Below are 72,089 nucleotides of genomic sequence, written 5' to 3' on the forward strand. Positions count from 1 at the left end.
CTTAATCTTAACCACCATAAAATGTTTATTTGCATCCAACAAAGTACTAGAAAAAAAAGACTGCTTCCACAAAATCATCATTCCCCCAAAAGCACCTTTAGAACTACTAGCCATGATATAGTAATTATTAAAAGATTTCAACTTTTTATCTTTGTCTTTATCCATTTTAGTTTCTAGGAGCACCAAAATATTAGGTTTTTGCTCTCTAACAAAATTTTGAACAATATCAATTTTATGAATATTGTTCACCCCCCTAATATTCTAGGTGATAACTTTCATTATAACTTTTTAGGGGTAAAATCTAGAATAGTTTCCTATTTCCCATCAACAATATTCTGTAAACTTTCACTTGCACTAGTCTTCCCAGGAGATTTTCTACCAGGTTTCTCTGGAGTTCCAACATTTGGTTTCAATTTAAGAGAGCCAATTTCCATTTTACTTCTATGGGTCTCAACTCCTATAGGTATAGGGTTAGATTTTTTCTTTATTTTCTTTCTTCGACCCTATTTTTGTTTAGGTTTTTTCTTATCAATTATCAAATCCAAACATTTAGAATTTGGTACACTTTTAATAAGAAAAACCTCTTGACATAGGGGCCTCAACATGGACTGAGATTCTTCATTCTATGATTCCTCTAAGATATCAATCTCTTCAAAGTTGACAACTTCTTTCATCAAGAATTTCTCCTTCGTTAGCCTCCTCTAAATCTTCAATTTCTTCCAATTCAAACTCTTTATTTTGATAGATAATCATCTGATTCATTGAATTTTCACACTCCTCTTTATCCTTGATCATAATATCCTCATTGTTTTGGGTTATCTCTTCTTCTTCAATCAACATCTCCTTATTTTGATTAACTTGGTCTACTTTCATTTCTACCACCTTATCAAGGATAGCTTTAGGTTTCCAAACCCTTTTTTGAATCTTTTTTTCCACATTCACTATCTTCGGTTTATTTTTTATTTTCATAGGACAAGTTTTAGCCTAGTGACCCTTTTTTTATAGAAAAAACATGAATTAGGAAGATCTTCAAAGGCTATGTCTTGCATCCATTTTCCAAGTTTTGAATTTCATTCCTCTTTCTAGGGAAGGTTCTTCAAATGAGCAACTTTCACATAGATTCTACACAATGAAATTTAGACCTAGAAGCCCTCACATTATCAATAGCTATGAGTTCATTAAATGAGCCAGCTATCCCTTTAAAAATATCTTTTTATGTCAAAACTCAAGTAGGAGTTCTAGTAGTCTAACCCATACTAGAATAGTGAGGAGAAAATCATTTGAAAGATCCATATTGGGTTCCCACTTTTTAACCATTAAAGTGTTATTGCCAAATGACCAAGGACCACCACATAGAACCATATTTAAATCTTCCTTGCAAGTAGAAATAAAGGAAAAGATCCCTTTCATCATTAATACAATATCCACTTGACCACGTATTTTCCATTTCTTGTTAACCATATTTAAGACCATCAATATCTGGGGCAGGCCCCCAAAAATTTTCCAACTAGGGTAAAATCCATGATCAAAATAGAATAATCAACAATCAAATTTGGGATAAATATTTGAAACTCACCTTTTCCTCAAAAGGATTTTGAAGTAACAGGTGGAAATTCTTCCAAACAATGAAGATCACATTGATTGACCCACTTCAAAAACCTCCTTCTTCTACTCCTTCACACATGATCCTTCTGTAACCTTGCCTACATCCACCAAGAAATTCCCCTCCTATAGTGGGTCCCTAGTCTGGACAAGTCTCTTGATCAAAGGATTAGAATGATTATATTCAACAACCCCACATCTTCTAGAATAGAAACCTAACAAAACTTTGTCTTCTTCCTACTCTAGAATCCCATTAAAACCCATATCTGACTTCCCTACATTCCTTGCCAAACTCCCCTCTTTCGAATTCCTTGCATCACTAGGGTTAGTCCCTACCACTAAATTCCTACCAACCAGATTCCCACCTACTTAGAGATCTCACCATTAAATAATATAATATTATTTTAAAAGTGCATTACACAAATAAATAAACTAGGAAAAGAAATAAAGTAATATATAATAAATAAAGTGCTTTAAGTGCGCATGAAAGAGTTAATAATTTAATATTTAATTAAGTTGAGTTGATTTTTTTTTTATAAAGTTAAAAGAATAAAAATCTCTAGGATAATAGCTAGGTATTCTTTATTAGAGATTTTTGAATCATTTGAGCACATGTAAGTTTTGAAGAGTAAATTGGTGGATTAAAGTTGAAGAATATTTTGAAAGCTTAGGAGTATTTTGGATTGCGAGAATCAACCAAACTATTCCAAAATTTAGCTATGGGATTTTGAGGTAGGCTTCGAGAAACCATTGCAAAATTTTAGTTGAAAGGAGTATCTATCTCATGTTTCTACATCATAAAGTGAATTATTTACAAATTATGATAAATACAAGATTCGAAAAATCATACACTAAAAGAATCTTCTATTTTTTTAGCAAAAGGAACCAACTCTGTCTCCATTAGAGCTCTTGTTGTTATTAATATAAATATATTTATACTTATATGTCTATATATATATATATATGCTTATATTATTGTTTGACAATAATTTGTCCTGACATCCTTATATTCCAGACATACCCATAATTTCTTTGCACTATTAGTTATTTTACATTAAAATGATCATCTTATCACTAGAATCATGACTATCATCATTGTTATTCTTTACATTATTCTTAATTAAATATAAATTGTTGAGTTAATTTGTGAAACCATGAATGGAATTGTGCAAGTTTTGATAGAGAAATTTAATGGTGGATTTTGTATTATCTTGAGAATTTGAGAGAGAAAAATTAATTGAATGCTTTTGTAGAAAAACCTTGTTAAATTTGTATAAACCTGATAGACTTTTCTTGAAAAAGTTTAGAGGAAACTATTCCTAGTAAATGCATCTATTGCAAATATTTATTAGAAAAAAAAATTAAAAAATGAAAGCATGTTAGTTGTAATCAATTTTTTAAAAATTTAAACTATGCTTGAAGAAACTAGTAAAAATATAAACATATTTAAAAATACATGCATGTAAATCAATGTAGATATGCATGAAAAAAAATGTGTGTGTGTGTGTGTGTTTGTAAAACTTATGAAAATAAATATATTCATGTTTTCAAATTTTTTTTTATTTGATATAGAATATCATTGGTAAAGAAAGTATAGGATGTTAGGTTGATACATAACCAAAATACCATGTTGATTGGGCAGAATAAACTACACTTAAACTAGGACTGTCAAGACTAAAAAAAAGTGCATGATTATAGTAATAACATAGTCAAAACAAGAGCATATTTGAGCTATAGCTTGCTCCAAAACACTAGTATTAATCAACTAGAACATCCATTCCATCTATCCATAGAATTATTTCTATAGAGGGAGGCCCCCAACCATCTCTTAAATATGTAGCTTCATATTAAGCATCAATAGTGTCTTCTCTTAAAGGTGAGGACTGAGTTGTTGAGGTTAACAACATAAACATTATTAAAACTAGTGTCCTATTGATTTTCTACATTGGGAAGCTCTCTATCATGGGCATCTTCTAGTATAAAATTAGATAGTTTAATATCCTCCTTGAAGATCAACACATTTCCTATTAGAATGATTTAGAATAATTGAGAGGTGGGGGGGGAAGGAATTGTGGTGAATCAGTTATTCTTAGGTCCGGATGTACCAATTAAACTTTAACCACTTTTAACAACTTAAATCTATTCTTTAGTCCACTCAGTCTCTATAACAACTTGTTAGTAACATAAACTTGTTGTAGTGCCTGCCCCTGGTTCGCATTTTGTTATCATTGTTGAACTCTTTTAGGGCTAATTTTATGTTGATGGTTAGCAGCATTGTTATGAGATTATCAGATATTGTGCTATGGATTCAGTTTATTATGTGATGAGATCACTTAGACTTTATATTTCATGTATGTATGATGATTATTTTTAGTGTTCGCAATTATTGATGATGATTATTACATTGCTTCCAGTTATTAATGATGATTAGTAAGATGATTTATTATCATCTGTGTTTTCTTATGGATACTTACCCCATACTTGCATGTGTATGGTGTGCGTGTTTGCTTTGCATGTTTGCTTTTGTATGGCATGTCTAATGTAGTTAAGGAAGGGAGTCATAGTCACCTGCTAATCGAGATCTACATGATGCACCACTTCCTGCCATTGCCTATTTAGTTTAGTATATATTGTGTTTGTACATGCATAGTTTTTATGTAGGTTGTAGGTATCGAGTATCAACTTCTCTGAATTTGCCAGGATGAGCATACCCTATCATATTATCTCAATGATAAGAGAGGGGAGATAAATTCTCAAGTCCAAATCCCAACCTTTTAAGCCATTTGTCCTAATTGAAAAATTAGGACAAGTATCTGAGTTGAGTACCCCCGAATATGTTGGATAACATAATTCATGATATAAACCCTTGGTTTGATTTTGCATGTATTTTAGCTATGATGGGTTTTAATATTTTTACCTTATGAGTCTTTGATGTATTTTCTATTAATTAAGCCTAATTAAAAGATTTAATTAATGGTTTAATTAAATAGAAAATTAATATGGTATTTTAATATTTATTTTATTTAATTAATTGGAAAATTAATTAAATAAAATAATTAGATTTGAAAATAAAAGTTTAAAGTTTAAATTTGGAATGTGACATTATTTATTTTAATAATAATATATTTGGAGTTCATTTTTAAATAAATGACTAAATAATATTATAAATATTTTAGCAATTAAGTTTTGAAAAATGAAATTTGAAAGTGAAAAATATATTTTAAAATTATTAAAAGATTCTAGATTTCATTTGACTAAAATATAAATATATTAAGATTGAAAAGTGGAATTAATAAAGTTAGTGCATGAGATTTAATAAATAAATAAATTAAATTGGAAAGAGTAAAGTAAATATTAAATATATTAATGTGCATTATTTTAATATTTTCTCACATAGGAGTTGGCGAATTCTCAAGAGTTGTCATGTAGACAACATAGGAGTTTGCACTCTAAGAATGCACAAGTTGTCTACACTTAGAAATTAGCATTTTATTTGAACACATGGTGTCTACAAACTTAAGACTCATCTAGAAGGTTGGAGAAGACCTATGTTGGGTTGTCATGCTTATCTTCTAGTTGTTTCTAGAGACACTCTAGATACATCTTAGAGGCCTTTAAATAGAGGCTCTCCTAGTGTGTTTGGACAAGCTTCAAGCTTCAAAGCTTATATGCATTTGAGAAGCTCATATGCTTCTACATGCTCATGCTCATATGTTTCTACATGTTCTTATGCTTCTTCAAGCACTTCTTGTCACGTGGGGATTTTGGTTGGCTTGGATCATGGAGGAATTGTGAATGTTGGAGAAGGAAGGGATTTTCTATGGACTTCTGAGGCATGGAAAATTAGCATTAGTGTCCAGGTGCACTCATGATATTCTCATATTTTCTTTGCACTCTTTCTCTTCATGTCTTCTTCGTGTCTATTATATGTGTCTGAATATTCTCTGTGATTGGATCTGCAATTTTGAAATTAGAATCTAGACATGCTATTTGGTTGAGAAGAAAATAATAGAAAAACCCTAGATCCAATTAAGGAGAAATAATTAGATATGAATCGAGTTTGGGTTCGAATTTATATTAAATTAGAAAGACAAGATTTAGAATTAAAATAGAAATTTTATAGTGAAAATTTGAATGATTAGATGTAATCTTTCTATCAATTATATTTCTAGATGCATATGAATAAACCCTTTTATGGTTAAATTTAGAGAACAATTATTTTAAGAAAAAAATTCTTATTTCATCACAAATTGTCCTGTCGCTGCCCCTTGGATATACCTGAACTCATTCATTCATAACTTTTTATCGTGATTAAATTTATTCGATCACTCTAGTCAGAATTGGCACAACTTGGCCCTCTCCAACATATTTCAATTTTAGCCCAATCCAACAATTCATTAGGGAGATATGGCTGTCGTACTGAGACTGTTTTATTCAAGGACAGATATTTTTTCATTTTCCATAACCAAGAGTTCTTTATGCTTAAACTTCACAAAAATAATATATCGAAGTATGGAATGAATTAAAGATATTATTGTAATCTTTCCTTATTAGAATCTTATTAATATGCATTAGTTATTAGTAGAAAAAGTGTAATTAATTATTAGTCAATCTAAGTAAATGGATTTTTAAATGAGAGAAAATTAAAAGAAAAGATATTTTAATATAGTTTATATAGTGGATTTTTTATAATATATATTAAATACTATTTAATATATATTAAATAATTTAGAGATGGTAATTTTATATTACATTTTTTAAATGAAGAGACTTTAATGATAATGGATTAAGATTTAATTGACATGGAGTCATTATTATAACATTACTATAAGTAAGTACTTGAAGGTCTGATCCTTCTTATTGAGGGATATTGTAAAAATAAGCACATTGCCTCTACTCCCTCTAAGGACAAGAAGAAAGAGCCCATTAAGAGTAAGAAGGGTGACTTTGTTAAAGGTAAAGAAAATGCCCTGAATTTGAAACCCTCTGCCTCTCAAGTTCTTGAGGATGAGGAGTCTAAGAATGATAATTCGAAAAGCTGTGAGAATTATAAACCTGAGGATGAGGATGATACTGAAACTAGAGATTTAAGTTCTAATTTGGATGGGTATCTAGAGACTGAAGATAATAATGAAAAAGGAAAAGAGGAAAACAATAGTGAAGGTAATTTTGAACAGAGTAAATCTAATAATGAGGGTAACCAGGTTATTTCTAGTGGGGGTAATAAAGTGGAAGATAACATTGTCGAGAATCCTATTGAGAAGAATAAGGAGGACCATACGACTATTATTGCTTCTCTTGTTAAGGGGATAGAGGAAGAAAAAAGGAAGGACTCTACTCATCCTGAGGACTATGCCGAGGGTTGAAAAGAGGATCAAACAAAAATAGAGGATATCAATGACAATGTCTACTCCCCCCCCACACGAGACTGCTGAAGATGATTGTGATGCTATGTAGAGGGATACCATGCTTACCTTCCTGCATTCTACTAAGGAGAAAGCTGACACCATTCTCAAGGTTGATTCCTGGATCTACAATGAAATAATGGGTTTGAAAAAAAAGGTTGAAATTCCGCAACAAAACTTGGATAATATCAATGCTAAACTTAGTCATATGGAAGGACAGATGGGAGACATCCCTAACAAACTTAACAACTATGAGCAGAACCTCACAATGTTAATCAAGGAGAGTCACACTAAGATGGAACAGGTCACTTTGAGTATTTGGGCAGCCGCTGCTAGCCTAGGCAAAAGGGCGAATGAAGATATCATTTCGGCTGAGGGTCCGAGCAAAAGAACAAGGCCGAGCTTGAGGAAGAGTGCTATGAAAGCTGCTACTACTATGGATGCTATTTCCATTCAAGAGACTGCTACAATTGGTAACGAAGTAGCTAAATTGATCCTGGAGCTGCAATAGTGGCATTGGGGTGGGTTCTCTAGTTTGGTGCCTATCTGGTATTGGTCACTGGTTGGGGACTCTGGTCTTGGTTTCTGGTTTTTTATAGTTTAAACTGTTTGTGGTTCCAGGTCCCTGTAAAACCTGGGTTAGTTTATTTTTGGACTTTTCTAGTGGTTTCAGGTCCCTATAAAACCTAATTTTGATACTGTTCTTCAGTTTGTTGCAGGTTTTTTCTTGGTTGGGCTGTCTTGCTTTATCTTTCTATTTTTTGTTAAAGGGTTTTGGGTTCCCTTCAAAACTTTCTTTTACCATAATCTAAAACATTACTATAAGTAGAATTGTTATTATTAATACGTTATGTATTATTAGATAACTTGTCGATATACCTTAATGGTGATTAGAGTTAGCCAATGAAGTTTTATGTAAAAGTTCTCTAGATCGATTATTTATAGTTGTGATAAGTTTATTATTTATTAATGTTTGTTGGGTCTAACAAATTATTAATAAATAATAGTATAAATAGTTTAAACAGTTATCAATTAATACGATCAGAGTTAATCTAGAGGAGATTAGTTAATGATTGAAGTACTGTAAAAGATATTAATCAAATTGAATTAGTTAATAATTTGGAGGAGTATTAATTAATTGAATCAATGTACATAGGGGAAACTTATTTGAGATAATAATACTTGGTATTGGAGATTTATTATAACTTGTTATTATTAAAATAAAATGGGAACATTGTTGAAAGAATGACGAATGTGGTCATTATAGATTTATTAATAAGATTTTCAATATAACTTGTTATTAATATTAACAAGTTATTATTATTGAATTATTAATATGATTATTTGAGTATTGAATTATAGTTGACTTTTAACTTACAGAATTCTAGTTAGTTATTAGTCAACTGATGTTAATTGGAATGTTGCTATGGTTATGCAATTATTAATTAAATCAATTAATGAGAGTTAATTAGATTTAATTAATAATTAAGTTATGTAATGGAGATTTAATTGATATAATTATTTTAATGAGATTATAAAAATACTGATATCAAGTTGATAAGTCTTATGACTTGAATTATGACTTTAGATATTATATGATTGTCAATGATGATAACGATTGAATTTAAGAGGCTTAAATTTTAATAATATTTAATTAATTCTTAATTAAGAATTATTAGAATGATAATAGGTCATGGATGGTGTACCTATGTTAATTTATGGATTTAATTAATCATTTTACTAAAGTTATAATCTCTTATTCGAAGAATGATAATTGGTCCTCTTATAATATAACGAATAATGATCCTAGAAAAGTTGAAAGGTTAATCAATTAGAATATGGATCATGGTTAAATATAGAGAACAATTTAATTAAAGGTCAATGATGATCAGTTTAGTGAATATTTATCCTTAAGTTATTCTTAGAAAATAATTCTTACTAAAGGAAGGATAATGCTATCGGGGAACAAATGGGTTGACTTGTAGGTCAAATGATGAAACTTAAGACACTTGAAGTATACTTGCAAACAAAAAACTAAACCTCTACACATTATTCAACTATGTGAATTTAGTAAACCAAAACATGTGTTTGCATTGTGTATTCTCTATGCTTCTTGTTTTGGGTTTTGGGTTGACTAGTGTTGACCAGTCCTAGGTTGTTACCAGAGGCTTGGGGGTTATGAGATGTGATGGCATGTTGATTTTATTTGGTCTCGATCTTTATAAGCCCAACCATGGTAATGTTATTGTATGCTCTATGAAATGTTTGTATTTACTAATTGTTATTGTTCATTAGTCTTCATTTGTGAAGCTGAGATGTATATGAGACACTTGAGCTAATCATTTTTGAGTCATTGATCAATTATCTTTGGATTATTTTCTAGTCTCCATGGTGGGACTGAGATGTGGATTTATTTCTTAAGGATGTCATGTTGTGACATGTTTTGACTCAACCTTTTTGGAGTCTTCGATCAGTATGATTTTGAGATATTCTTGGTTGCTTGTTGAGAACCAATGGATATGGTGATTTATTTTGAGATATATTTTGGTTATTGAGAACTAATGGATACTTATGATTATCAGTGATGCCTTCAGTTGCCAATAGAGAACTGTTGTGGTCATGATTTTCTATAGATGCTTTTCCAGATGCTCATGGAGATTTGATGATTCTTATCTTGGATATTTGATGCTTTTATGCATATTTGATGATTTTATTATGGATTATCTTTTGTGATTTTGAGATTTATGATTCCATGAGCTTAGGGTAGGTAATCTACTTGTAGTGTCAGGAAGTGGCTTGCAATGGGGGTCGAGGCCCTAAGTGGTTGCCAGGATAATTCATTGTAAGTTTGGTTAATAAGTGATAACATTTACACACTAAATGGGGATTAAATGAACCTAAAAAGATAATTATTTTGATGTTCTTGCCCATGCCTTGAGTGCTTGTACAGGATAGAATGGGAGTAGTGAGAACGCATGGTTGCGGCTGTGCATTTCGTAGTATGCCTCGTCAGTATGAGAGGATACTAGTGGCCGCATGAGATCAGTATGGACCTGTGGAGTTTAACTAACTGCCAGGGTAACTTGTACGTGATAAATGAGATGACACTTTCCCACTTGCAGAGTAGGTTTCCTACATGTCATTGTGTGCCTCTGGGAATTAGATGTCGATTTTGTGTGTTTTGGAACCTTTGAGTAGTATACTTTTAAGATTCTTGGACTTATAGAGATTTGTGTTTTGTGAATTGATATCATATTTGGGACTTGAGATTATCTCCTCAGCACAGTGGGAGTGGACCACTTAGGTTCCACGCGGTTGGGTGGTAGTGTTTTTCCACTCTTATCATTTGAGATCCGTCCGAGACACCGTGGCTGGAGCATTTTCGATTGGTATTTATCTTCATTATGATAGATGAGATACCTTATGATGGATGTATTTACTAGTATGTTCTTACATTGATGATTTGCATATGTTAGATGATGTTATCTTATGCTTTACTTTGCATGTTAGTAGGATGTTTTAGGAGTGACATTCCTACTATGATAATACCGATGATCTCTTTGGTGCTTTGGAATATTATACATAGAGGGATGGCTAGGTTCCACGATGGTCTAATGATGCTATTTATAGTTGGGAGGAACTGTGCACTTAGTTAGTTATGTTTGTGATGTATGGTTATATTTTATAATGGATGTTATATCTTTTGTGATGATGTATCATGTATGACATGTGGTTTCATTTACTTTAATTGCATCATGGATTAATATTGGATGATGATGTACTTTATTTATATGGATGTTTATTCTTTTAAGCTTTTCATACCCTGTGATATGTATGGTGGATGATTGAGCAATTTGAAAAAATAAATTATGAATGTTGGATGTATCATTGTTATTTCATAAGGATGTGATGTTAGATGAATATTTATGATTAGATGTGATACAACGTTAAGGGATCCTTAAAGAATGTAATTTGTTATGTTATGTTATGTGTACTTTTATTTGAATTGTTTCTATTGCTTCCGCAAATCTTATGAATGGTTTTACTTTCATGTTTAAAAAAAAAAATTGTTTGGCAAACTTAGTGAAATTCTTTGGATCCCTTGGTGGGGCATTACACTTGTAGTTCAATGTCCCAGTATTAACCTACTTGTAGAATGTAAAACATTAAATAGTAAAAGATCTCAAACATTGTTCACACAAGTATAACACCAGGATTTAACGTGGAAACCCAATTTGGGAAAAGTTATCAGTAACATGCTACCAAATTTTCACTATTCTGAAGTGAGCTCTATTAGGAGCCAACCCTGTTAAAGGTTACAATACACACTATTAGTTGTGACCTTGTTAACGGATTTAATCACCATGTTAGGAGTGGTCTTGTTAGAGAACTTAAGAACATTATATTAGAATGTCATCTTGATTAAAGGGTTTAAAAATGGCTGTTAGGTTAACCTTCATCAAAGTATTTTAATTGATACAATGGTTAGAAAGTAACGCTAGGTTGATATGATAAATACAATTGACTTTGTGAATATAGATCACATTGTAGCTCATCTACTAATTATTGACTAGAATCCATTGATGTTTCCATCACTGTCTCTGATCTACTTGGAAAATCCTTTAAGCAATCACTCTTCACCTCACATCTTCTCTAAACTTCATGACCTTCTTCTCAAGTTTGTCAATCAGTAAAATTAGCAACTTCTAACCTCTCTAGGTTAATAATTATGCCTCCTTAAGTAGGTAGCTTTTTTCTTTCTTTTGCTTAAACATAAATATTGATCGTAGGGTTAGGTTAAACTCATCGAATCCTTTCATCATTTTGTTTCTTCCTCCTCCTTCTAGATACTTCTCAAATATTCTCTTTGAATTTATGTCTATAAATTCTCAAACATGGTTTCAAAAACATTAAATTCTCCATCTCATCAATACTTATCCTTCACATACTTTAGCCAATTTGAAAATTCAACTGTGTCAGCGAGAATCTCAATTCCTTCACAACCATCAAATTCTAACACTCAATCAATACTATGTTCATCAACCTCGGTCATCACTAAATAACTTGATCAATACTCACTATCTTGCTTGACTTACTCTTTATTTTCTCATTCTAACTTTTCTGATACTTAATTTTATTGATTCTTAGTTGACACTATATTCTCTTAGCTTCTATTGTTCACTCAGTCCACACAAGCAAAACTTGACTTCAAATATAAGTTCCTTAATCTTTTTCTCTTTTTCTTGGTTAAGCCTATACTTTTGGTCCTTCAATGATCATCTTTTCTAGGCTTCAACTTCAACTATATTCTCCACTTAGTTTAATGATCAAACAATACATTATCTTGTCAAATTCCAACTAATCAAGTGCCCATTGTAGTTCCACATAACTCAACCTTTCTAGTAGGTCTTATTTTTATCTCTTCTTCTCAAATCCTCTTCATCAATCATCTTGATATGGCACTCTACTCAAGTAAAAATTGTCTAACCAATAAGGTTTAACAACATAATAATTGTTTCAATTGTAGCTTTCAACAATATCCCTCTTTGGCATTGATGGCAACACTTCTAGTTACCATGAAATCCAAAATACATGACTTCCTTCAATCATCTCCCTTTTCTGATCTCATCTTTTAGTTTCATTCTAATACTCAACTATATAGCTCTAATAGGAAACACCTCTAACCATTAATTGTATACACAATTGTAGACAACTAACAACTCCTTTTGTCATATCAAAACATGATCTTTCTCTTTACATACACACTCCCTCTTTGATAGGTGTCTTCTTATGTTAATTGCTTTACTTCTCTCTCTCATGATGTATGAGAACTCTACATACTCTCCCTCTTTCTCATTATTGATGGTAACTAAGCTTAACTTATCTCCCTCTTTGACAAAAGTGCAAAAGACACTTCAATATGTCTCATGCATCTTCAACATGTAGATATCTCTTTGTTAGTTTCCTAAACTAGATTCTCCCTATGTCATCTTTCTTATGATTGATTCAAAATCTTGTTCTTATCTCTTCATATCTTTAGGAAGCTCCTAAAGTGTGACCTTTTGCATCAATTTTTAAGATATTTTGATCAAAACATTTTATATAGAGCTCCATCTTAGACTAGATAGCCTTAGTTAGATGAATCTTCCCTAGTTTACCTCTTAGATATTCATGTGCATCCTTAGGTAAAGCTTTTCTAAAAATATCAGCTATATGTTCCTTTGTATTCACATACTCAAGTCTCACTTCTTTGTCTTGTACTAACTCTCTCAAGTAATGATACTTGATAGAAATGTGCTTGTTCTTGGTGTGCATCACAAGATGTTTAGATATGTTTATAGCACTTGTATTATCACAAAATATATCAAAATGTTTAGTGATCTCTTCCTTCACTCCTTTAAAAAATTTCTTAACCCACACTATGTTAGAAAAATTAATTCCTACTACTACATATTCAACTTCTATTGTAGATTGTGAAAGGTAGTTTTGCTTCTTGTCTATCCATGAAACTAGTCTCTTTCATAGAAATAAAGCTCCACCATTTATACTCTTTCTATCATCAACAATTCTAGCCCAATTTGTCTTAGTATACACTCTTAGTTCAAACTTTTCACTCTTTTAATATAATCCATAATCCTTTGTTTTATTCAGATATCTGAATATCGTTTTTACAACCATTATGTGATTCTCCTTAGGATTTGCAAAAAGTATAGCAACAATCCCAACTACTAGTACATGATCTAGTATTTTTTGAATAACATATTGCACCTTTTCTATTATTGATCTATAAATAGTTTGATTCACATCAAAAAAAAATCATTCTTTGAAAGTTTATGTCTAGTAGCCATGGGTGTTCCAACTAGTCTTGAGTCTTTGATTCCAAAGGTCTTCAATATCTCCTTGATGTACTTGGATTTTATAATGTATATTCCTTTCTTCATTTGATACACTTATAAACCAACAAAGAATTTGATCTCTCCAATCATAGACATTTCAAATTCTTTCTTTGTTTCATTAGAAAATGACTAACACAGTGAGCCTTGTCCTCCAAATTTGATATCACCCACAAATATCTTCGCTGATAGTATTGATTTTCAAGATTTAGTCTTCAAGTATAAATTACCATTATTATTAGTGCTTGCAAAATAAATCTTTACAAAATGTGTGAAACATTTCATACCATGCTCAAGGGGCTTATTTCAATCCATATAGTGTTTTGTATAGCTTGCATACCATATTTCTCTTTCTTGGATCAACAAATCCTTCAAGTTGTTCAATATAGACTTCTTCTTCTAGAATTTCTTTAAAAAATGTAGATTTGACATCTATTTGATACAATTTGAATACTTTGTAAGAAACATATGCAAGAAAAATTCTTACTCCTAATCTTGCAATAGGGGCAAATGTCTCCCTATAGTCAATACCTTATTCTTGTGCATATTGTTGGAATTCTTTAGAATAACTGAGAGGGTGTTGAATTAGTTATCCAAGGTCCAAATGTAAAAATAAAGCTTTTCAATGAAAATCAAATCCACATCCATAACACCTTAACATGAATGCATCCTTTAGATCATACAATACTTAAACTTTTTAGGTTATTTTCCTAGGTCAAAATAACTCTGTGGAAATGTAAACATGAAATACCATAAGAACATTCACACAATTTGACACAAAAATTTTACATGGAAACCCAATTTGGGAAAAACCACTAGTAACATACTACTAATTCTCACTCTTCTGAATTGATACCATGTCAAAGGCCAACCCTATTTAAGGTTACAATACACACTGTTAAATGTGACCTAGTTAAAGGATTTCATTCACCATATTAGAAGTGAGCCTTGTTAGAGGAATTAGACCATTCCATTAGAATGCCACCTAGTTAAAGGATTTACAAATTACTATTAGGTCAACCTTAATCCAAAAGATTGTATTCACATTGGTATAGTTATTAGAAAGTAACAGTAAGACTTGATCTGATAAAAACTTACAACTCACTTACGAATTGAAGATCTTTGTTTCAGTCCTCCATTCTACTTAGCATTCATACTCTTCAGCTCTGATAGCTTGTTCACCCTCCAAGCATTCATCTCTTAAGCCTTCTTGCTTTGCACGTCAACTATAGTCACCTCTATTTGGCCACTAGATGAAGCAATACCTTAGACTCCTTGCCTTCCTTAGGTTCTCGCACATGACAACCTTTGCTTTTGACCAACTATCTCTATAAATAGAGAATTTAGATCTTTTGTTTCTTAATCACAATCATCCATTTTAGGGTTAGGGATGATTCAATTAACTTAACCACTTTTGTATTTGGTTCCTCTAGAAACTTCCTCTATAATCTTCCTTGAATTTTTCTCAAAATGGTTTGCCTTGAATTCTATGCCACTAGCTCACAATATTTATCGTCCACATGCTTCACACAATTCAAGAAATCAAATTAGTTAGCTTAGATTCGTCAAATTTTTGATTTAACATTTTTTGTTGTCACTCAACTTCTATATTATTTTTTCACTTGGCCAACACTAGTTCACTTGGCTAACACTAAAGTTTACTGATGCTCGACACCAAATAAACTTTACTAGGCATATACTAACATTCACTTGACTTGCACTATTTTTATTCTTTGCTTGGCACCTCTTGATTTTCACTCAGTTTCTATTGATTTCTGCTCAACTTGCACTGACTACTCAGCAAGACTTGGCATACACTTTTCTTGCTTGATCTTCTTTCAGTCTTAACTTGAGTAATCTTTCATTTCATACTTTAAGTAGATAAAAAATACACCATAGTATCAATATCTTACTCGGTATTAGTGCTCCTTTTATACACCAAATAACTCAATCTTTCTCTAGGTGATCTTGTTATCTCCTCTCTTCAAATCCTCTTCATGAATCAACTAAATGATAACTTTTAGACTAAAAAAAAAGTTGTCTCACCAACAGGTGGTAGGTTTGACATCATTGACAAAATAATGAGTGTTTCATTACAGGTTCTTAACTTTAAAACAATCTCTTTTCAACAATCTCCCTCTTTGGCATTGATGGCAAACCAATACCAACAACAATACCAAAAAGAAAATAATATCTTTAAAAATTTCTCCCTTTATTAGTCTATGTCCTTCCTCTGTATAGGGTAATATGAGCTTTGTCAATATCCTTCAATTTATCTTTCTTATATCTCCCTCTATAGGTAATTTTATCTTTCTCTATCTCCCTCTTTAGACTATCTCAGGTTTTCTCCTTCTTTCTGATATCTCCCTTTTTGACAATAATGCCAAAGACTTGTGATCTTTTCATGCAAATATAATCAATCTAGGTTAAACCATTGTCAGATTGCATGTGACTGTAAATCTTCTAATTCGGCTCCTTCATTACTTTAGGTAGCTCCTAAAGTAAGATCCACTGCATCAAGTAGTAAGATACAACATTCAACTTAGTTGATGCAAGGCACTACTCATTCTTCTTAAGTAGCTTTAGATAGGGGTATCACCACTAGTTTACCTCTAAGATATTCATATGCATCCTTAGGTAAAGCTTTTGTGAATATATCATCTATCTTCTCTTTTGTATTCATATATTCCATCCTCACTTCTTTGTATTGAACCAACTCTCTTAGGTAATGATACTTGATTGCAATGTGCTTTCTATTTGTGTACATCACAGGATTCTTTGATATGTTTATAGCACTTGTATTGTCAAAATAAAGTACCATAGGTTTATTTATTTCCTCCTTCATAGCTTTGAGTAGTTTTTTGATCTATACCACATTTGTACAATTTACTGCAATAGCCACATATTCTGCTTAAGAAGTCGATTGAGATATACCATTTTATTTATTGCTTGTCCAGGTAACCAATCTGTTTCCTAAGAAAAATACTCGACTTCTTGTGCTCTATTTGTCATCAATGTTTCCAGCCCAATCAACATCTATATAGGCTCTTAATTCAAATTTTTCATTTTGATTGTAGTATAGAGCAAAGTCTTTTGTTCATTTTAGATATTTCATAATTCTCTTAACAACCATCAAATGATTCTCCTTAGGATTTGTAGAAAGTATTGCAACAAGCCCAAAAGATAATGCAATGCCAGGTCTGCTATGTACTACACATTGCAACTTACCAATCATAGACTTGTACAATATTTGATTTACTTTAGCAAAATTATTATTCTTTGAAAGTTTATCTCATGTTACCATAGGTGCACTAACTAGTTTTGAATCCTCTAAACCAAAAAAAATCAATATTTCCTTCATATAATTAGACTGATTGATGTATATACCATTTCTCATCTGATATACTTGCAAACCAACAAATAACTTGATCTCTCAAAACACAAACATCTCAAATTCTTTCTTCATTTTATTTGCAAATGAATTACATAATGCATTTTGGCCTCCAAATATGATATCATCAACAAAAATTTCAGCTAGTAAAACAACTTTACCTCCTTCTATCTTTAAGTATAGATTGTTTTTATCATCAATCTTCTCAAAACCAATCTTCACAAGATAATTATGAAGCCTTTCATACCATTCTCTTGGGGTTTTCTTTAAACCATATAAAAGCTTTTTGTAGTCTACATACCATGTTCTTGTTGTTTGGATCAAAAAATCCTTCAGGCTATTCTATGTAAACATCTTCTTCTACTATACCATTCAAAAATGTTGACTTCACATCCATTTGATAAACTTTGAAACCTTTGTATTTAGAGTAAGCAAGCAGAGTTCTTACTCCTTCCAATCTTGCAATTGGGACAAATGTTTCTCCATAGTCAATTCCTTCTTATACATACCACTTGCAAACTAATCTTTCCTTATTCCTTGTGACTTCACCATTCTCATCTAACTTGTTTCTATATATCCACTTGGTTCCAATCACATTCTTTTTCTCTGGTCTGGGTACTAGAGTCCATGTTTTGTTCTTCTCAATTTGATCAATATCTTCTTTCATGGCTTTACTCTAGTATTCATTTTCTAAGGAATCTTTCATTGACTTAGGCTCATGCATGCTCAAAAAACATGTATCACTTATTAGCCTATTCCTTTTCATTGGTCTAGCTTCTTTATCTCCAATAATTTTTTTAGTAGGGTAATGTCTTTTGATATACCTTGACAATCTTGGTTTTTCTCTTCTTCTTCAATCGGTCTATCAACTTTAGAATCACTATGTACTTCTCTATCAGGTAGATTGACATTCCTTTCATGTACACTTATCTTAGAATTAGAATGTATCATAGCTTTTGTCTGTAACTTAGTTCTTGAATACAACTGGACATTCATTGTATGCTACTCGACAATCACTAATACTTGTTGATTTACAACTTGGTTTACAACACCTTCATCAGTAGGCATACCTTCATAAAAATATATAAGGGATTTGTACTCTTCAGGTTCCTTCATAGGTTCAGCTTTATGTACCTCTGTATATTCATCAAAATTCACATTTACACTTTCCACATCTTTATTAGTGTTAGTATTTAAATACGTATAAGATTTTCTTCTTGTAAAATAGCCAAGGAATATACCTTCTTCACTTTTAGCATCTAATTTACCATTCTTGAAATCCTTAAGAATATAGGACTTGCTTCCAAATACCTTAAAGTATTTTACATTGGGTGAGTATCCATACCATAGTTCAAAAGGTGGTGAATGAGTATCTTTCTTGACTTATACTTAGTTCAGGGTATAGACAATTGTACTTACAGCTTCTCTCTAGTATTTCAAAGCAACATTCTTCTCCATTATGAGTGTTCTAGAATAGTTCATTACAAATTTGTTCCTCCTTTCAGTAATCTCATTTTGTGGAGGGGTCTTAGGTGTAGAAGTTTTTCTCTTGATTATTCTATAATTACAGAACATCTCAAACTCATTTCATATAAATTCTCCACCTCTGTTAGATCTCAAACATCTCAAGCTTTTTCCTATCTCCTTTTCAACTCTTGCTAAGTACCACTTAAAAATTTAGAAAGCATTAATTATATTTTTGTTTCAAAAACATAACTATCATCATCCTAGAATAATCATCAACAAATAGGATAATGTACTTATCACCTTTGTAGCTTTGCACATCAATTGGTCCACACAAATTAGTATGAACTAATTTAAAAATTTCTTTAAAGGTATGAGTCTAACTTTTAAAACTAGATTTTGTCATCTTTCCTAACTAACATTGCTTGCAAACCACATTGTTAGGTTTCTTCATTTTATGAAAACCTCTAACTCTTTTCATGTTACTGATACTGACTAAGTTATCAAAGTTAACATGACATAACCTCTTGTGCCATAGCCACACACCATCAAATTCTACAACTAGAAAAGTAGCATTTTTTATGTCAAGATAAAATAGATTACCTCTAGTTTGATCACTTTTTCCAATTAGTTTCCCATCAATGTCATAGATCTTTTCTTTCTTTTTCTCAAACTCAACTCTGCAACCTAAACTATCAATTTTGACACACTCAACAAATTATGGTTAAGTCCTTCTACATAATAAGCATTGTCACACTTGATCTTTTTTGTTGGTTTGATTGATCTTTTACCTTTTATTAGAAAGGGTGCATCATTACCAAATCTTACACTATTTCCATTATAATATTCAGGGGTAATGAACTTACTTTTATCTATAGTCTGTGATGTAAACACCCACTATCAATGATCCATCTGTCACTCTTGTTCATATGAGATACTAGTGTAGTTGCCTCATCCTTATCAGAATCATTCTTCATTACAACATACACCACTTCATTATCATGGTCATCAAATTCATCTTTTGTTTCCTCTTCAGCAATGTAGCAAGACACCTTTCCTTTATCTTTATAATCTTTGTTTTCCTCATCTCTTTTACTTCTGTATTTTTGTCCACTTCTATTTTTCTTCTTCCTTGGACATCTAGTAGCAATATGACCAACCTCATTACAATTAAAGCACATGATAGGTAGCTTACCTTTGAATTTGTCTTTGCCTCTATGAAATCTCCTTACCAACAATGCTTCAAGCTTTTCTACATCCTCCTCATCTATATCACTATCACTAGAAACATATTTGACCTTTTTCTTTTTCTTTTTAGGTACCTTTAATGACAGTTTAGCTTTGAAAGCAAATTCAATATTTTTAATTTTAAAATTATCAAAATTAGAGAGTTCAAAGGTAGTGAACCTACCCATCAATCCTTCAAGTCTTAGATTACTAACAGGTATACATTTTAGTTCTTTTATGGAAGAAACTCTAATATCATATATAGGCAATAGTGTTCTTAGTACTTTGCTGATTACAGTCTCATCATCAATCATACCATTAGCTCCTCTAATACTGCTAACAAAATATTTTATTCTAGTGCAATATTGAACAATGTTCTCACCTTCTTGTATTCTCATGTCATCAAAATTCCCTCTTAGACTTTCAGATTTGGCTCTTAAAACATTTGTATCTCCTCCATAAATTGTTTTTATAGCATCCCATGTCTTCTTTGTAGTGTCACAATCTTTGATTGCATCAAACTCTGCTGAGTAACTTAGGGTAGAGACAATCTCCAACATTGCCTAATTGTGTTCTTTCTTATTTTTCAAATCATTAGTTGTTAGGGTACCAATAGGATCAACATGCTCAACAGTGATGGTATATTGTGTATGGTCTCTAAGATCTCCTAGGTGTAGCTTCATCAAACTATTCCATGTAGGAAAGTTTTCCTTGTTCAGTTTGGGTACCTCCTTTTTATACATCTTAATCTTTAGCTCTTAGTACCTTCAAACTATTTCCTCTCAAGTATTATGGATCTGATACCAGTTGTTGGAATTCTTTAAAATAACTGAGAGGGGGCTGAATCATTTATCCAAGGTCTAGATGTACAAATAAAACTTTTCAATGCTAATTAAATCCACATCCATAAAACCTTAACATGCATGCATTCATTGGATCATACAATACTTAAATTTTGTAGGTTATTTTCCTAGGTCAAAATAAATCTATAGAAATGTTAACATGAAATACCATAAGAACATTCACACAATTTAACACAAAGATTTTATGTAGAAACCCAATTTGGGAAAAATCACTAGTAACATGCTACTAATTCTCACTCTTCTGAAGTGATGCCATGTAAAAGGACAACCCTGTTAAAGGTTTAGAATACACACTATTAAATGTGACCTGGTTAAAGGATTTCAATCATGTTGTTAGGAGTGAGTCTTTCTAGAGGACTCTAGACCATTCCATTACAATGTCACCTGGTTAAAGGACGTACAAATGACTGTTAAGTCAAGCTTAATCCAAAGGATTTTATCTGCACTGGTATATTTATTAGAAAGTAATAATAGAAATTGATCTAATAGAAACTTACAACTCACTTGCATATTATAGATCTATGTTTTAGTCCTCCATTCTTCTTTGCATTCATACACTTTAGCTCTAATAGCTTGTTCACCCTTCAAGCATTCATCCCTTAACACTTTGTTCTTTGCATGCCAAATGATGTCACCTCTGTCTCACCACTAGATAACCACAATAATCCATTTTAGGGTTAGGTATGATTCAATAAATCTACTCACTTTTCCATTTGGTTCCTATGGAAACTTCCTATACAATATTCCTTGAATTTGAATCAAAATGGTTTACCTTGAATTTGGTGTCACCACTTCATTATAGTTATCTTCCACATGCTTCACACAATTCAAGAAATCAAATTAGTTAGCTTAGATTTGTCAAATCTTTGATATAACATTGGTTGTTGTCACTTGGCATGCATATTGTTTTGTCACTCAATGAACACTAGTTCACTTAGAAAACACTAAATTTTATTGATGCTCGATGCCAACTAAACTTTACTTAGAATATACTAACATTCACTCGACTTGCACTATTTTTCTTCTTTTCTTGGCACCTCTTGATTTTTGTTCAACTTCTACTAATTTCTACTCGGCTTGCACTAACTACTTGGCAGACACATTTCTTACTTGATCTCCTTTTATTCGTAACTTGAGTAATCTTTCATTTTAGACTTTAAGTAGATAAATAATACACTATAGTATCAATGTCTTACTTGGTCTTAGTACTCCTTTTACACACCCAATAACTCAACCTTTCTCTACGTGCTCTTGTTATGTCCTCCTTTCAAATCCTCTTCATCAATAAACTAAATGATAACTTTTAGACCAAAATAGTTGTCCCAACAACAAGTAGTAGATTTGACATCATAGAAAAAATAATGATTGTTCCGTTATAGGTTATTCACTTCAATACAATCTCTTTTCAACACATATCCCTTACAAACTAGTATTGTTTTGTTTCTTTTGACTTCACCTTTCTCATTCAACTTGTTTTTGAATACCCATTATGTTCCAATAACATTCTTGTCCTTTAGTCTAGGTACCAATATCTAGGTCTTATTCTTCTCTAACATCTCAATCTCTTCATGCATGACTACAATTCAATATTCATTCCCAAGTGCATCCTTGATTGATCTTGGCTCAAATTCACAAAATAAGCATGTATCTCTCTATATTCTTTTTCTTGTCATAAATCTTGAATCTTTATCTCCAATAATTTGATCTAGTGCATTATGTATTCTTACATAGTTTTCTAGCATAGGTTCTTGTCTTCTTACTTCTTGCACTAGTTCATCAAGTTCATCTTCTAAAGTCACTTCAGCTAGCACATCATGTATCTCACCTTCTTTTGGTTTTTTGGTAATCACTTTCTAATACTCGACATGCTCTTCTTAATGCTTGACACCAATTGCCTAGTACTCAACATGTTACTTATGTAACTCGACATGCACTTGTTTTTGTTTCTTGATGACTTTCCTTATAGGTTTAGGTAAAGTGTTGGGCTCTCCTTCATTAGTGTATATGAAATTTTTTTAATCTCCAAGTTCCTACTTGCATTCAACCTCATTTTTATTTGGATTTTTATCAACCCTAATATTTTCACTTTCTAAAACTTTGTTGGTGTTAGAATTCAAACATTTATTTTTGTTTTAGTGGAATGTCCTAGGAATATGCCTTTATCACTTTTTGCATCAAGTTTTCCATGTCTATTGTCTTTCAATATATAGCATTTGCTTCCAAATACTTTGAAATATTTCACTTTAGGTGCATACTCATACAATAACTCAAAAGGTGTGATATTTGTACCTTTCTTGACTTGTACTTTTTTCAAGGTATAAACAATAGTATTTATAGTTCATCTCCAATACTTTGGGGCAAAATTCTTCTCCATCATCAATCCCCTAGCATAGTCCATGATTGATATGTTTCTCCATCCAGCTATACTATTTTGTGGAGGGGTCCTCGATGTAGACATCTATCTCTTGATTCCTCTATCATTATAGAATGTGTCAAATTCCTCGTATATGAATTCATCTCCTCTATCAGATCTTAAACACTTCAAATATTTACATGTTTCCTTTTCAACTCTAGCCAACTGCCAATTAAACATTTGAAATGCATCAAATTTTTCTTTAAGTGACATGATAGTCATAATTCTAGAGCAATCAACAAATAGAATAAAACATTTTTCACTATAGTAGCTTTGCACTCCAATAGGTCTACAACATTATGTATGAACTTACTCTAAAATATTGTTTGAAGTATAGGTCTTTCTCTTGAAACTAGAATTTTTCATTTTCCCCAATTGATATTTTTACACATTACATTAATTAGGTTTCTTCAATCTTGGTAACCCTCTCTCTCTTTTCATTTTAATAATGCTTACCAAATCATCAAAATTCACATGAAATAGCCTCTTATGCCATAACCAAATGTCATCACATTGTGCAAAGAAGCATGTATCATTAGATAGATCTACATAAAACAAGTTACCTCTAATTTGATTTCCACTTCCAATCAATTCATCAAAACCATCATTGATCTTAGTCTTCCTGTACTAAAATTCAACTTTGTATCCTAAACTGTTCAACTATGAAACACTCAAAAAATTATAATTTAGTCCTTCAACCCAATAAGCATTATCACATATGATTTTATCAATCAGTCTTATTGATCCTGTTAGAGTAATTATTTGTTCTAACTTATTAATTAAATCACTTTGATTTAATTAATTAAGTTGCCTATTACTCTAGTTTTCTTAAGCTATCTTGTAGGTGCATATAATTAATATTTTATTATTTATATTGTGCAACCCTAGCTTTCTTAGGCTTTAGTTTCCCTTTTCGAGTTTCGTGATTCCTTTATAAGGATTCACCTCTTTGTATTTTATTCATTCACTTATTGGATTATATGAGATATTGCTCTTTGCATGTCCATAAGATGGATCTGGCTTTTTGGCCTCCTTGATTTTTCCTTGCCTCTGTTCTTTGCTTCATCCATGTGACAGGTTTATGCATGCAAGTGTTCTTGGGAGATTAGTTTTTCACCTAATCTAACATGGTATCAGAGCTTTTCTATGTGCAAGAGTAGACTTTAGTTTCCTTATTTGAGAGATTCGGGGGGGGGGCAAATAAACTTAATTATAGTTTTTTGAAAAACGAAATATGCTCTTCTCTTGCATCTTTGGATGATCCTGAGAATCAGAAAAGTTTTGACAAAAACATTTTTTTCTCTGGGGTTTCAATCTCAAATCTGACAACCAACTTGCATATTTGGAGTTTTCAATCAGTTTTGTGGTTCTTCATGCTTCAATGATTCTGTTCTGATCTCTTTGTTCCTTCTTCTGGAACATTCTTTGCTATCTCTTTTTGGAGTAGGATTTTTCCCATGTGGTTTTCTCTATTTCTCCTCTTTATAGAGATTTTATTGTGATTGGGTACCTGATCTGGCCTTGTTGCCGGGACCCAATTCTCTTTCATAGTTGTGCTAGGTTAGCTTCCTCCCAAGCTTCGCTTAAGGGGGGGTGTTAGAGTAATTATTTGTTATAACTTATTAATTAAATCACTTTGATTTAATTAATTAAGTTGCCTATTACTCTAGTTTTCTTAAGCTATCTTGTAGGTGCATATAATTAATATTTTATTATTTATATTGTGCAACCCTAGCTTTCTTAGGCTTTAGTTTCCCTTTTCGGGTTTTGTGATTCCTTTATAAGGATTCACCTCTTTGTATTTTATTCATTCACTTATTGGATTATATGAGATATTGCTCTTTGCATGTCCATAAGATGGATCTGGCTTTTTGGCCTCCTTGATTTTTCCTTGCCTCTGTTCTTTGCTTCATCCATGTGACAGGTTTATGCATGCAAGTGTTCTTGGGAGATTAGTTTTTCACCTAATCTAATAGATCCTTTATCTTTCACAAGACATGGTGCATCATTACCAAACTTAACACAACTTACTTTATATTATTCTAAAATTTCAAACTTACTTTTATCACCAGTCATATGATGTAATAAATCACTATCAATAATCCATCTATCACCTTCTATCACATATGAAATATGTACAATTTTCTCATTTTCATTAGATTCATCTTTCATTGAAACATAAACAACTTCTTCATTGTGACTATCAAAATCACTAGGAATCTCTTCTTTAACAATGTAACAAGGAATTATTACCTTTACCTTTATCATTTGTGTATGCTTTGTTGTCTCTTACATATCTACCCCCTTTAACTTGTTGTCTTTCCTTTCATCCTTGTCATCCCTATTAGGACATCTCAATGCAACAATAACACCAACTTTATTGCATGTAAAATAGATTATAGGAAGTCTACCTTTGCATTTTCCTTTGCCTCTTGGTAGTTTTCTAGAAATTAATGCTTCAAGATCCTCAAGATCATCATCAGAAGATTCAATCTCACTATTCTCATACTTTCCTTTTTTTTTCTTAGACTTATGTACAACCAATTGTGACTTCAAAGCATATTCAATAGAAGGGGCAGTAATATTATCAAATTTTGATAATTCAAAAGCAATAAGTCTACCAACTAGACTATCCAAGGTTAAATCATTACCAAGAGTACATCTTAGTTATTTTATTGTAATAAATTTGATAGCATAAATAGGAAGTAAAGTTCTTAGTACCTTGTTGATTATATTCATGTCACTAATCTTTCCTTCAGCTCCTCTAATAGCATTCACCACTTCTTTGATTCTTCCAACAAATTGAGAAATGTTATCACCTTCTACCATCTTTATGTCATCAAATTTTCTTCTCAAGGTTTCTGATTTGGCTCTTACTATATTCTTGTTTTGTCCATGGATCTTTGATAGTTTATCTCATATTTTCTTTACAATAGTGCATTATTTTAATAAAAATCTAAGTTACTTAAGGAAGATGCAATCTCCAACATTTTATGATTGTGTTCTTGTTTCTCCTTTATCTGTTGGTTTATCATAGGTGACGGTACTTCTATATAGTTGTGATCTAGGTAGTATATTATTGAATCTCCAATTCCAGAAATGTGTAGCTTTGTCAAACTTTCTCATGCAAGAAAGTTCTTCTTGTTTAATTAACATGGGTACCTCCTTTATGTACATCTTGATCTTAAGCTTTAAGTCTCTTCAAACTTATCTTAAAAGAACCATAAGATCTGATACCAATTGTTAGAATGATTTATAATAAATGAGAGGGGGAGGGGTAAATCAGTTATCCTCAAGTCCGGATGTACCAATAAAAATTTTAACCACTTTTAACAACTTAGATCTATTCTTTAGTCCACTCAATATCTATAATAGCTTGTTAATAACATAAACTTGCAGTTCACTATCCCAGTAGTAACCTACTTATAGAATGTAAAACATTAAATAGTAAAGCATATCAAACATCATTTGCACAAGTATGACACTAGGATTTAATGTGGAAACCCAATTTGGAAAAAGAAACAATACCATGCTACTAAATTTGTGCTCTTCTGAAGTGAGCTCTATTAAGAGCCAACCCTATTAAAGGTTACAATAAGCACTAGTAGGTGTTACCTTGTTAAACAATTTGATCACCCTATTAGGAGTGATCTTGTTAAAGGATTTAAGAACATTTCATTAGAATATCACATTTATTAAAGGATTTATAAATGGTTTTTAGGTCAACCTTGATTAAAGGATTTTAATTGATAAAATGGTTAGAAAATAACAATAAGTTAATTTGATAAATATAACTCAATTTGCAAATATAGATCACAATGTAGCTCATCTACTAATTCATTGGCTGGACTCCACGTATGTCTCCATCATTGTCTCTTCTCTACACTTCACATCACTCTTGTCAAGTTTGTCCGTCAACAAAATTAGCAATTTCTAACCTCTCTAGGTTAATCCTTATGCCTCCTTAAATAGGTAGCTCTATTCCTTTTCCACTTAAACATCAAATCATTACTCTTAGGTTTATGCTAGATTCATCAAATCCTTCCATCATTTCATTTCTTCCTTCTCCTTCTAGATACTTCTCAAAACTTCTCTTTGAATCCATGTCTAGAAATGGTCAAACATAGTTTCTCAAACATTATGTTCTTGAGCTCATCAATACATATCCTTTGCGTACTTTGACCAATTTTAAAATTCAACTGTGTCGGATGCGAATCTCAATTCCTTCACAAACTATCAAATGCTGACCCTTGGTCAATACTATGTTCCTCGAACTTAGTCAACACTAGATAACTCGATTAATACTAACTCTCTTGCTCGGCATACTCTTTGTTCCCTCAATCTAACTTTTCTAATACTCAACTTTATTGATGCTCAATCAACACTATATATGCTTAGCTTCTACTATTCACTCAATTAACATAAGCATCACTTGGCTTCAACTGTAAGTTCCCTAATCTTTTGCTTTTTTTATTGGTTAAGCCTATGCATTTGGCCCTTCATTGATCATCTCTACTAGCCTTCAACTTAAACTATCTTCTTCACATAGTTTAATGATTAAACGACACATTATTTTGTCAAAGTCTAACTGATCAAGTGCCAATTGTAGTTCCACATAACTCAACCTTTCCATTAGGTCTCCTTGTTATTTCTTCTTCCTTCTTCATCAATCATCTTGATATGGCACTCTACTCATGTAACTCAACTATCTCACCAATAAGGTTTGACATCAATTATAACATAACAATTATTCCAATTATAGCTTCTAGCATTTCCTTCCTTGGGTAAAGTGATAAATCTTTCCCTTAGGATCTCTAGAATGATCATCACCTATGACATTATATTATATAGGGTGAGTTTTAGAAAAAACTTAGTAAGATCCCTTTTCCTTTTCTAAAGAGTTCCTCATTCCTTTGATTCCAAATGAACCATAAAATCTCATTAGTAAGACAAAACTAGAAAGCATTAGTTTTGGTATCAAAAATCTCAGCAATTCTAGCAAGAACTTATTTCCATGACACACCAGGATTATGCTTCCAATGCAAAATATCCCCAAGAAAAATAGACCAAACTTTAGAAGAAAAATTACATTCAAAGAATAGATGTTGAAAAGTATCATCATAGTTACACAACGAGAAAATAATGGGTTGTTTACCAAGAGGAGAAAAGAAAGAGCCAACCACTAAATTTTTAAGAAACAACAACCATCTATAGAACAACTTTTTGGGTTCAACATGTGAATGCCAAAAAAAATAAATTTAAAAAAACCATCTAGAGAATGACCAATCAAAACCCTAAATCTAGTTAATTCTTTCAAAAATATCTAACTCAACATTAAGCATTTTATACATATTATTACAAGAACTTTCATTTAAAAACTTACCATCAACCCACTTCACATGTTCAAGAAACTATTTAGAGTTGAAAGACTTTCCTGGGAAGAGGTTACCAATAGGTTTGATAATCAAGGTATAATTCTTCTTTTAGAACCGAGGAAGATTATATTTTTACTTTAATTCATTCTAAGAACACCCTATTCTTGATTACAATATCTTATATCAGAGACAAGCCTTTCATATTCCACACCTTGGTATAACATCTTTGAGCAAGACCCAAGGGCTTCTCATTATGATAAATCCCCTACCATATTGATTTGTCTAAACTACATAGTGAGGATTCTTGCATGCATCATCCCTTGGCTCAAGAAACTCCTTGACCTAGCATGAAGCCTTCCCCAATTACTAAAACACTACAAAACCTTCAACCTAGGCATCAAGGTTTCCAAGTTATTTCTAATTAACACTTTCCATGGTTGTTCACCATTAAGGGCTCCAATGATCCACTTAGATGCAAGGCCTTGCTTTTTTAGATCTCTCATGCCAAGGCCACCAAGATTCTTAGGCATACAACACCAATTTCTAATTAACACTTTACATGGTTGTTCACCATTAAGGGTTCCAATGATCCACTTGGATACAAGATCAAGGTCTTTTTTTTTTAGATCTCTCATGCCAAGGCCACCAAAATTATTTGTATTCCCAATACCATTAGACCACATGAACTTCCTCAAATTTTTATGTAACTTATTATATTGATAGTTGGAAAACATCCATGTAGAGGCATAATAGATTGAACTAGATGAGAGTACTTTTTGGATGATTTGGTCTCTCTAAGCCAAACAAAGTTAATGTAATTTCCCTTTAACATGCCTATTTTCAATTTTTTTAAAGATCCAATTCCACATATCTTTTAAAGAAGGATCTTTAGAAAGGGAATACCAAGTGTTGGAAACGTATGGTGGGCTAGGTGACTGGGGGGGGTGGGTGTGAATCAGGAACCAATATAACTTTAACTTTAATTCACCAATTAATCCTTCATAAACTATTCTATTCAAAATTCTTGCATGAAAGACTGAGAGGAATTAAAACATTTATAACAGTTGACACAATATTTGGTAACCTAGAAACCTTCAAAATAGAAAAGTAAAATTGGGGTAGGGATGATAGTCACAAGCTTTAGTACTGTAGTATAAAGTTAGCCTGTTAAGGCTTACAATTGATCACTTTTGGTGATCTACCCTGTTAGGAGTAATAAGGACTATTAGGTCCACCATGTAAAGGATTTATACAATACAATGAAGTACACACTCGGTTAAGAGATTTTGCATAAGACTATTAAGTCCACCTTTTTAGAGGATTTGGTTGATGCACCTATTAGTACTAGTAGTTGATCTCTGCTCTACACCTCAATTTACTAATTGAGATTCCTTTGATGTAAAATGATTACCTTGTTGTGATAGATGAGACTCTACTTTTCCTTATATTGCTTGTACCCTTTACTCTTCAATTCACATTCATACTTGTTACTCACATACGCTCATTTAGATATGAAAAGATATCTTACATATATACCAGTCCAAATAATTACCTTTTGAGGTTGGCTAAAATACCAAATTTAACAATCTTCACCAAGTTGGCTCAATGTTGATGCTCAAGCTCTAAAGACCACTCGGGTGATATTCTGACACTCGGCAACATGGTGAACTTGGAAAACTCTAGCACTTAATTGACATTGGTGCTTGGTCCACATTGATCACTTAGGAGTAGACATGAACTCAATTAACACTGATGACTCAGAAAATACTGTAGAACTTGGTTGTCACTATAGAGCTTGGTTGACATTGAAGCTCTATCAACACTATATTTTCCCTATTTGGTTAACACAACTAGCTTGGTTTACACTGTCTTTCTGTTCTCCTCAGTTAACACTTACTTTCTACTTGGTTGATACTATAGCAACTCAATTTACACTACGAGGCTTGGTTAACACTAAAATAGCTCAATTAACACTATGAAGCTTGTTAAAAATGTGACCAACCAAATGATCAAATTTTTTGCCACTAATTGTCAAATGATTTGACCATAAGGTCAATAATCTTCCCCTTTGGCATTAGTGACAAAACCACTTATCATACCAAAAATTCTATATTCTGTAAAAGAGAAGTCAAAAGTCCACCTATAAATATACTTAGGTCTGTAACTTAGTTTTAACTATTGTGTTGATACTCGGTTGATACTGACTCTGTTTTGATTCTTTAAAATTGTTTTTGTAGCTTTTATAAACATAAATTCCTTTTATACAACTATATTTCCCCCTTTTTACATATTTCCCCCTTACATTTTGTATTATATTTCCCCTTTATTTTTGAAACAAATGCCAAAAAAATGCATAACTACAAGGTAACACCAAAATGTGAGAGGAATTCACTATGTACCTTCAAAACTAGAGACATGATTTTGTCCAAATTTTCTTGCAAAATTTTTGAAGTATGCAAAGCTATCTACACTTAGGTGACAATTCCATCATAGAATCAGCAATTAAAAAGTTGTTGTCATGGATTAATGTCTTTGCATCAACAATGTATTTTTGCATTATATCCATGTTTTGAATTATCATACCCTGAATTTCTTCCAATGTAGCCCTAATTCTTGCTTCTTGTCTTAGTAACTCTTCCTACAAGACTATCAGATACCTGATCTTTGCAAAATGTATTGAGCTAGTGCTAGGGTCAAGTCACAACTGGTTTGTACTTGCCTTCATATCAATATCAATATTTGAAAACTTGTCCTTTATTTCCTTGGTGAAGTTTTTAGTATCACTTAATTTTACAAACAAGAAAACAACACTATTTATAGTATTCTCAAAATTAGCAAGAATAGTGGATAGTTCCACTTGATCTATAGCAAATTTTTGTGTCACCTTTTCAAAAACCTTGTTCTCAAATTTTATTTCTACCCTTTGTAGTAGTTTCTTTTGTCCATTCAAATCTTCATTAAACTTGTGAACTATGTCAACAAGTTGATCCAAAGTAGGCTTCTTATCATAAATTTCTTGATACCAAGTGCATCGATAAATAAACTTTTGATATCCTCCAAAACTTGATTTCTTTTCTTCTTCTCTACTCTTAGCTTCTTTTGTCTAGCCCTTTTCTTCCAAAGTTCTCCAAGAGTATCCATTTGATTAGGAGTGAAATTGGAGAGGTTCCAATTTGAAATTACTATGTCCTCTTCTAGATCAATTTCCTCATGAGAAACTTATACATCTTTACCTTTTTCCTTTGGAATGATTTCCTTACATTTGTTCAAATCCTCAGTGCTTGGTTAAGGCTTAGCTTCAACTGTCATTGCACTTACTATAGAATCATTTGTAACAGAAACAACATTATTGATTTGAGAAACAATAACAATAGAAAAAATATTTACAATACCATGTTGTGACTCTGGTTGTTTTGGAGCTCTAAAGAGTGGAGCCTATAGCTTCATAGATGAAGTAGTGGTGATAGTACTCATCACTATACTCGATAAGATAGCTCTAATAGCCAATTGAGTGCTAGGTTGAATAATATTTAGCTCAATTGTTTGTGATTCGATTATAGCCTTCTTTAAGGTAGATGTCACTAAGGCTTTTCTTGATGAGTTAGGGAGGAGGAAATTACCTCTGCTACAATCTTCTCCAAATTAGAATCTTGAATATCCTAAATCTCAAGTATAACCTCACTAACTATTTGATCATCTTGATCCTCTTCATCATCATTCTCATAATCCACTTGCAAAACTTCTCCAATGGGATTTATCTCATGTAATCCATAAATATCCTTCCATTTATTTATATTGGATTGTACAACATATTCAATATCATTTGACAAAATCAAGATTGCATTGAAATTAGGAGTAAACTTTTGTTCATGCTTTGTCAATGCTTCCTTTGCTTCCTTGTTTGAAAGATTTGGCATTACCTTCATTAAGGTTTGTTCCTTGATATCTTTGGCAACATTTACTATATTTTTCCAATGAGGTGAAACTACCTTTAGTATAATATCTAGAACTTAGCTGGTTAATTCACTTGAGGAGTATTTCCATTTAGCCATCTTTGCCACTAAGGATTCTTCTATCAATTTTTTCTCTTCCTTGCTCCTTGTTTCATACTTGGGAGATTTGAAATATGTCATACCTCCACCTTCAATGAGTCTTCTCAATCTTTCTTCAAAGGTTGGGGAAGACCTTTTGAAATTTATATGTTTCTCTTTTTCATCTTCATCTACAAATCTAAGCTTCTTCCTTGACTTGTCAAGACTTTTGGTGAAAAATGCAGTAGAGGACCTAGTAGGTCTTTGTGTTATAGTTACTTTCCCATTTTTCTTTGAAGGTTCCCCTTCTATTTCTTCATTTTCCTCTACTCCTGCTTCTTCTTCTTCTTCAATGTCATCTCCTTTTCCTTTTGTGAGAAGAAGAAGGGACCCAGATTTCACATTCTCCTAAATATTTTCAACCTTCTTCCTTCATCACTTTAGAATCTAAGGAATCTTGATTTCAAGGGAAATCTTGGGTTTTTCCTCTTCATATGTTCTAAAATATGGGTTTTTAGGGTCCACAAGCTCATTGAAAAGAGCTTCTATAATATCCTTAGTGTCATCAATTTTTACATCATAACCAAGAGGTCTTACCCATGCAACTCTAGGCCTGATTTCCTATATATGTACCTTATCACAATCTACTAGTAAACATATGACTTATCCATAATCATCCACTAGTGGCTTAGGTGTTCTAAATCTAATTTGTATTATTTCCTTGAAAGTATCAAAACATGCATCCATGATGCCCTCAAAATTGTCTCTCATTTCAGTTATGAACTCATTAATATGATATACAATACGTTGTCTTTCTTCCATGCTATAGTACCTTTTGAAGGGAAACACTTTTGAACATAAAAAAATAAACATACTAGGAATGAACCATACTTACATGGATTATTCTTTGATGCCTAGATTCTTTCTATATTCTTGCTCAATTGATTCAACTACAACTTGGTGAGGTTAAAAGAAAGATTGTCCTTGACACCTTGAATGCTAAGTCCATAAGTTCACATGGGACTCTATTTAGTTGGCTAGAACTATATATCTTTTGAGAAATCAAATGAATTCCAAACTTGTTCTAAATTTTTGTGACACCATTAATTTTTAATCCTCTATCATCCCACTTGGCAAGAGTCTTGTTTGCTAGGTCCCGACCTAGGGTTTTTGTTGTTTTAGGTTTATCAAGCATGGGAAACCCGGTAACCCTATGAATCATTTTCTTTTTGATTTGGATGTGTTGATCAAGCCAAAATTGCATGTCATGAACACAACTCAGGATAAACCTAATCCAATTGATTTGGAAATCCTTTGGCATATGCAGAATGTGGTTTAAACCCTTTTCTTCTAGGTGGTTATGCTCGAATTTTAGGTTTCCATATACACATAATGATTCATATGCTTGATTCATCTCTAAAGTTCCCAATTATTGAATCAAACAATGATAAAAGGATCTAATGTCATGTATCAAAAGTACCTTTAGTGGAATTTGTGAATGTGTACCAACTAGGTCCAATTCTTCTATAATCGTCAGACAAAGTTTGAACTTTGAGGCTTCACACACAATGTTCCTCACTAACATCTTGGAACCCTTCTTAACGTTGCTACTAAATGAGTATGCCATATCACTTGGTGATGGAAGAATAAAATCTAAATTTTTTTCTCTCAATCACTCAAGGGCTCAAGAATGCTCTTCATTGTGAAAAATAAAAACCTTTGATTCTACCTTTTAAACAAAAAAATGTCTTTAATTTTCCATTAATGCATTGTATTCAGGACAACTCGATGACAACCTATTAAAATTGGTAGGCATGAGATGCTTGACTAAGTCTTCAACTCAATAAATACATTTGATCTTCAACTTGGTAAGCATAAGCTTAGTTATATCTTGAACTCGGTATACACCATCAACCTCCAAGCTCGATAAGATCATGCAACTTGACCTTTCTCAGTAAGGTCTTGCAACCTAACTTTTCCTGGTAAGGTCATAAGCTTGGTGATCCCAATGCATTTGAAATGTTGATTTTGATCTTCTTGCTTGCAAACTAAAACTGATATAAGATGTTTCTTTAAAATCACAGTTCCAATGATCCTTATGGATCATCAATTTGAAATGGTAGAGTCACTCAATTCATTGTCTTATATGTCAACTTTCTCATGACTTTGACTTGCATTCTTTGAAAATTTCTTTACCCATTGTTGCCTCATTTCATTTCTAATATTTTCAGCCTTTGCTTTCTTATCATCTTCAACTGCAACTCAATTCATATAGATCTTTGCTAGATCACCAAGTTCTTTGCATACAAAACATCTCTTTGTAGGGTCTCTTTTCCTCATATGTTTTCTTATGCAATTTAGTCCAATTTGACCATGCTCACCACATAAGTGACATCTACACCATGTGTTATAATCCCAACTAGAGATAGATTTCACAATATATTCTGTTAAGTTCCATTTCTTGGTCTTGTATTCTAAAGATTTGTGCCCTAGTTTGTTGTAATTGAAATATTTTCTTTCAAACTTGGTTTTCTCTATGCATTCACTTTCTCTATGACCTTTTTTGTTACAACTATAAGATTTTCCATTGAATTTTGATTTACCATTGCTCCAACATTTGTTTGATGTATGTCCTATCTTTCCACAATGATCACAAGTAGGTCATTTGTTCTTCTAAGCTCCTTGCTGATATAATTCACCTTTATTTGTATAGCCTAATCTAGCTTTTCCTTTGTGTCTGAATTGAGTTTTCTTGTCCAATTGATTCATGCTTTCTTGAGATTTCATCATCCTTTTATTAGTTTTCTTTTCTATGCTAAGATTATTCTATAGTCTTGTATTTTTTGTCCTCAAGTTGATAAGCTCTTAATTTGCACAATTGGTTTGATTTATCAAATCTGCTTGCTGAAGAGATAGGTGTTGAATTTCATTGTTTTTTTATTCTACCCTTTTAGTTAACAATATTTTCTCTTCTTTTTTTATGTCCCTTTTTTCCATGTTTTCATACATTCTGAGTGACTATATATATTTTTCTCTTTTCAACTTTTTGACTTCTTTGTGAAGAGTGACATTCTTTTCAAGTAGATCTTTAATTGTTGCATCATCTTCATCTCAATTTCTATCTTGACAAATGTATTTAATTCTTTCTTCTATGTAGAGATTGAAATTCATCTATGTTGCTAGATCTTTCCTTCTTTGCAAGGATTTAGAGAGTTGCTCCTTTAGTTTCTTGAATTTTCCATGGCCAATTGCAGATCCAAATTTTTATTTTCAATAGCTTTCTCCAATCTATACACTTCCATTGCCTTTGACATTTTATTAAATTGCTAAACTTCTAATGTGAGAACCAAATGCTTTGATACCATTTTTTTGGAAATGTATGGTGGGATAGGTGACTTGGGGGGGGAGGGGAGTGAATAAGGAACCAATATAACTTTAACTTTAATTCACCAATTAATCTTTCATAAACTATTCTGATCTAAATGGATGCATGAAAGACTTAAAGAAATTAAAACATTCATAACAATTGATACAATATTTGGTAACCCATAAACCTTCCAAATATAAAGTAAAACTAGGGTGGGAATGATACCGACAAGCTTTAGTACTGCAGTATAAAGTTGTCCTATTAAGGCTTATGATTGATCACTGGTGATCTACCGTATTAAGAGCAATAAGGATTATTAGGTCCACCTTGTAACATGATTTATACAATTCAGTGAAGTATGCACTCAATAAGGAGATTTTGCATAAGACTATTAAGTCCATCTTGTTAAAGGATTTGACTAATGCACCTATTAGGATGAACCAATAGCTGATCTCTGCTCTGCAACTTGCTTGTTTGATTGAGACTCCTTTGATGTAAAATGATCACCTTACTGTGATAGATGAGACTTTGCTTTTCCTTACACTTCTTGTAGCCTTTAATCTTCAATTCTCATTCATACTTGTTACTGATATAATCTCATTTGGATATGACAAGATATTTTACATATATACCACTCCAAATAATTACCTTCTAAGGTTAGCTACATTACCGAATTTAAAAAAATTCATCGAGTCAGCTCAATGCTGGTACTCGGGTTCTAAAGACCACTCGGGTGATATTTTGCAACTCAAAAATATAGTGAATTTAGAAACATGTGGCACTCAATTGACAATGTTACTTAGTCCACATTGATCACTCAAGAGTACACATGAACTCGGTTAACATTGATGACTCAAAAAATGCTATAGAACTCAGTTGTCACTGTAGAGATCAATTAACACTGAAGCTTAGTCAACACTACATTTTCTCTACTTGGTTAACACAACTAGCTTGGTTTACATTGTATTTATGTTCTACTCAATTAACACTTACTTTCTACTTGGTTGATACTAAAATAGCTTAGTTAACACTGCACGCAATAGCTTAGTTAACTTTGTGAAGCTTGGTAGCAATGTGACCAATTAAATGATCAAGTGTTTTGCACTAATTGACAAATTATTTGACCATGAGGTCAATACTGAGATACCTCATAGTCTTTTTGGGATCGATCCATTGCCAACTTTTATTTAGGACCCACTTGGGAGAGGTTTCCTCCCAACCAAGGATAGAGGATTGCATTTGAGAAAATTTGGCTCTTGAAGGTTCACAAAAGAACAACAATCCATTCACCTTATCATCATTTGTTTATCTTAGAGAGGTCACTGAATAAAGAAGTATCATCTAAATTTTTTTCTAAGATCATATCTTCCTTATTAGGTAACACAATTCCTTTAAGAAGTGGACCTAATTTTTTAGTATTAAGCATATAGAACAAAGCATCAACCATTAAAACAAACAAACAATGAGCAAGGGGGCATCCCTTTATATAGATCAGCCCAATCAAATCACCTCCTAAAGTTCACTATTAAACTCTATACTAGTAGAAGCATATTTGAACATAATATTGACCCATTTACAAAAGAAGGGGGGAAATCCCATAACATGGGGAGCACCAATCACAAACAGCCAGTCATGCTTTTTCAAAATCAAGAAGAATCAAACTATAATTATATCCACTATCCTTGCCCCATTTCATGGCCTCCCAACTAGTTATTAAATTGTGAATAATGTATCTCCCTTTAATGAAACTACTTTGAGTGGTTGAGATAATGTTATCAAGCATGTTAGCAACTCTCCTTGCCAATAGTTTAGCAATAATTTTATAGGACAAGTTCAACAAAGTGATTGGCCTCCAATATTTTATTTGGGACCTATCTACCCCTTTAAGTAGAAATTTAATGACTACCTTGTTGAATTTTTCACCAAGGATCCCAACCTAAAAGGCCTCTTCATAGACCTAGAGTAGCTTTGCTGAGATCCAATCTTTGTTTTCTTTGTAGAACTATATTGGTAAACCATCAAGGCCAAAAGATTTCTTGTTGGCTAAGGAACTAATATTATCTTCAATCTCTTGGATCTCAATGTTTTGACAAAGAATATTTGCTTGATTTTTATAAACCTTGTAAGGAATGATCCTAAGCCACTTATTAAGGATTTCATTGTTTCTCTATTCAACCACTGAAGTGAACAACTCTTTATAATATTGTTGAAAAGCATCATTGATAACTCTATTGTCATTGGTGAATCCATTCTCAGTTTGAATATTCTCAATCTTCTCCCTATTATGTTTGGCTCTAATCAAATTGAAGAACTACTTGGATCCCCAGTCACCATCTTTAAGCCAAGTGGCCTTAGCTCTGATTCTCTAACTTGAAATCTTGTAACTCTGAATGTTCCTTAACTGCATCTTAGTCGTGACCAACTCTTACTCCAATTCCACATCATTTATTTTTTGTTGTAATATTTTTCTCACTGATTAAGATTATTTTGATAAGCATGTTCTTTAAGTCTTCTATCTTTATCTTATTTGGCTCCAATAATTTGAAAGATCTTTCTCCAAGAGTCAACCATTAGATCACACTTGTGTCTAACAGAAGTAGAGTTACTACAAAACTTAGTAAGAATAGTTGACATCCTAATAGCATTAATGGAATCTTCATCATGTAACAAAGAGATATTGAGTTCAAAAACATTCTTCTTATGGCAATAATTAGGAGTATCATCTTCTTTTAAATGGAAATGGGTTGAGATAGGAGAGAGTCTAACATACTGATAGAAAGGACCATGACAAGACATGTCCCTACTAGCTTCATCATTCCTATAGAGTAGGAATTAAAGTAGATCATGTCTAACCTACAATATATTCTTTTTTTGTTAGCTTGATTATTACACCAAGTGAACCAAATTCCCTCCAACTCATTTTTTTCAAAGGGTATTTAATTTTAAACCTTCTTCTAAACTCAGACCAAAACTACATCTCATTACCTTTCCATTCATTTTTTAACCACCCATTTTATCATATCCATTTTCAATAATATTAAAATCACTTATAAAAATCTGGTTACTATCAAGGAGATTTTTAGCAAGTCAATTCCAAAAAGTTGTTCTTTCTCTATAGTCATTAGATGCATAGATATTACATATCCCAAAGGTATTATTTTTATTCTTAAAGGTGGTCCAAATTGCTCTTTGACAGGGGGAGGTGTCATGATTTATCATATTGTCAATCCATCTCATGTCTATTAGAATAGCAACACCTCCCTTACCTCAAAAATTCCCTGAGTAAATACATTTGGCTTTATCCCAAATGAGCTTAAGAGTGTTGAAAGCATGGTAAGTAGAAACTTTAATCTCTTGGAGACACAATATCTTTATGTTGCAATTTATTGTACCAATTTCTCACCATATATTTTGTGTCAAGCATCTCAAGAACCTCAATATTCCAACTATGAATGTGGCAATTCATAATCAATTTTTGAGGTGGGGAGTACTATTACACAATCTATTAAAACACTATGGTAATTCATTATTTTGAATTTCGGCATTTTGAAGAATCATTTTTAAAAATATTTAATTATTAATTTTAATTTTTTTTTAAAAAATTAAAAATTATTTATTTCAAAACTTAGATAAATAAATATTTACTTTTTTTTCTTATAAGTAGGTCTTAATGTTAATATTTTTTAGTTATAAAAGTAAGTCTCATTAAATTATTGATTGGATATAATTTTATTATAAGTTTATTAGTGAAAGTGAAATTATAAGTTAATATATATAATTATGATTTAGTTATACTTTAAGATGAGTTATAGTGGAGTTTAGTATATAAGCTAATAGTTATGATTATTTGATATAATGGGTGAAGTTTAAATAATTCAACTATAATTATAATTTTAAGCTAGAGGTATTTGTGGTTGCATTATGAATTAAAGGAAAAGTAAATATTAATATTAGACTTAAATGGAAGCCAAAATATTGTTTTAGAAGTGGAATTGTTATTATTATTTAATCTATCAGTATTTATAATTTTTATTATTAATTAAATCATTTATAATTTAAGATCATTCAATTTAATAACATGATAATATTGTATAAATTTTTATATGCACAAGGAAATTTAATTAAATGATTTTTCATTCAAATATGTATATTAGCAGAAAAACTTATATGAACACATCTCTAGCTAAATTGGATGTTAGTAAACACTTAATTTTTTTTATACATCTAAGATTGATTTTGTATTTTATCTATTTAGATGTATTTATTGTTCTATTGGTAGCATACATATAAGAATTACGTTAACTTTAGAAGTGGTACATTAGAGGCTTTAAGTTTTGTTGTTTATGTGACATGTGTACTTTCAGTATTTATACTGTTGATTTGCTCACGATTATTGTACACAAATAAATTTATCAAGCTCATTATATTGTGAACTCTTTGACAAAGTATGTTTTATGATGTTATGGTTTGAGGACCAACATTTATTTATGAGATTTGGGTTTTAGGGCCAATATGAGTTCAATATAGCCTTTATTAGATTGAATTTTATTCTCTTTTGTGATTTTTGAGATCTATTGTGATTTGTGAGCTTAGGGGAGGTTTTCTTGGTACATCCTAAGGAGTGCCTTACAATAGGGGTATAGGGCCCAAAGTGGTCACTATTCATGCAACCTATTTTAAGTCTAGTAATAAGTGATAACATAATGAATTCTTGTTTCTAGGTTTGATTGTGTAGCAATTGTTTTACCATAAAAAATTGTTACACAATCACACCAGAAATAAGAATTCATAATCATGGATTGTGGAAATTTGATATCATGTAGTGATAACATATTAATTGAAATTTGGGATAAAATATTAAAAAGATAAATAGTTATTTTTCCTTTCTCATGCCTTGAGTGCTTGTATAGGATAAGGATGAGAATGGGATCAATACTAAAATTTGGCTCATTTTTCGATGCTAATTGATCAAATTTTCTACCAGCATTAGTCAATATTTTGACAAAAAGACTTTTCAAAGATTTTCATTTGATAATTCGAGAAGAATATTTTGTGTCTAAATTTTAACAAGTGTTGGTGTCAAAAAGAGGTCATTTTCTTAGAAAATGTGGCATCAAAGACAAGGTTTTTGATAGTGGCATATATATCATAGTCATCCAAAGTTTTGTCAAAATTGTCCCTCGTAAGTTGAAATTTCAACAAATTTGGGCATCAAAAATGACTTGGTTTGATGAGGATGCCATATCTATGACAAACTCACATTAAAAGATCGACGTCAATAATGTCCAAATAGAGTTCAAATTTTGACGACAATCATTTATTTTATTAAAAAATGATATGCAAATAGGTGTAACTAGGTGTAGAATAGGTTTAAATATGCTCCTCCAAAAATTGGAATTGATGGATCTCCAAAAACTAGTGTATGTTGTTTAAATATATTTTGCCACCCACTAATTGCATTTTATTCAAAGTTTTAAAACATTGGTAGAAAATGATTTTCATTCCTTTTCCTTTAATTGAAATATATAGATGTGTCTAGTTTAGTAGTTGTAACCTCAATGACTGACAAAAAAAAAAACCTTTATGCTCTTATGAATACCAAGAAATTTACAAATGTCTCATTAAATATGCATTATGTATATACTCCATGAGATGGTATTCTCTTCTAGTTCAGAAGCCTTTTATTTGTATTGACTAAGTTCCCATTAGTGAACTTTACTTCTATGAAAAAAAATCATTTGAAACATTAAAAAAAAAAATTTAGCTAAACCAAATTGAGAAGATCATTTCGTTTGGCCTGCCAACACATTTCTATGAGGCATAACAACTCTAGTACATTTGTTACAATTCCATATTTTCCATGAATGTCTTATTAAGAAAAATGCAATCAGTTGGAAAAAAATCCTCAATCTATATGCTTTGATGAAAGAAAATAACTATTTTGAAAGCATATATTCACACTGTAGGCTAGAGGGTACTGGTAGCATTTTGAATACCCAATCAAATAATGTAATTTTGGATTTTGCGCTTTACAGTATGTTCTATAAGAATTTATTATCAAATATAACCTACAATAATTGTAATATTTGTGTTAACTCCTCTTTGGGTCACTCTACTAATTGGTTTACATACACTATATAAGATTCATCCTTCCTTATGTGCTTACTTGCTTACTATAATAGTGGAAAATAAGTCCACTCCCATGTTGATGTGCATACACTTTTGGTATTTTCCTATCATGAAAATGATTGAAATTCTAAGTTAACAATATGAACTACAAAAATGAAAACACATACTCAAGATAACGTGCTAAAATTGGACAAATTAGAAAGAAAAGAAATGAATAAGCAAAAACTTTCAAATATCCTTTTTTGATAATTTGTCTTTTGATTTGGTAGTTTGATATGTATGGTCACTATTCACCTTAAGGGGTGCTCAATGTAGCTCTTTGACTATGAAAAATTATTATCATGATGATTTAAATGATGAGATGCAAGAATGGTGATTCTAACATGGGTGAGATAATGGGTAGAATGATGATGACATGCAAGATAAAGGATGCAAAGACTAAACTATGGATTTGATGATGGTATGAGTGTGGAGTCAATTCGACACAATAAGTTTACTATGCATGAAAGCTGATGACAATTTTAAAGATAAAATTGCATGGTTTGTGAAGGGAAATGAGGTTACTAACTAGGAAATGTAGGACATGTAAGGGATCTCCAAAATGCAATGCTTATCTTCCTTGATGATAATTGTTAATGTAATGGGCAACATGTGAAGGGGAGGCCATGTGCCAATTGTCCTGATGTTATAGACAAAATCTTAATTCAATGTTTGTTTAAATGTCTTAAAGTAAAGGACTAATAATAACAATCCCTAAGAATAGATAGTTTTAAGTAACAATGCATTATCATAAAAAACCTAAGGCGTGAAATATAATGATAATAGTAAATACTTGTATGTCAATATTGACTATTGGTTATAAAAAAAAATGCATGTAATTAATAATATTATAGTAAAAGGTACAATTATAAATTATTATTTCAAAATAGTGAAATGTGTTTGTTTGATGTGAATGCCTTTAAATTTGAGATAGGAAGACATTTTAAAACCTTACCTATTAGGCATCTTTTGATTACCATCCACGTAGGTTTGTTGCACATTAGTTTAACCTACATAAAAATGATTTGAAATCTCAATACTACTCTCATACTTAATGATCTTCATTTATAACAAGTATCTTACAATGAATATGATTAAGCAACAAAATGAAAACAATGAAAGACTGATAAGTATTGAAGAACTTATACTATAACCACACGATCTCTGATAGTGTAAAGAATATTTGTGGCTTCAATAAAGTAAAGAACTAATGTGGTTGGTGCAAAGTGTTTTAAATCTTCAACCTATTTAATTGGAACAAAATTAGATATTCACTAATTCAAATGAAACATAGTCAAAGCACTTGCATAGAAAATCATTTATGTAATAATGCAATGAGGCTATCTAATTTTGGACATAATTAACTAAAAAAAATTGCAAATTTAAACCTTTTGTTTTGAAATGTATATTTGTGAGACAAACTACTACATCTTTTTTTGTTATGTAGGGTCCTTTTCCTATAGATATAAATACTTTTTTTCATAAAGATCTTTGGTGATTCTAATGTCTTGCTAGTGCACTTTGAAGAGGGACTTTTTTCTAAACAACTAGAGGCACTTTGATATGAGCCAATTAGCCTCTAATTTTTCAAACATAAGGTGCTATCATTAGTTTGATTTATGATCTTCTTGTTCAACAACATGCAATTCTTGGGTTTCAATTTTTACCTCCAATGGTTGGGCCCTTCTTATTTGTACCTTTAATTATGTTAGCTCAAAATAACAAAGATGAAAGTAAGTTTAGGAATGTGAAGATATGGAAAGCATACTTCACCATGAAATAATTATATAAGATCATTTATTTTCTCTCCTTAGCTAGTTGCATCTACCATTAAAAAATACATTTTGTACAAAAATCAAAAGATATATTTAGAAATTTCCATAATTATTTCTAACAAATTATACTATGCTACCTTGATCTGGGCATTTCCTTCCAGAAGTTTTTGTAGCCACAACTCAGTTTTCTCCACCTCGCTTGAACCAAGTGTCTACAATCAAAGTAAATATATTAGAGATATTGGCATACTTGGTGTAACTAAGCAACTTTGAGAGGGTAATGCCTAAAAGTTATATAGTAAGAATAGAGCTTGCAGTTCAATGCTTAACAAGTACTCATAAAAAATCTTGAAAATACCCATAAAATAAAAAATCTTGTCAATGCCTAAGATTAGTTTACCATGGGGAGAGGAGGAATGCATGAAATTCCTTGTTATGCCATCCATGCAAAATAGGCTCAAACCACATTATGGTGATAGAACTATGTGATATATCCTCTTGTTAACACAAAAAGAAGTTTTAATTGAAGCTTATTCCTTGGGTAAGATGTGTGTACCTCAAGGGAACCTTGAGTCACATTTTATCTCATCATCATAAGAATGTGACCCCCCTTCAGTAAGGAAAATTGCATGCATTTATTGAATTTTCTAATCTTATGACCTCTAGTTGATCTCCCTATTATAGGCCTAATACATGTCTCACTTTCTTCTTCTATTCCTGCATTTAACTCACTTGAGGAAGATAGATCTGACAAATACAGATTTGGTTTTACCTACAGCCCGTCAAATGAGAGATATAGTTGAAGGAATGACATATTTTTCTAAATGAGGGTACTATTGATGAAGTCCACCTAAATTTTATGTTGAGCATAAAGAGAAAGAAAGAAAATAATAAACTATTTATATAGGGTATATTGACTTATACATGTCAATCCATGTCATTGTGTAGGATCCTCACCAAAGGGGTTAAATTTCCTACATATGTAAATGATTTGTCTTAAGTTAGTTAAAAATTACATGATATGTATGCTACAAATTACATAGAACATAACATGAGCAATATGCATACATCATAATTATTGTATATTTTTTAATTTGTTACCTCTACTTTATGTGTGCTAGTTATGCAAGATCCTCAAGAAAAGGGGTCACAATGTCTACAATTCTTTTCCTGTTTCCACAAGGAGTGACAATCATGCACAAAAAATATATTATAAGTAATCAGCGCCAAAAATTGAGCATCATAAAAAAAAATTGAAACATGTGTATCATAAATCACCTATGTTGTTATTGTTAGAATTGAACACAATGAATTAATTATACCATGCTATTAAACTTCAAAATGAAATAAATCAGTCATGAAAATATATGATAAGTCAAAAAAAATTATATGAATAAATAAATACCTCATACATTTCATTGATCATACCACATATATTTCATTTATAATCTTCTTCATTCATCTCATCATCATGAACATCAATATTATCATCATCATTGCCACAATGACCATCATCATCATCATTGTTGTCATTGTCATCATCACCACAACCAACAACATAACACCAATAGTATCATCATCATCATCATCAACATCAACATCGTCAACATCATCACCAACATAATTATCATCATCATCATCTTCTTCTTCTTCTTCTTCATCATCATCATCATCAACTAACTGTCATTTATGATCATCATCTACTTTGTCTTCAACTTCTTTAGTATCTTCTTCTTCAATCACATTATACTTTATTAGTCTTCCTCTTGGATCGTGTCTAACAACAAATGACCAACCCAATTTATGAGGAAGGCCAAAGTAAAACACTTTCTCACATTATCTTGGAAGAACATAGGGCTCATTTCCAATTGGCTCAAATGGCCTTGTATTGATCATTGTAAATCAATTATCATATTCAATAAAAGTTCTATTAGGATCATTTTGATTCATTAGTAGCATGTACCATTTGACAATGAATAGAACTAGTTTGAAGGAATTAAAGTCACACTCAAGTATATCATCCAAAATTTCATAATATCAATTTTTAGATTGTCAAGGATGCATGTCATTTCTGGATGAAATATTATTGACCTCAAAGATCGTAGTTATCCTAGAATCACAAGTTTTCTTTGTATCATCCAACTTTTTATGCAAAATTTATGGCCATGGTAGTACATAGCCTTGTGGTGCTTGACCTAAAAGTTTTCAAACATGTCAAAATTATTTGCATTGATCCATGAGTTGATATTAACATATGAGTCATGATAAATAAACTTATATGTACTTTTCTACCTCTTATACTACATGATAGATTAATTGCCATTGGTGTAACATTGGAATCTCCATTACAATGAAATTATTTAACCAATGAAGCAACATCTTCCCATGTTAATGAGCAACCACTTTGTTGAGATTGTTCAATTGATACCATCACCCAATCAAGATTATTTGTAATATACAATGTACTGCATCCCACTCACAAGAAATTATATAAAATATATAGACCACTTATAAACAACTTATATTGAAGATTTATAAGAATCAAGTAACTACAATAACATCTTATAATTACCTCTTAGTTTCCTCAATCAATCTTTCACCATCAACTACTCCCTTTCAAATTTGTTAATGGAGTTGGAATCCCAAATGTGATCTACATGGATCTTTGCTGCAAACTTAGGAAGATATATATACACCATGTTCTAGTATACCATATATAAAAGTCCAATCTTGTTGACTAGGTCAAAATCAAAGAGTAAAAATGAGAGTATTTGTGATTAACTTGCACTTTCTTTGCATGCACTTGGTTGGAAGATAAATTGGATTTTTGAGGCAACTCACCACTTTTTATTGCATATTTTTATGTTATTTCATACTAAATTTTGGTGCTAACAAGTTGTGATTATAGGTTGCCATCCTTATGAAAAAAATTGAAACATTGCATAAAAAGAATGCATGTCAAAGCTTCAAATGTGCAAGGGCTACTAACATTGTTTGCAAGGCTACCCAAAGCACAAAAACCCAAAATTTCTTGCCTTTTTGTTTTCATGTGCGACATAGACTAGTTTTTTATTTTTAGGCACATTAAAACTTACAATTGAGATCGTTTGGTGATAGGAGAGTATGCTCTTCACCCTTGTGGTAAATCAGAAATCTTGACTTACCATTTGGTTTCAAAAGTAAGAGGCAACTGAATCTTCTTGGCATGTTTGGGAGAAAATGATTGGAATAGGAGAGTATGCTCTTCACCCTTGTGGTGAATCAAAAATCTTGACCTCTAAAAGTTGATCCACTCTTTGTGCAGTTTAGAATCCTTTAGAGGGCTTGCTCTCGGACAACCTGAGAGGAATGACCCAAGTGGGGACAAGCAGATTACTCGGCTCTTCCAACCCACTATAAAATCAAGGCTATCAAGGACACAAAACCTTGGTAGACATAGTGTTTGTCTTCACCTGGTGTGATCGCTTATAGAATTTTGACCATAAGGAATCACTAAGCAAGAATGCTTAAGGTACTCTTGTCATCATGAGATAAGTTACTCATCGCAAGGTGAGGTGTCCCATAATTGAGAGCAAGAGGAACACTATGAACGGAAGCCCTATCTAAACACCCTTAGTTAGTAACTACCTTTTTTAGCCGCTCAACTTCTTGGTGCAAGGATCGATCCTAGTGGACTACCCGAATCACCCCAAGATTTTACACTCACCATCTATGTTCCCTTGGTTATGCTTATGGAATTTCTATGACAAAGCCAATATCTCTTGTGGGCAACCACTTGGTGTGAGGCGAAGGAGCATCAAGCGTGGGCCAAGTTGTTGAGTAATGAACCATGACATTTAGGTAGATATTGCTTGATGTGTTCTCGAATGTGCTAGACCTATGGAAATCTTTGGAACATACACATGATGATAGTTATATGAATTTCTTTTAAGACATCACATATGCTTGTATCATGCAAGGTTTCTTTGTCCTTGGCTTGATTGTTTGAAGACTACTTCATGTGTCACTATCTTGCTTGGAAAGAAATTGTTTTTGAACATCAAACTTGCTATGCTATCAACTATTGTCAAACTTTGTCAACCAAGTCAAAACATAAAATGCAAACATTTTCTTATGTTGCTTGCTAAGGGGAGTCTCATCATTTGATTTTTATTTTCCATGTCTCTAGTTGTTGAACATGCTTAAAGTGACTCTTTTGTCTTAGTGCTCTTGGTCTTTTTGTCTTCATGGTCTATGCATGCTTGCTAGTTATCCTTTTGCTAAAATGGTTACCTTGATTTCTTGACTACACTCTTGGGTTGGAGAGTTGTTCACTTGTCACCCCGCTTGCTCTATCTATTTGGCTATTTGGGCATCTTGCCTAGCTATTGACTTGAGTCATTCATGTCATAAGTTTCTTGGACATATTGTTTGACAAGTTGCTTTAATCTCTCTCTACTATCTTGGCAAGTGAACACTCTACCTCCTATAGTTTCAACATCAAGTTATCTTCTAGACTATTTTATACTTGGCTTTCTATTTTCTTTGACATAATGTGTTCCCAGATCAATCATGCATTAGTCAAAGAGGGGCAAATTTAATCACCTAAAAATGGTCATCTAGACTATTAACCCCCTTCTCAACATTTTGGCTAAATTAATTTAATCATTTATCTAGACCAAATTGCTAATAATCAATTTATTTGATTATAACCTATAGTTTGACTATGCTATCCTAAGTTCATTATTTGATTAAAAGAACATGTCCCCTTTTAATTAAATAAAAGACCCCATTCTTCTAACCCACTTAAAGCACACACATAAAGTCCTTTTTCTATTTTGCAATTAAAATAAAAGGCTTTGTGACTTTTGTCTTATATGACAAGTCAACTTATATTCTATTGGTTGACTTGTGTGTGCACATGGATCAATCCTATTTTTGAATTCCACCGTTGATCATCCACCATCTTCATCTTGATCTCTACCGTCCATACATCTTTAAAAAGGAGAGAGCTTTCCCCCTCAGTCCATCCTAATTTTGAATATTGTTATGCTACAAATTTTCTAACAGGTTTCTTTTGAGCTTTGTGGAGAACTTCTATTTCTTGTCTACATTCTCTCATCCATGGCATCATGGCATTGTAGCTTAGCTTAGCTTTCATTTTTACATGTAGCTTAATCTCACATAGCTTAAATAATGGTATTGTAACACTCCCATTCACATTCTAGCATAGCTGCACTTTTCATATTCATTCTAGTTTAATCTTTAGTTGCATTGCATTCTTGAGGAACTCCTTGGGACATTTGCATTCTTGCATCTTGTCTTTGGAACCTCCCATTGCATGGTTTACTAGAAAGAAGAGTATCTCTAAGGCTCATCTAAGAGACCTTGAACTTGAAATACACTCTCTTGCACTCCGTGGATAGGGAGCTCTAAGCTGGCATCCAAGCATTTCGAACTCATGGAATCATTTGGATAGAAGGGTTTAGAGTGGGACACTTTCGAGTGTACATTTTTGGCGCCCACCGTGGGGCTTGAATCAAATTTTCAGCTCCATTTGCTTTCATTTCTTATCTCTAGTTTTTTACAGCAGTATATTGGATCTAATCAAGTGCTTTTGTAGAATTATCACTTTGGTTTTAACGCCAACCCATAAGTAGATTGGTTTGAAGGCCAAAAATCTTGTTGGTTTAAAGATTTAATCATATCTTTTAAACCGCTTAGATTTTGGTTCTAAAATTTTGTTTGCAAGTTGGATATGTGCATAAAATGTCTTAGTTCAATTTTCAAAGCTTTTTTACTTGATTTGTGGGAGTTATAATTTTTTCTTTTTTTTTAATAAAATGTCTTTTTTGATCGCAAATCAGTGTATTTTTCAGAAAAACTTACATTTTCAAAAAAAAATTTGAATTATAATTGGGGTTATTTCTTTGTGTTTTGAATTTTGAGGTCATATTAGGGATCAAAAACTTGATTTGATAAATTTTGCCTGTTTTGACAAAATCAATCTCTAGGGCACAAATGAAGAGATTTTTTTGAATTTCTTACATTTTTGGAAAGCTCTCTTATTTTTAGCACAGGTCTATTCTTTGAATTTCTCTTTTTGGATCCGAAATCACAGCGAACAAGTCCAATCTTGTTGACTAGATCAAAATTAAAGAGTAAAAATGAGAGTATTTGTGATTAACTTGCACTTTCTTTGCATGCACTTGGTTGGAAGATAAATTGGATTTTTGAGGCAACTCACCACTTTTTATTGCATATTTTTATGTTATTTCATACTAAATTTTGGTGCTAACAAGTTATGATTATAGGTTGCCATCCTTATGAAAAAAATTGAAACATTGCATAAAAAGAACGCATGTCAAAGCTTCAAATGCGCAATGACTACTAACATTGTTTGCAGGGCTGCCCAAAGCACAAAAATCCAAAATTTCTTGCTTTTTTGTTTTCATGTGTGGCATATACTAGTTTTTTATTTTTAGGCACATTAAAACTTACAATTGAGATCTTTTGGTGATAGGAGAGTATGCTCTTCACCCTTGTGGTGAATGAAAAATCTTGACTTGCCATTTGGTTTCAAAAGTAAGAGGCAACTGAATCTTCTTGGTGTGTTTGGGAGAAAATGATTGGAATAGAAGAGTATGCTCTTCACCCTTGTGGTGAATCAGAAATTTTGACCTCTAAAAGTTGATCCACTCTTTGTGCAGTTTAGAATCTTTTAGAGGGCCTGCTCTTGGACACCCTGAGAGGAACGACCCAAGTGAGGACAAGCAGATTATCCGGCTCTTCCAACCCACTATAAAATCAAGGCTATCAAGGACACAAAACCTTGGTAGACATAGTGTTTGTCTTCACCTAGTGTGATCGCTTATGGGATTTTGACCATAAGGAAATCACTAGGCAAGAATGCTTAAGGTACTCTTGTGATCACAAGATCGGTTACTCATCGCAAGGTGAGGTGTCCCATAATTGGGAGCAAGAGGAACACTATGAACGGAAGCCCTATCTAAACACCCTTAGTTAGTAACTACCTTTTTTAGCCGCTCAACTTCTTGGTGCAAGGATCGATCCTAGTGGACTACTCGGATCACCCCAAGATTTTATACTCACCATCTGTGTTCCCTTGGTTATGCTTATGGAATTTCCATGACAAAGCCAATATCTCTTGTGGGCAACCACTTGGTGTGAGGCAAAGGAGCATCAAGCGTGGGCCAAGTTGTTAAGTAATGAACCATGACATTTAGGTAGATATTGCTTGATGTGTTCTCGAATGTGCTAGACCTGTGGAAATTTTTAGAACATACACATGATGATAGTTATACAGATTTCTTTGAAGACATCACATATGTTTGTATCATGCAAGGTTGCTTTTTCCTTTGCTTGATTTTTTGAAGACTACTTCATGTGTCACTATCTTGCTTGGAAAGAAATTGTTTTTGAACATCAAACTTGCTATGCTATCAACTATTGTCAAACTTTGTCAACCAAGTCAAAACATCAAATGCAAACATTTTTTTGTGTTGCTTGCTAAGGGGAGTCTCATCATTTGATTTTTATTTTCCATGTCTCTAGTTGTTGAACATGCTTAAAGTGACTCTTTTGTCTTAGTGCTCTTGGTATTTTTGTCTTCATGGTCTATGCATGCTTTCTAGTTATCCTTTTGCTAAAATGGTTACCTTGATTTCTTGACTACACTCTTGGGTTGGAGAGTTGTTCACTTGTCAACCCACTTGCTCTATCTATTTGGCTATTTGGGCATCTTGCCTAGCTATTGACTTGAGTCATTCATGTCGTAAGTTTCTTGGACATATTGTTTGACAAGTTGCTTTAATCTCTCTCTACTATCTTGGCAAGTGAACACTCTACCTCCTATAGTTTCAACATCAAGTTATCTTCTAGACTATTTTATACTTGGCTTTCTGTTTTCTTTGACATAATGTGTTCCCAGATCGATCACGCATTAGTCAAAGAGAGGCAAATGTAATCACCTAAAAATGGTCATCTAGACTATTAACCCCCTTCTCAACATTTTGGCTAAATTAATTTAATCATTTATCTAGACCAAATTGCTAATAATCAATTTATTTGATTATAACCTATAGTTTGACTATGCTATCCTAAGTTCATTATTTGATTAAAAGAACATGTCCCCTTTTAATTAAATAAAAGACCCCATTCTTCTAACCCACTTAAAGCACACACATAAAGTCCTTTTTCTATTTTGCAATTAAAATAAAAGGCTTTGTGACTTTTGTCTTATATGACAAGTCAACTTATATTCTATTGGTTGACTTGTGTGTGCACATGGATCAATCCTCTTTTTGAATTCCACCGTTGATCATCCACCATCTTCATCTTGATCTCTACCATCCATACATCTTTAAAAAGGAGAGAGATTTCCCCCTTAATCCATCCTAATTTTGAATATTGTTATGCTGTAGATTTTCTAAAAGGTTTCTTTGGAGCTTTGTGGAGAACTTCTATTTGTTGTCTACATTCTCTCATCCATGGCATCATGGCATTGCAGCTTAGCTTAGCTTTCATTTTTACATGTAGCTTAATCTCACATAGCTTAAATAATGGTATTGTAACACTCTCATTCACATTTTAGCATAGCTGCACTTTTCATATTCATTCTAGTTTAATCTTTAGTTGCATTGCATTCTTGAGGAACTCCTTGGGACATTTGCATTCTTGCATCTTGTCTTTGGAACCTCCCATTGCATGGTTTACTAGCAAGAAGAGTATCTCTAAGGCTCATCTGAGAGCCCTTGAACTTGAAATACACTCTCTTGCACTCTGTGGATAAGGAGCTCTAAGCCGGCATCCAAGCATTCCGAACTCATGGAATCGTTTGGATAGAAGGGTTTAGAGTGGGACACTTTCGAGTGTACAATTAGTAAACAAAAGAAATTATCCAAATATAAATTTCAAGAAAAAACCATCATATGGAATGACATTATCTTGATGATTTATTCTATTGTATTCTAACTTTCATAGGTGAAGTGTCATTCTTTGTGGCTTTGATGTTGTCTCTTCTTTCCCATTGAAAAAAATATTTTTCATTAATTCAATACTAATGATTTTTGTGGAGAAAGTGTCTATTCTCATTGTGCACCTATTTTTCTAAACTTTTTGAATGACAAGATTCCATCTTTGAACCACAAACTTGACATGCAAATTTTCCCTTTGTCTGAAGACCTACAAGATCATGTATAATTGAATAAAATATTTTAATTTTTATATTTAAAATTATCATGTGCAACATAAACATACACTGAAAATGTGTTAGCACTATAACATACCAAAAATATGTGTTAACAATTTCTCATATCACAAAAATGTGTTAGGTTGTGGGCATCATGTATTGTCTATACAAGCATTACATGAAATTGAATTTTTTTTTGTCCTATTGGTCTATAGATGTCATACCCCATTCCATAACTCTAACAACTCATCAATAAGGAGCTTAATATATACATTCATATATTTCACTTGGTACTTACCTAGTTGAATGGACATAAACATTACATAATTATTATGAGCATTTTGATGTAGTGTATATAAATTGATTTAGATGACTATTAAATTAAAAAATACTTAGTAAAATCATTTCCAAAATTATGTGCTCTCTCTTTACAAGCATCCAAGAAGTAATTTTATTGTTAATAACAAAAATAGGAGAGACTGAGTAAACAGATTACATCTCTTCAATGGATTGACATCATCTGCTACCAATGAAAGCTTGCTATTACAAGGTTTTTTAAAGAGTGGCCATGTATCTTCCATGTCTTTAAATATAGAAGAATTTGTAGGCATTATCATAATTTTATTTTGACTTCTATTGTGTGCATGGTAATCCATAAATTGTGCCAATCTAGTGCGCTTGAATAATCATTATAGACATGGGATGATGCAAATGTACCAAACAACCTTCTGAGGCACCTTTTTTTTTATTTGATCTAATTGATATCTACTAATGTGATAATTAGGGCATCTTGATGCACATTTATATTTTTTATGATATATAATTTATGATCATTGGGATATGCATGTATTGTTTGATACTCCATTACAATATATTTCATAATGACAAATAATTATTGGTGTGAGCAAGGTAGAATGTTTGATGGTGATTAAAAAACACTTAGTTATCAACGTATGGAAAAAAATAAAAAAAATTAATATAAAGAATATTAATGGTACGCTAACATAGAAGATGACAAAAATGACATACCTTAGCATACGTGAGATTTCTACATTGGATAAACCATTCATAACCTTGAAGTTCACCTACAACAATACAACGGAGAGAAGAGTTGTTTAGGAGCCTTGGTAAAGGGGCTCATATGCCTTTTCAAGCATAGGTATATCAAGATTATCTTCATCATGATCAGATGCACTAGTATCATCATCTTGATCAGTTGTGCCAATACCATCTTCTTTAATCATATTTTCTAGCACGCAATTAGTAGCAATACCAACATCTTCAATTTTGTTCTTTGTCATAGGATCATCTTATTCTATAGTAGCATTACCTTCCATTTTGATATTCACACCTCCATGTTCTCATACTTGGAAATTCACATTCACCAATGGACAAAAGTCATTTTCCACTTCAATGTGACCATCTTGCCTACGATGTCTCTCAATTGTTTTGATTAGAAGTCTTTGATTCTTTAATCCCTCACAATTTTCGCAGGGACAATAACATTTTTCATCAAATTTTCTTTTGAACTAAGACCACAATCTAGCAATTGTCTCATTTTTTCTGGGTTCATATTGTCATGTGTGGTCTTTCTTGGCACTAGAAGTGTTAGCACTAAAACAAGAAAAGGAGATCAACATATTAAGTATTTGATTTTTTGTAAAAATAATTAGACTTTTTTTATTCAGTGAGAAATTAACTTCATGGTTAACTTCATAGATATATATTAGTGATATATTGAGCACTAAATAGCCTAGCTAGTGAAATAAACATAGTTAAGTGCATTTCAATAGATATACTTAATTTTTTTCATATTATAAGGTCCATTTTTTCCTATAACATTCCAAAATCAAAATTTATATACAAGAATCTAATAATATGATACTTTGGGTATGGAATGAATTAAAAAATATGATATGTGCATGACCTTTTCTTCGTCCAGCAATAAGGATCATACGATCTAGTGAAAAAAGTCTTGTTTATTTTTAGGGGCATCTTGTAAGTGCTAGAAAAATATCAAAGCTTGAAAATTTGAATACAATTGGTGGATAATATAAAGGCATTTTTTATAGGAAACTTAATTCTCAAGTTGTATATTTTGGGGTCAAAGTTTGACTTTAATTATTGAATAGTTGGCACCTGTTGGTCTAGAGCTACATTTGAAATTTCATTAAATGTTAAAATCTATACATTAGCAATCTACTTCCAATAGTCAAATACAATATTTGGTCCACAAAATCTTATGTAGCAAGAGCTTCAACACACCATAGTTAAGGATAAATTAAGTTTCATCAAGAAATTTGAGGGATGAGACTTTCAAACATGGCAAGCATAGATGCAATTCCATTTGACCAAAAAAAATCATGCAAATATTACAAATATGATCCTTATGAGTAGAAGAAGAAAATATCATGCACATATTACAAATACAAAAAGTATAATTCTCCCCCAGGTTCATCTACAAGAAAGATATTTGTTAATAGGAATTTTTTTTATAAGTATATATAGAGTTGTGAAGGTGAGAATTGTCAAAGATGTGAATTGAGGGAGTTGTCAAATTTCACTTAAATTTTTCAAAGTGTCATGACATGTCATTAAATTTGTCAAAATGTTGTTAAGGTGATGAGTTAAGTGTGTCAATTGTGAAATGGTGGAGTAGAAAAGTGTTGGAAATTTGTTAGCACTATAACATAACAAAAATATAAGTGTTGACAATATTACAAGAAATTTATACATGGGATAAAAAGGCATTATAAATTCTCTATATTTTAAATGACACATGAAAGGGATAAAATGAATGACATCCATGAGAAGAAAAATATAATTTCCTCTTACTTTTGGGGAATATGAGATGAGGAGGCATGGTAGGTTGAAATTAGTACTAAAATATGTTGGAAATTTGATTGAAAAGCTCATTGTTGAAGATCAAAGAGGGAGATTGTTGAAAAGAAGGAAGATTGTTGATAAAAGAATTTTTTCAATCATTGTTTTGTCATTGATGTCAAACCTGCTACTTGTAGGAATGACATTTTTTTATAAGGTCCAAGTACTATCACTTAGTTGATTGATGAATAGGATTTGATTAACAAGATGTAACAAGAGAACCTAAGGGAAAGGTTGAGTTATGATGTTGTAATGAAGTGCAAGGATCAGTTAAGACAATGGTTACATGATGTATTGATAACATACTCAAAGATACAGAGGTTGGTCACACTTAGAAACATTAGAGGAAGAAGTTGTAACAAGGTTAAATGCAAAGCTTAAACTAATATCATTAGTGTGTGCTGAGCAAGTTAGTTGAAGCCAAGCAAACTCTCAGTTGGAGCTGAGTAACAAAAAATTCTAGTGTGTGCCGAGTGATCTTCAGATGCTGAGTGAAGATCAGGTGTCGAGCATCAAAAATTTCTTAGTTGGTGCCAAGTGATCTTCAAGTGTCAAGCATTAGGAAAAAAATAGTTGATGCCGAGTAACACAGTGTGTGCCAAGCACTAGTATTTCATTAGTGTCGAGCTATTGCATTATTTCAAATGACGAAGATTCACCAAATTTGAGCGAACAAAGTAGTTACATTGAATTTTGTGAACAAGTTGGAAGATAAGGATGATGAGTTGGTGGCACAAAATCTTGTGTAAACTATTTTTGGGTGAATTCTAAAGGATTATTCAAGAAGTTTCTAGAGGAAATAGAATATGGGTTGGATGCAATGAATCCTACCTAATCCATATGAATTGAAATTAAAGAATGAAATAATTGAGTGAGAAATGGAACTCCAAGACTTCTATTTAAAGATTCATAGACCAAGAAGTAAAGAGCTACTGATACTGTTGCTACTGAAGAGCCAAATCTATGAAGTGGTTGGAAGGGTGTCAAGGAGGAGACATCTAGGAGAAGGAAGAGCACAGAGGCTCTGCTTCTATGAGTGGTCATGAAGAGATGATTGCACTAGTACATTGAGTACGGAGACTCAAGAAGACTAAGCTTGAAAGGAGGGAAAGCTGTCAAAGTTGCAAAGATTAAAGGCCAAGCAAGGTTATGAGCTAAGAAGTGATTTGAGATCTGCAAGATAAGTTGTATGTTGTAGTCAAGTCAAAGATTTTTTCTAATACAGTCTAGCAATTGTATTTGATCTCAAAATCCTATGGACTTAGGTTGGTTTAATAGCCATTTGTAAATCCTTTAGCAGGGTGGCATTCCAAGTGAATGTTCTGAAGTCCTCTAATCAAGCTCATTTCTAACAGGGTGGTTAAATCCTCTAACAAGGTCATATTTAACAGTGTGTTGTAAGCCTTTAATAGGGCAGGCCTTTCACAGGGCATCACTTCAGAAGAGTGAGAATTGAGTAGCATGTTACTGGTGGTTTTTCTCAAAAAAATTTCCACATAAATCATTTTGTAATGTGTTGATTTCTTATGTGTTATGCTTGCATGTTGATTTATAGTAACTTGTTGATTAGAAAAGTTAAAGCTTGGATGAATGAATAGTTGAATGGGCTCACTATATTTAGTAAAAAGTTTGAATAGGACATTTGGACCTTGAATAATTGATTCACCCTGCCTCCCCCTCCCTCCCTTCTTATTTATTTTAAAGAAATTCTAACAATTGGTATTAGAGCCATTTCCTGATTTAGTTTCAAGGTACTAGAAGCAGGAAGATCAAGATGTCCAAAAGAGAAGTTCTCAAGCTCAACAAAGATAACTTTATTGCATGGAAGAGTCTGATGAAATTGCACCTTGGATCAATAGGTGACTTTGCACAAACCTCAATTGGAACAGAACATGTAAATCTAGCAGGACCTCTTACTACAGATGATTTGAACAAAAAGAAGGAGCACAATCAAGCAATGTTGGAGATTGCCTCTACACTTAACCAAGTAGAATATGATGACATCAAAGATTGTGACACTACATTCAAAATATGGAAAGCCTTATTAGATATCTATGGAGGAGATCAAAATGTCCAAAGAGCAAAGAGAGAAAGCCTAAGAGGAAATTTTGATGACATGAAAATGGAGGAAGGTGAAAATGTTGCCCAGTATGCTGCAAGAATGAAAGAAGTGGTAAGTGCAATAAGAAGTCTAGGTGGTCAATTAGAAGAAGAAATTGTAATCAACAAATACTTAAGAAATTTTCTCCCTATTTATGCTATTAGAGTTTCAACCATCCAAGAGCTAAGTGTACACTATAAATGTGTCACACTCTAAACCATTCTATCCAAACGATTCTATGAGTTCAGAATGCTTGGATGTCGGCTTAGAGCTCCCTATCCACGGAGTGCAAGAGAGTGTATTTCAAGTTCAAGGGCTCTCAGATGAGCCTTAGAGATACTCTTCTTGCTAGTAAACCATGCAATGGGAGGTTCCAAAGACAAGATGTAAGAATGCAAATGTCCCAAGGAGTTCCTCAAGGATGCAATGCAAATGAAAATTAAGCTAGAATGAGATGCAAAGTGGAGCTATGCTAAAACATGTATGAGAGTGTTACAATTCAAATATTAAGCTATGTGAGATAGATTATTGCAAAATAGAAGCTAAACTAACATGCAACATGAATCTAAGCTAAAATGCTATGGTATGAGAGAATGTAGACAAGAAATAGAAGTTCTCCACAAAGCTCCAAAGAAACCTGTTAGAAAACTTGCAGCATAACAATATTCAAAATGAGGATTTATTGAGGGGGAAAGCTTTCTCCCTTTTAAAGATGTATGGATGGTAGACATCAAGATGAAGATGGTGGATGATCAATGGTGGAATTTAAAAAGAGGAGTGATCCATGTGCACACACAAGTCAACCAATAGAATATAAGTTGACTTGTCATATAAGACAAAAGTCACAAAGCCTTTTCTTTTAATTGCAAAATAGCAAAAGGACTTTATGTGTGCACTTTAAGTGGGTTAGAAGAATGGGGTCTTTTATTTAATTAAAACGGGATATGTTCTTTTAATCAAATAATGAACTTAGGATAGCATAGTCAAACTATTGGTTATAATCAAATAAATTGATTATTAGCAATTTGGTCTAGGTAAATGATTAAATTAATTTAGCCAAAATGTTGAAAAAGGGGCTAATAGTCTAGATGACCATTTTTAGGTGATTACATTTGCCCCTCTTTGACTAATGCGTGATCGATCTGGGAACACATTATGTCAAAGAAAATAGAAAGCCAAGTAGGCGGTGATAGATATAGATATCTGATTTCAAAGAATGAAATGCAGAAATAGATAGCAATTCCTAAATGCACAGCTTGATAGTGGTAGTACTGAACACTAGGAAAAGATGATGTTAGAATTCAAGAAGAATGCTAACACTTAGCAAAGTAGATAGATTGAGAACAAGTGATAAGGTCAAACTAATGCTCCTAAGAAATAGATAGCTATAAAAATTAGCAATAGAGTATTTCTGCCCCCTCAGGATTGAAATTGAAATGAGGTAAGAGGAAGCAGAAACTAGCTAGACATGACAAAATTGAGATATAGCAATGTCTAATATGACAGATAAATGATTAGAACCCAAGAATGACTATAAGAAACTGATAAATGCCCCAGTTTGACTAGAGTTGACCTTGAAGGATACAGCATAAAAATTAGGTCAAATCTAGCAGAAAGATGATTTTAGATATGAAATAGTGAATTGAAGTAGATATGAAGTATGGAAATGATGAAGACATGAAGAAATGAAGATGCCCCAGTGATGATTCAGAGATTAGACCTCAAAAGATCAGCTAACTGCTTAGAAGAAAGTAGAATTTTAAAAGACAATTTTGACCATCAAGATGAACTTGAATTTGGATTTCGATCTCGAAAATGAATCTAGTATGTTAAATTATTTAAGAGGTAAAAACTTTATATAATGTGATGATAAGATAGAAAAAGAGATGAAGTGAAAGATTAAGAAGGTGAAAAGACATGAACAAGAAGAAAGTAAAGAAATATATGAAAGGAGTTAGCTGATATGTCCACAAAAAAGATGAAGAGAGAGCTCTCCCATATGCAAGAATGCAAGACTAATCTAGAAAATGAACCTAAAATGCAAGCTAATATGCAAAGTGGTTTACTAGCAAGAAGTGCATAACATTTAGACTCTTAATTTCATCATTGAGCATTTATTTAGGGACATCATGAGATCATACAACCATCAGTAGTATAACTATGAGGATATGAATATGATCGATATTAGATAGGTATGTAGAAATCCAATCTAAGCATCAGAGACATGTAAGTCAAGATAACTAGATGATTAGATTCCCTAAGTTTAATTTAGCAAGATTACACCTGTATCAAGGCATAAGCGCCAGGATAAACCCTGAGTGCGGTCTTGCGAAACAGTCAAGGATGATACATTTATAAGTCAAAGTTTTGAATAGGACAAGCACGAATGCTTACAACACTATAGACAAAAAAAGTATACCCACAAGCAGAAATCAAGAAGACATACCCCATGCACCTAGTCTTCTAGTCAATGACATCCTTGAAAGACTGTAAGGGAGGGAACACATGGCAAAAAAATCATCATAGACAGCACACAAAGTAGATAAAGATCAGCATAGCTCAGTTGTTTAAGTGTTAAAGTGCGTGTGTGTAAGTTACTTGGCCATTTTTTCCAGACTTGATTCTAATAGTGAGAAATATCATGACATTGGAGACCATAGGTAAACTATCTAAAAAGTGTTGAAAAACACTTGATGTCAAGGTGGGGGAAGTGTTGAGAAACACTATTTTGTGAGTTGTCAAAGAAACCCTAATGCACAAGAATACCTCAATAGGCTAGGTAGATATGCCCTCAAGATGAGGACAAGAAAACAGTCCCAAGCTAGGGAATGTGTAGCAAAATGGGTGATTGAGACTAATAGACATAGGTGCAAGGGTCTCAAGTAGCGCCTGTTTCAAGGTTTTCACCACTTGACAGATTTTTTCAGGACTTTTTTCAATTTTTTTTATTTTTTATTTTTTTGATTTTTTCTGGTGATACATCAAAGCACCTATTGCTAGGTTTTCACTAAGAAGATCTTTTTTTTCAGGACATTTTCTGATTTTTAGGAATTTTTTCAGGATCATATATGATTTTTTTTGAAATTTTTTAGAAGGTTTTAGATATCACTAGTTCTCAAGCAAGATCACATCATTTTCTCCCAATGTCTAGCAAGGTATAGGATATGATGAAGCAACGAGCAAGTGGAAAAGCAAAGATGGATGAAAAAAGAGTATGAAGCAAGTGAAATTAATCCTCAAGGACTGACTCCTCAAGAGTACCCAAGCTAGGGAAAGAGGTGAAATAGTCATATGAAGCATATTTTGGATAAGAAATGGAAGTAATGAGAAAGATAGCATGTAGGATAAGCAATGAAGCCAAAAAGTGAGATAGCATGAAGTGTGTAGTCCAAAAGAGTAGCCATGTCAAGAGACCTATGAGAACCATGTTTCATTTATTATGATCAAGACCAAGGGGTCAACTAGATAGTATAGCAATGGGATAGAGCAATAAGAATAAAGCTCAAGATAGAGGCTATGAGTGAATGGGAGAGCACAATATAAAATCTGGTGGATAAGATAGCCAATATGCAAAGATAGCTCAACATTGTCAAGATCAAAGAGAGAAGAAGGGATAGATGGATGATGGATGAATTACGCATGATGCCTGTTTGCCAAGTTTTCATCATGGTACTTATCTAAGGTGCCACAAGAAGTAGTTTTCACCATAGGATGGATTTATTTCTCTTTACTTTTGCTACCAACGTGCCACAAGAAGTTGTTTTCACCAAGGCATATTTTCAATTTTTTTCATTTTTTTAAAAGTTTTTCTTTTTTTTTTTTTTTTTTTTTTCTTTTTTTTTTTTTTTTTGAATTTTTAGAAAGAGCTCAAGCTATTTGAATGTAGATAGTGCTTTTATAGAAAAGATAAGTCATGATAAGCCAAGACCATAGAAAGGTATGCTCAAAGATGTTGATAGGGCGATGAAAGAGAAATGGTAGTAGGAAGAGTATATGGAGGATAAGAGTTCATGTATGGAAAGTAAGTGTAAGCTTTAGAGGATTTCATGAGGGTAGCTAAAATATTGGACAAGATCAACGTTGACACACACCTTGAAGGGTATTGGAATGATGGAGGAATCATGGATGAAATAGCTTGAGATTTAGATGTATAAGCTAGTAGAAGAGATTTGAAAAAAAGTGGAGTGGAAGGCTTTGGAATATTTTTAGAAAGATTTTTGGAAGAAGATGGAATGGAAGCCTTTGGAAGCTTGAATGTCAACATTGAAGTATTTTCAATATTCGTGTCTTTTAAAAGAGACTTGGGAATCCACATAGCTTTAGATTTTCCTTGTTCTTTGGGTGCTTGAGAGTGCATTTCTTCAATGATGGATTTAGGAACCCATATTTTCTTTGGTTTAGCTCTTTGAGTAGTGGACCTTTGCAGTCTCTTTTGGGCATTCTCCTTCTTAGCATTCACATGTCGATTAGATCGAACATAGTGATCTTTCTTTTTCAATGGATTCTTATGTTTATTCTCACTTCCAAAGGACTTGGGATTTGTGGATGAATAAGGATGATGCAACTGGTTTAGATGTATAGATGGGTGAAAAGTCATCAAGGATGAGTGTCTTTGTTGATCTTGAGGTATGATGGGAGAGCTAGGGAATGAGCTAGGAGCGAATGTAGGAGATGGAGGAACATAAGGCCCCAATATGGATGGAAGGTTTGAATGCTTTAGCTTAGATGGATAAGGACCAAGGATAGATTTAGAAGATGCAAAGGGGTAGTGGGAAGGGATATCAACATCTTTAGAATGAGCAACATGGTCAAAGCCATCAATAGACTTATGAGTACCTTTGATAGGAACACCATTTTTAATAGGAGCACTTGAAGCTTGAGCATAATTTTGAAGTGGATATGGAGAAGTAGAACATGAGGGGACACTTTGATCTTGACAAGTAGCTTTGGGTAGCATATGAAGAGAACTTTTCTCATAAATTTCAGTAAGCTCAAGGGAGATAATGGAAGTGGGATCTTCATCATACTTAGGAGGTGGACAAGATATAGGATATGGAGGGGAAAAATCTTGAAAGAGATGAAAGGGTGCTTGATCTTGATCTTTCTTGACATTTATAGCTTTTTCTTTTTGAGAGTCCTCTTGACATGGAGCCACTTCTAAGGACAAGGGAGAATGAAGAGTGAATGGAGTAGTGCTTGGATTAGGCATAGCAGTGCATGAAGGTTGAGGATGTTTAGGATTGGTAGCATGGAAAAGGTTTGCAGCTAGGTGAAGGTTAGCTTGAGTTTCTTTTAGATGTAGCCCTTGAGGATACACATAGTCAATGTGGAAAGCATTAGGTTCCTTTTTTGATAGAGGCACGTTGGAAAGCTTTGAAGTGTTGGGAGATGCATGAGTGTTGGAAGAAGTGGAGGTATCAAGGAAACCATCACTAGACATAGGTTCATTAATATGATATTTCTCAAGAAAAGTATCCTCATCACATGAATCATTAGAGGTATCAATAATTCCATTATCAATAAGATCTTGGATTTTATGTTTTAGCTCAATGCAATCTAAAGTACTATGCTCATTATGTTGATGATAAGCACAATAGATATCCAAGAATGGGTTTCCATATGAGCTAGACTTAGGTAACATGACGATCGTGGTGCTAATAAGTTTTTGCAAAGTGTCATCATAAGAATTTTCCAAGGGAGCAAAATTTCTATTAGAAGTATGTCTAGAGTCCTTTTGTTGTTTCTCAAGTGAATGGTATGCATCCATATCTTCATCATTAGCTTGGTCAAAGATAGGTCCATCATAAAATTTTAGCATAGGCTCAAAGGAGGTATCACTTTTTTTCTCTCTAAGGAGGTCTTTAGATCTAGAAGATGAAGACATTTGATGTCTTGAAGTAGAGCATGTAGACCTAGAAGAAGAGGACAACCTCAAATAAGGTGACTCACATGCATGTAAAGACCTTAAGGAAGATTCATGTAATGATGAAATCTTCTCCTCTAACCTTTTCTCAAGTTTAGACTTCATTTCTGTCATGCGCTTAGAGAGATGAAGGTAAGAAAGATCATTTGTCTCTTCTACTTCTTTTTATTGTGCATATAGATCTTGAAACTCTTTAGTGACATGGAGGATATCATGATCATCTAGATTTTGTTGAAGTTTTGGTAGCACAAGGTTTAGATCCCATAGTTTTAGATGCAAAGCCAAGCATAAAAGAGCCTAGAGGATAACTTGATGTTGAAACTATAGGAGGTAGAGTGTTCACTTTCCAAGATAGTAGAGAGAGATTAAAGTGACTTGTCAAACAATATGTCCAAGAAACTTACGACATGAATGACTCAAGTCAATAGCTAGGCAAGATGCCCAAATAGCCAAATAGATAGAGCAAGCGGGGTGACAAGTGAACAACTCTCCAACCCAAGAGTGTAGTCAAGAAATCAAGGCAACCATTTCAGCAAAAAGATAACTAGCAAGTGGGCATAGACCATGAAGATAGAAAGACCAAGAGCACTAAGACCAAAGAGCCACTTTAAGCATGTTCAAGAACTAGAGACATAGTGAATCAAAGTCAAATGATGAGACTCCCCTTAGCAAGCAACATAAGAAAATGTTTTCATTTGATGTTTTGACTTGGTTGACAAAGTTTGACAATAGTTGATAGCATAAAAAATTTGATTTTCAAAAATAATTTCTTTCCAAGGAAGATAGTGACACATGGAGTAGTCTTCAAAAAATCAAGCAAGGGAAAAAGCAACTTTGCATGATACAAGCATATGTGAGGTCTTAAAAGAATTTCCTAGAATTATTGTCATGTGTATGTTCAAAAGATTTTCATAGGTCTAGCACATTCAAGAACACATCAAGCAATATCTACCTAGAAGTCATGGTTCATTACTCAACAACTTGGCCCACACTTGATGCTCCTTTGCCTCACACCAAGTGGTTTCCCACAAAAGATATTGGCTTTGTCATGGAAGTGCCATAAGCACAACCAAGGGAACACATATGGTGAGTGTAAAATCTTGGGGTGATCCGGGTAGTCCACTAGGATCGATCCTTGCACCAAGAAGTTGAGCAGCTAAAAAAGGTAGTTACTAACTTAGGGTGTTTAGATAGGGCTTCTGTTCATAGTTTTCCTCTTGCTCCCAATTACGGGACACCTCACCTTGCGATGAACCGATCTCGCGACCACAAGAGTACCTTAAGCATTCTTGCCTAGTGATCTCCCTATGGTCGAAATCCCACAAGCGATCACACTAGGTGAAGATAAACACTACATCTACCAAGGTTTTGTGTCCTTTGTAGACTTGAGTTTATAGTGGGTTGGAAGAGCCGGGTAATCTGCTTGTCTCCACTTGGGTCGTTCCTCTCAGGTTGTCCGAGAGCAGGCCCTCTAAAGGATTCTAACTATACAAAGAGTGGATCAACTTTCAGAAGTGGAGATTTTTGATTCACCAAAAGGGTGAAGAGCATACTCTCCTATTCCAATTTTTTTTTCTCCCAAACACACCAAGAAGATTCAGTTACCCCTTGCTTTTGAAACCAAATGGCAAGTCAAGATTTCTGATTCACCACAAGGGTGAAGAGCATACTCTCCTATTACCAAAAGACTCCAATCACAAGTTTTATGTGCCTATGAACAATTATTCTATGCCACACATGGAAACAAAAATCAAGCAAGTTTGAGTTTTTATGCTTTGGGCAGTCCTGCAAACAATGTTAGTAGCCCTTGCGCATTTGAAGCTTTGACATGCGTTCTTTTTATGCAATGTTTCAATTTTTTTTCATAAGGATGGAAACCTGTAATCAGAACTTTTTAACACCAAAAGTTAGTGTGAAATAACATAAAAATCTGCAATAAAAAGTGGTTAGTTGCCTCAAAAATCCAATTTATCTTCCAACCAAGTGCATGCAAAGAAAGTGCAAGTTAATCACAAATGCTCTCATTTTTACTCTTTGATTTTGACCTAGTCAACAAGATTGGACTTGTTTGCTATGATTTTGGATCCAAAAACAGAAATGAAAAGAAAATACCCTACTAAAAATTAGATTTCTTTCCCAAAATGTAAGAAATTTAAAAAAATCTCTTCATTTGCTCCCTAGAGATCGATTTTGTCAAAACAGGCCAAATTTATCAAATGGAGTTTTTGATCCTTAATACGACCTCAAAATTCAAAACACAAAGAAAGAACCCCCATTAGAATTCAAAAAACTTTCTGAAAATGTAAGTTTTTCTGAAAAATGCACTGATTTGCGATCAAAAATGGCCTTTTATGAAAAATAAAGAAAAAATCATAACTCCCACAAATCATGTCAAAATTCTCTAAAAATTGGACTGAGACATTTTAAACACATACTTTTAACGTGAAAAAAAAATTAGAACCAAACTCGAACTGGTTTAAAGGATATGATCAAATCTTTAAACCAACTAGATTTTTGGCCTTCAAACCAATCTACTTATGGGTTGGCCTTAAAATCCAAGTGATAATTCTACAAAAGCACTTGATTAGATCCAATATGCTGCCATAAAAAATCAAAGATGAAATATAAAATCAAATGGAGCTAGAAACTTGATTCAAGCCCCACGGTGGGCGCCAAAAATGTACACTAGAAATGTGTCACACTCTAAACCATTCTATCCAAACGATTCCATGAGTTCGGAATGCTTGGATGTCGGCTTAGAGCTCCCTATCCACGGAGTGCAAGAGAGTGTATTTCAAGGTCAAGGGCTCTCAAATGAGCCTTAGAGATACTCTTCTTGCTAGTAAACCATGCAATGGGAGGTTGCAAAGACAAGATGCAAGAATGCAAATGTCCCAAGGAGTTCCTCAAGGATGCAATGCAAATGAAAATTAAGCTAGAATGAGATGCAAAGTGGAGCTATGCTAAAACATGTATGAGAGTGTTACAATTCAAATATTAAGCTATGTGAGATAGATTATTGCAAAATAGAAGCTAAACTAACATGCAACATGAATCTAAGCTAAAATGCTATTGTATGAGAGAATGTAGACAAGAAATAGAAGTTCTCCACAAAGCTCCAAAGAAACCTATTAGAAAACCTGCAGCATAACAATATTCAAAATGAGGATTTATTGAGGGGGAATGCTCTCTCCCTTTTAAAGATGTATGGACGGTAGAGATCAAGATGAAGATGGTGGATGATCAACGGTGGAATTCAAAAAGAGGAGTGATCCATGTGCACACACAAGTCAACCAATAGAATATAAGTTGACTTGTCATATAAGACAAAAGTCACAAAGCCTTTTCTTTTAATTGCAAAATAGCAAAAGGACTTTATATGTGCACTTTAAGTGGGTTAGAAGAATGGGGTCTTTTATTTAATTAAAAGGGGATATGTTTTTTTAATCAAATAATGAACTTAGGATAGCATAGTCAAACTATTGGTTATAATCAAATAAATTGATTATTAGCAATTTGGTCTAGGTAAATGATTAAATTAATTTAGCCAAAATGTTGAAAAAGGGGCTAATAGTCTAGATGACCATTTTTAGGTGATTACACTAAGGTGTGTACAAGGAAACACACTAACCTTTGAAGGAATAGTGGGAAGACTTACTGCATTTGAATTGTCCAATTTTGATAACTACAGACTTGAAAACCTTAAATCTACTTTCAAGGCCAAGGTGACAATAAAAGACACTAAGGAGGAAGCATCAAATGAGAAGAGAAGAAAACAAAAACATGCATCTAGTGATAGTAGCGCAGATGAGAAAAATGTGGAATAGTTAGAAGCACTACTAGCTAGGAGATTCCATAGAGGTAAAGGTAAATTCAAAGGTAAGATCCCTATCATATGTTTCAATTGCAATGAAGTAGGTCATATTACTGCAAGATGTACATAGAAAAAGAACCACAAAGAAGAAACAAGTACAGGAACAAGAGAGAAGATGATAGCAAAGATTACAAGGAAAAAGGCAAGAGATGCTACATTGTTAAAGAAGATTTTGATGAGAATGATGATGAAGTAGTCTATGTAGCCATGAAGGATGAATCAAATAATGATGAAGATAAAGAAACAACATTGGTTACCTATGTGAACAAGAATGACAAGTGGATCATAGACAGTGGATGCTCACATCACATGACAGGAGATAAAAGTAAGTTCATTACCTTTACTCAATATGATGAAAATAGTGTTAGATTTGGTAATGATGCTCCATGTCAAATCAAAGGAAAAGGTTCTATTAAAACTACTAAGATCTATGACACTAATGGAAATATAATAGGAAAAGGTGAACAAACTAAGAGTAATCTATTTTACCTAGATATGGAAGATGCAACATGTCTTTTTGCTAGACTTGATGATGTGTGGTTATGGCATAAAAGGTTGTGTCATGTTAGTTTTGATAATATGATTAGCATCAACAAGAAGAATAAGGTCAGAGAGTTGTCCAAGTTGAAGAAACCTGAACTTACAATGTGCAAACAATGTCAACTAGGAAAGATGACTAAGTCTAGTTTCAAAAGAAAAACATACACTTCCAATGATGTACTAGAATTAGTCCATATAGACTTATGTGGTCCAATAGAAGTGCAAAGCTACCTAGGAGATAGATACATAATGCTATTTGTAGATGACTATTCTAGGATTATGACTACTATGTTTTTAAAGAAAAAATTTGATGCATTTCAAATGTTTAAGTGGTATTTGGCTAGAGTTGAGAAGGAAACAGGAAAGAACCTAAAATGCCTAAGGTCAGACAAAGGAGATGAGTTCACATCAAGAGAGTTTGAAATATTTTGCAATGACAAAGGTATCAAAAGACAAAAATCAGCACCAAGAACTCCACCACAGAATGGTATTGCTGAAAGAAGGAATAGATCAGTGAGTGACTATGCTAGAACCTTGATAATGGAGAAAAATGTTGCACTAAAATACTACAGAGAAGGTATAAGTACTGCAGTCTACACATTGAATAGAGTTCAAGTCAAGAAAGGTACAAATGCAACATCTTTTAAATTATGGTATGGTCACTCACCCAATACAAAACATTTCAAAGTATTTGGTTGTAAATGCTATATTCTAAAAGACACTAGAAATAGAAAGTTTGATGCAAAAAGTGATGAAGGCGTATTCCTTGGATACTCCACTAGAAGTAAGGCATATAAGTGTTTGAATACTAATACTTATAAGATTGTAGAGAGTGAAAATGTAAATTTTGATGAGCATACAAAAGTCCAAATTGATGAGTCCAAGCAATCAAAGGATTATAGATCCTTTGTATACTTATATAAAGGAATGATTGTTGAAGACAATGTTGCAAATCAAGTTGGGAATCAACAACAAATTTTAGTATCTATTGAGTTTCAGCCTATGAATGTTGAGTTGCACTCAGAATCCGAGCTAAAAAATGTACAAAATACATATTTTGATTTTGAAAATAGTATACATGAGAGGAATGATGAAGTGCCAGATGAAGAAGAACAAAATAACTCTGAAGCTGAAGGACCAAATATGGAAAGAATGATAGAACCAAATTGAGAAGAACAAAACATGGTCTCTAGTTCCTAGACCAGCTGATAAGAATGTAATTAGTACCAAATGGATGTTAAGAAACAAACTTGATGAGAATGGTGAGATAACAAGAAACAAAGCCAGACTAGTTTGCAAAGGTTGTGCACAAGAAGAAGGATTGAACTATGGGTAAACATTTGCCCATGTTGCAAGAATGGAAGGAGTAAGAACATTACTTGCATATGTTGCATACAAAGGTTTCAAATTGTACCAAATGGATGTAAAGTCTACTTTTCTTAATGGTATACTGGAAGAGGAAATCTACATAGAACAACCAGAGGGATTTGTTGATGAGAACAACGAGGACATGGTCTACAAACTGCACAAAGCACTTTATTGATTGAAGCAAGCACTTAGAGCATGGTATGAGAGGTTGCATAAATATCTTATCAAGATAGGATTTAAGAGAATAGATGACAACAACAACTTGTACATCAAAGTTAAAAAAGGTAAAGACATTTTGATTTCAAAAATCTTTTTTGATGATATAATATTTGGAGGAAAAGATGTTCTATGCAAAGATTTTGCTGATCAAATGAAACATGAATTTGAGATGTCAATGTTTGGAGAAATCAAATTTTTTGTTGGATTACAAGTACATCAATTTAAGCATGGCATATTTGTAACCCAATCCAAATACATCAAAAAGATATTCAAAACATTTGTCTTAGAACGGTCAAAACCAATTAGCACACCAATGGCTACAGGACATAAGCTATCCAAGAATGATGAGTGAGCTAAAGTAAATTAGACATTGTATAGGTCAATGATTGGAAAGCTGCAATATGTTGTACATAGTGGCAAGATTTTCTGCAAATCCAAGAGAAAATCACTTATTGGTAGTAAAGAGAATACTAAGGTACCTGAAAGGAACTGATGAGTTTGGCTTGTACTACAAGAGGAGTGAGAAATTTGAACTAAGAGCCCAAACTAATGCAGATTGGGGAGGTAACGTTGATGATAGAAAAAGCACCAGTGGAGGAGTACTTTTTTTTTAGGAAAAAGGTTGATTACATGGACCAACAAAAAGTAAAGCTACACCTCACAGTCTACTGCTGAAGCTGAATATGTGGCAGCTACTATAAATTGCACCAATATTGTATGGATCAAAAATTTTCTGCAAGGTATGAAGGAAGAGGTAACTGAGCCTATGGTACTATATTGTGATAATACAAGTGCTATTAACATATCAAAGAATCTTATAATGCATGCTAAAACCAAGCACATTGCAATCAAGTATCACTATGTAAGAGAGTTGGTGGAAGACAAACAAGTGAAGACGGAATATGTTAGCTCAAAGGAACAAATTGCTAACATCTTCACAAAAGAACTACCTAAAGATGTTTTTGAGTATCTTAGAGGTAAGTTAGGGGTGATACCCCCTAGCTAAGGCTACTTGAAGCTAAAGCATGAATGCCCTACATCAAATGAGCTAATTGTTGAAGATTTTATACATTGATGCAAAGGATTTTTACTTTAGGATTCATGCCTAAAGTAATTGAAGTATTGAAGTCCCAAATTAGTCACAAGTAAGGTGGTAGAGGGAGAAATTAAATGAACCTACAAAGCTACACTTGCATATTAAGATGCTAAGATGTCTTTGGCATTGTTGTCAAAGAGGGAGAAATAGCAAAAAACTGATCAACAACTGTTGAAGATAAAGAATTAGAAAAGAGGGAGAAGTTGTGAGAAACTGATTACATGTTGATGATCTAGTGATTAAATGAAGATATAGCGAGATTTTGATTAGAACAACAGAAGATGAGCATATAGAAGGAGAAAGACAAAGAACAAGGAGGCAACAGCAAAGAGGGAGAAGCATAAATGAAATAATTAGAATAGTAGAAGGAGATGTGAAGCTACAATTTACTTTTTGGCATTTGAATTACTATTCTAACCTAGCTAGCATTTGGTTGAATAGTTTAGTTTGATGGTTGATCAGTTTGGTTTTCCATCAATGCCAATGAGGGAGATTGTTGGAAATCTGATTGAAAATCTCATTGTTGAAGATCAAAGAGGGAGATTGTTGGAAAGAAGGAAGATTGTTGTTAAAAGAATGTTTTCAATCATTGTTTTGTCATTGATGTCAAAGATACTACTTGTACAAATGACATTTTCTTATAAGATCCAAGTCCTATCACTTAGTTGATTGATGAAGAGGATTTGATCAACAAGATGTAACAAGAGAACCTAAGGGAAAGGTTGAGTTATGATGTTGTAATGAAGTGCAAGGATCAGTTAAGACAATGGTTACATGATGTATTGATAACATACTCAAAGATATAGAGGTTGGTCACACTTAAAAACGTTGGAGGAAGAAGTTGTAACAAGGTTAAATGCAAAGCTTAAATTAAGATCATTAGTGGGTACTAAGTAAGTTAGTTGAAGCCAAGCAAACTCT

This window comes from Cupressus sempervirens, chromosome 4 (assembly GCF_028749045.1).
Source record: "Cupressus sempervirens isolate cs-2001-9-10 chromosome 4, ASM2874904v1, whole genome shotgun sequence".
Taxonomy (NCBI): Eukaryota; Viridiplantae; Streptophyta; class Pinopsida; order Cupressales; family Cupressaceae; genus Cupressus; species Cupressus sempervirens.